The sequence below is a fragment of the Adiantum capillus-veneris genome, chromosome 5 (genome assembly GCF_014529385.1).
Source record: "Adiantum capillus-veneris isolate H3 chromosome 5, ASM1452938v2, whole genome shotgun sequence".
Classification (NCBI taxonomy): Eukaryota; Viridiplantae; Streptophyta; class Polypodiopsida; order Polypodiales; family Pteridaceae; genus Adiantum; species Adiantum capillus-veneris.
The window spans coordinates 9213033-9285121 of NC_140935.1; the positions used below are offsets into that span (position 1 = coordinate 9213033).

At 41.8% G+C, this 72089-nt stretch overlaps 1 protein-coding gene across 1 annotated transcript; it reads right to left on the bottom strand.

Moving 5' to 3' along the window:
- Positions 1 to 42963: 42963 nt before the first annotated feature.
- Positions 42964 to 44150, bottom strand: LOC147456859 (uncharacterized). The gene has a single exon (XM_086513465.1). It carries the CDS (start codon positions 44146 to 44148, stop codon positions 43483 to 43485), a length of 666 nt encoding a protein of 221 aa, XP_086369591.1. The 5' UTR covers positions 44149 to 44150; the 3' UTR covers positions 42964 to 43482.
- Positions 44151 to 72089: the final 27939 nt, after the last annotated feature.

Consider the following 72089-nt stretch of genomic DNA (forward strand, 5'->3'; position numbering starts at 1 on the left):
CCATTGCCTAGCCGAACATGATCTTTAGTGGTCACATAAGAGGTAAACCACTCCTTGTTTGGAGACACATGAAGTGATGCCCCTGAGTCTATAATCCAGTCACTCATTGCATTTCCATCAGATGCTGTAAGAAGAGCTGAGTCCATTGTATTCTTCAAGAAGTAGATGCTGTAAGAAGAGCTGAGTCCATTGTATTCTTCAAGAAGTAGATGTCTCCTGACACTAGACTGTCATCCTCTGCAACAGTGTTTGTCACATTTATTTCTTGAATCTTCACTGAGGACTTGTTTTTCACCATGGTCTTCAGCTTTCTCTTTGCCTTTTTCTGCTTTTCATTCTCTGCAGTCTCTTTTCATGTGACCCTTCTTGCCACAATGGTAGCATTCTATGTCACTCTTGCCTTTAGCACTGCGGGACTTGCTACGAGACTGATCCCTCTTTTCACCTTTGTACTTTTCTTTGGTCCTTCCTCTGACAACTAAGGCTGTTCCTTTGCCTTTGTCCATTGTCTTTCTGTTGGTTTCTTAAGTAAGCACACTGCCTTCTACACCTACTATGGTCAAACCATCTGGAGGTGCAGAATTACTCAAAGCTGTGCGAAAAGTATCCCAACTTTCCGGCAATGTGATCAACATGAACATAGCTCTAACAGGTTCATCAAACTTGACACCTTGAGCTGACAACTAATTGTAGATGGTGTTGAATTCATTCAGATGATTGGACATAGGGGTCCCTTCTTTCATCTTCAAGTCAACAAGCTTCTTAAGCCAGTATACCTGTGAAGCTACACTCTGCTTCTCATAAAGATCACTCAGCTTTGTCCATGCTTGATAAGCCGACATCTCGTCTGCTACATTGAAGTAAACGCTTTCTGCCAAAGTGCCAATTCATCCATTTCGCTCCATTCATCTTCGTCCATATCTTTTGGTTTTATCCCCTTGAGCTTTATAGGTTTTATCTGCTTCTTTTGTACCAACACGTGTCAAATCTGCTTCTTCCACAATGGGAAATTGGTTCCATCTAGCTTCTTGATATTGTAAAGAGCAGTGTCCTGTGATCCAGCCATAACTACGCTTCACAGTAGTTTACTTTCCTGGGAAAAATTCGACAGAGTTTCCCCTGTAAACCGTCTTCTGAACCAATATCAACCTGTCAAATGAACCAAGAAAGCTTCAGATTTTGCAAAAATTTCGGGAGAGTCTCCTTTGTAAAATGGCTATGGTGTACTCAAAAACAAACCAAAAACAGCTCAAAAAACCACTGTCTCTCTAACAGTGTAAGCTGTGGGTAAACCTGTCGTGCACCTGTACTGTCTCTCACTGTCCTGTCATTGTCTTGTAAGCATAGACTGTGACAATGCCTCAACGGCAGTAAAGCAAAGATGCAATCCCAACTATCTAACTCACAGTCAATACATCCTAACTGCCTATCTAAGGGTGCTCGAGGGATCGCTCCAAGACCTGTATCACCGAAAGGATCTCAACATTCGAGAATCCCCCAGCTCAATAAAACCTCACTCGACCCTCAACAAAGGCTGCAGTAAATCTGACAGTACATAGACTTCCCACAAAGTCATACATCCACAAATTTCCCACTGTATGCTATAACCGCTGCGGCGGTTGTTTGCTGCGTGACTCACAGCCAGCAAACCCTCAACAGACATACATCATCTCTGACAATACATCCCATGTGGAAGTACCTGCAATGTCAGGATGAAATCTGGAATATCAAGCAACAAACACAAGCTACTTGATGAACTAGTGGATGTCGCCTACAGTTTGTGTGTAGGTGCGCCCGCGTCGTATGTGACACGCCTCCAAGAACTGTAAGCCGTCCTTCGTTGTGTAGATAGCCACAAATCAGCACTCTGGAAGTGCATATATCCTCAACACTTGCAGTCGTAGGCCGAAACCCCAAATTTGCAGAGTCGGATCTGCACCCGCCAAGACCACGTAGTCGAAAATGGCCTGCGCAGATCTTTGTCGAAGCCGAATGGTGGACGAGATGACCTCAGAATGAAATTTTGAGAACACCGAGCCCTTCGAGCCGTCTCACAGGAATTGGGGCCGTGTCTTCGCCTGTCGAATCTCACTCCAATCTGAGCAGGTCACTCTGGCTACCTGCAAATGCTGCCCCGAGCCTCGATTTGAGCTCTGATACCAGTTGAAGGAGTACGAGCGAAAGTGCGACACGAGAGAGAGTGCGAGAAGAAGAGCACGACGATATGGTGAACTCACTCTATTGTAATGTGTAGAGCATAGTGAGTTCTTATTAGGTTTTAACAAAAGAATATGTGTACATACCTGGTGGCCCGCCCACTTACCTGGGCGACCACATTGGGCTTTATACCCCAACAGGTATGACAATTTAGTTTTACCGCACAATTGTGAGCAGGTAAGTGACATTTACCTTTTTCATTCTTATTTACTTGTTGTAGCGTTAGTTATACCAATGTTACTCACTTTTAGCTTCTATTTTATAGGTCATCTATACCCCAGCAATCCACCAACCAAAACTTTGGTTCGTAATTCTCGTAACACCTCGGGGAAGAACCATTTTTTTCACTAATGAAGTGAAGACTATCTTCGACCCTCTTCCACCTCCGACTTTGGATGAGGTGGAAATAGAGGAGAGGGAGGTCGATGAATCAAGTCCGACGGCAGTAAGTCTTAGCGAGGATGATTGTCATGATGATGAAGATGATGAGATGGAGGATAACGAATTCGAAGATAATGAAGCTGGCAATGCATCCACACACGACAATTTCGTTTCTCTCTTTATTGATTTAGGAGCCATGGGCTTAGAATTGGATAATGATTCATGTAGAGATCTTTTGGAAGATGATTCATAAACATTTTGCAGTTATGAAGTTTTTTGATCATGTAATCCATTCACCTCTCTCTCCCTCCTCTTCCTCTCTTTAGATTTGAGAATATGCTCAATTATGTTAATCAATTGACAATGATTATTTTAGTTGTAAACAAGGGTAATCTTAGGATGGGTTCATATGAGGCTGGAGGACGAAAGGCTTTTTGCAGGTCTATCGCCGCCTCGTCTAAACGATGTTGGAGGAAGAAGAGCGAAAAATAGAGAGAGGTGGAGAGAGGCCAACAGCTCTTCCGAGGGGGGAGAGGAGTGTTGGAAGAAAATTGGCGGGCCCAGAGGAAGGTGATATCTACTGCAGCAAATAGGCTTTTGCCACGCAACTTAGACGCCCCCATGGGAAGCATTTCCGCCATAGCGTCTAAACCGGGCCTTATATCCCCCGCCTCCTTCTCTCCCCTCTTTTCTCTTTCTCTCTCTCTCTCTCTCTCTCTCTCTCTCTCTCTCTCTCTCTCTCTCTCTTTCTTTCTCTTCTTTTTTATATTTGAAAATTATATGCAATACTCTCTAATTTTTATTGAGAGGAGGGAAACACCAAAACTTGAAGGGGTGGGGGGGGGGGGGGGGGGGGGGGGGGAGGGGAGTTAATCCAGAATTTGAAAGTTTAGGTGCTAAATCTGGGTAGCGGATATAACGACGATAATGAGTGCGGTAATAACAACGGTAATAATAGTGGTAATAACAATGGATAAAGTTGCGGTAATACTTTAAACACAAAAAAACCCCCCCGCTCTCCTCTCTCTTGTTTCTCTCATTGAATTTACACCTTCTCTCTACAAAACGCGGTAAAACAGTGCAGTAAACATTTGGAGATTTTCATAGTGTATAGTGGAAACGGAGGCCGAAATGAGCCGAATAAAAAATCTGAGCAGACTAAGCTCTACGAGCCTACCCAAAATTTTTGTTGACCTGCAAACGCTTACCAAACCTCAGTGTAATCGGAGAAAGTGAGCAGGCATGTGCTGGAGCAGCTAACGACGAAGCCCGGGAGGACATAACCTGCTCTGATACCAATTGTTGGAATTAGGGTTGCCAAGAAACGCGCACAGCTTGGAGAAGACGAAGGAAGCTCAAGGCGCACAACAGAGAGTGTGTTACTTAGTGTGCAATAGAAAGATAGATAGCCCTAGAGTGATGTGCGTATATACAATGCACAAGGGAAAAAACCTCCTAAAGAGGGAAAAAATGCCCCGGCGGTCCTAGTGTGTTCACACACATCACTACCACATGTATATGGTAACATATACATATTTCTGATCAAACCAAAAGTAAAATCTCATGGCGCTCATGAAATTAGGTCTTGAGTCGCTCACCCAAATATGGTCAAGGATTACATTGTATATAGTTGTTGTCTATTAAATCGTTTGAGTGTAGTTGATTTTGTGGACAAAACCATGCAAGTTCTTGTATAAGTTATTTATGTGATCGATGTGAACATTGAAGTCCCTAATGATAATTGCTTAGAATGTAGCTATCGATGGCCTCTATCATGTTTTGTAATTGCGAAAGTAGTGATTGTATCGATGCCTTAGGTGATTTGAACACATTCATAATGTGGATGCTATAGTTGGTGGTTAGGAAGAAGGATTCTATTTTTGATCCCTGGTGATGACAAAAAAATCCTTGTGCAACTTGATGTTGTTTTTGTGATACATTGATAGACCAAACCCATTGTGAAGTTTGGTCAAAGCAAGTTTCTTTCATTTTGTTGTTTTGTTGCTTGCAAACAAAGGACATTTGATGAGGTGAAGTTGAGATTATTTTTTATGTGGTTGATGTGTTTTTGGACCGAGATCACATTCAATGATCAAATTATGTAATGGCTATTCTTTAGTAGATTGAGTGGCTCATTTAAGTGCTCCCATCTTGCAGTCATTCGAAGAGGTTTGAGCTTCTTGAGTACGGCATGGTCAATCCAAATGGGGGTGTGAGTATCAGGCTTCGAATGTGCAAATTGATAGGGTCCTTGATATGTGATTGTTAGCGGATTGACCGAACGGACATCCATCTAGTGGAACAAGTAGCTGGACACCACATTTGTATTCTATTATTTTTCAGTGCTAGTGTAGTGATACTCTATGTAGATCCTAATTCCAGAGTATTAGGTTAATTCCCTAACTGTAATTCTATTGTGACAATTGTAAAAGTCCATGTGAGTCGGCCACTAGCCATTTAGAAAGCCCTAGGTATAAATGTCAATAACCTTAATGTGAAAGGAGGATTATCTTTAGAAGAAATAAGAGCTTTGTTGTACGTACGCTGAAGCTACGAAATTGCTCCAACTTGTAATCATCGCAACTAATGATTGGGTAATCAAATTTCAATTTCAAAACTTGCATTGATTTCCTCTTTCCATGCTCTTTCAATTAAGTGTAAGCATTGTCAGTTTTGCTGTGGTTCGGGATTACGCGTTTGTGAGATTTAATTGTAGCTTTGAGTGCTTAAATCACTGTTTTTAATCGTTTTGACCATAGGAGAGTGTTCTTATACCATAGAGCAACCTTTTTGGATTGATTTGCTACAGTTTTTAGGACTTCTTTTAATAATGGATCGCGATTTTGGTACCTTGTCAGATTGCGACCAGACTTGGTAGGATAGTGTCACTAGGTGTCTTAGACCTCCTTCTAAAGTCTCATTGCATTTCAAGTCCGTTCATGTGCTGAAATGACGTGATGACCTAGAGCGATGAGAAAGGACATATACACATTTCCCTGATCATTGAGTGTTTGATTTGCTTGTTGAGTTGTTGCGTTAGCTTGTTAGGTTCATTTCTTGAGATTGACAACCTAAAAGAGTCTCTGTGCTCCATCCCAGTTTAGCTTTGCTACAGACGTCCGTCGAGGTGATCCGCTAACATTGGCGTCGTTGCTGGGGATAATGATCCTTAGATGGTGACTGACCTAGTGCGTATTTAGAGCGTTCTTTTTCGAAGATTTTTCATTCCATTCCATCTACACCCTTAGCAGTGAAGCAATTAGACATGAGGTTTAGTGCTTGGTGGAGTCTCAAGAGGTAAAGAGGATTGTGAGTGAGATAGCCAAAATCATTTCATTCCTCAATTTTCTATTGGCTTTTAGAGTGGCATTCCATTTTTTGTTTTGACTTTATCTTGTATCTTTTTGTTTGTTTCTATTTCATATTTCAATTTAGTACTTAGAAGTAGGGTAAGTAGAAACTATCACTAACAAACTTGGGCTAAAAGATTGAAGGAAAAAAGGGTGAAAATCATATTTTGATCGAAATGATCATAATTCTAAAATTTTAAAAATTTGATGGTAGAGAGCTGAAAAATGATCCAAATTCAAAAATTTGTGGATCGAGAGTATTAGTAGACTATTTAAAAGCAATCTGAAAAGTTTGACCAGATTCTGTGGAGAAACATGGATCGCGATCCTTGTACCTCAAAGACCAATTTTGCAGAAGTGACATTGTGTATCAGGGAGGCATTGTTCTCATCAGGTTTGCTTGAAAGGAAAAATTAAAAATCACATCAGAATTGACTGATAGGGCAAAAACAGCAAAACAGACTTTGTAGACACAAAATTTGGGGATTTTCAACTTTTTGATATTCAAATAAAAAAAGGGGTGAGATTTGGCTTCTACAGGGAACAAAGAACTAGTAGAAAACAATTCATGAAAAAAATGCTTCCAAACATGGATCGGGATCCATGTACCTTTTTGACATTTGGAACTAATATTTGACTAGTACATTCTTGATAACTAGTGGAACAACTTTGCCAAGAGAGACCATAACAAAAAAATACAAAACATTGATCAAAACATCAATTTTTAGTCAGATAGCCAAAAACCGCAAAACAATCACAAAATTTTGTTTTTGGTTGGATAAAAGTGATTCAAATTCAAGAAGATTTGGGGGAGAGTGTCACCATAACATGAACTATAAGTTGACCAAGTTTCATGTCAAAATGAGGTCAAACATGGATCGCGATTCATGTACCTCATCAAGATCTTTGGCTGGAAATTGACAAGTGGGTAGCTGATACCATTTGGAACAACTTTTGCAAAAAACACAATGTCAAAAAATTGAAAAAAGTTGATCAAAATAGTCAAATACAAAAACTAGTCGGACAGACATAAAAATTTACTTTTGACTAGGAAAAAGTTGTTCAAATTAAAAAAGAAGTGGTGGAGTAGACTATTGACATTGCAAGTAATTATCGGGCCAATTTTGCCATTCAGATTTGATGGAACATGAATCGCCATCCATGTACCTCATCAAGATTTTTGGTTGAGGTTTGAGCACTAGGTAGCTGAGACATAGACAAACACTTTTTCCAAAAGAACCATTTGTAAAAAAGTGGTCAAAAGAGCAAAAAACAAAACACTCTCAAAACCGCCACAGCAGACTATACAAGTCACTTTTGGTTGGGCAAAACTGATCCAAATTCAGAATTTTTTTGTAGAGCAAGCTACAAAGATGATAAGCTATCAACACACCAAAGATTAAGTCCAAAAGTGGTGGAACATGTTGATAAGCTATCAACACACCAAAGATTAAGTCCAAAAGTGGTGGAACATGAATCGCGATCCATGTACCCCTGAGAAACTTTTGGACATAAACTTTTGGACATAATCTTTGGTGTGTTGATAAGCTATCAACACACCAAAGATTAAGTCCAAAAGTGGTGGAACATGAATCGCGATCCATGTACCCCTGAGAAACTTTTGGACATAAACTTTTTCAGCCTGTAACAGAGACCACTGTGAACAAAAGGCCCCAAAGAAGCATTGTCAAAAATGTTCAAAAAGTGGGTCAAAAGAGGAAAAACTGGTTCAAGGTGAAAACCATAAAACAGACTTAGGGATTTTTACTTGATCTAAAGTGATCCAAATCACACAAAAACCATCTAGCAGAGATTAGTGGGCCAAAGGGAAGATGTGTGCCAAGATTCAGTGCAGTCTGACACAAGGGTACATGGATTACAATCCGTGTTCTTCTATCATAGATTGATACCAAACTTGCACCATATCTAGAGGACATCACAAGGAGTCTAGTGGTCTTTAAATTGAATTTGGATATCAATAACCAAGTCAAAAGCCCAGAAGTCCCAAGTATTTTGACCTAGTTCCAGAATTGACATAATTTTCAAACTAGAGATCCATTTTCAAAAACTTTTTATTCTATAGGACCTACTCGTTATGCTGATTCTGATGGTACCCAGAAAACTCAGTTTGGCCCCTAAACATGGATCGCGATCCATGTTCCCATAGTTGACAGCTTGACTTGAAATTTTCAGATCAGTAGTGTATACATAAGGAAACATATCCCCAAGTCCAGTTTTGGAAAAAAATCAACAAAATTAGATCAAAAGGCAGCAAAACAGGCAACAGATTGAAAACCGTAGTGCAGACCTAGTGTTGGACATTCGACCTATCAATCTAAGTCCAAATCCAATAAGATTGAGATTTACCTTGTGGACATAGAGTGAAACAAGCTGCCAAGAGATCAAGACCAAATGTGGTTGAACATGGATTGCGATCCATGTACCTCAACCTCAAAATTTGATGAAAATTGGTATAGAGCTTGCATATAACCTTGTCTACATATTGTCAAAATTTGGAGAAAAGAATTTGACAGGACGTCATGAATCGCGATCCATGTACCTCTTCATAGTGGGGGTATTTGACTTGATGATCGTGTAAACATACTTGAGGACATCTCAAATCTCGAGTTTGAGCTGGAAATACCCTGAAAAGGCCAAGATACAAGCCAAAGTTCTTATGTTCTAGTCCTGAAACTGTTTTGAATGTTTTTTAGTGCAAATCACTAAAATTCCCTCTAATGTTTTATAGACAACTCCAAATTGAGTCAGGTATAGCCATGAAGAAAGCTTGCGGGTAATAGAACACACCTAGAGTTTTGATTTTAAAGTTGATTTTTTTCAATTTTCTTAATTTCAAACTTTTAGGGTACCCCAAGACTAGTTTCCAAAGACCAAAGGACCACAAAGACCTAACTTTGACCTCCTCCTAAAGTTTCATAGCATTTTGAGTCCGTTCGTGTGCCGAAATGGTGTGATGACGTAGAGCGGTGAGAAAGGACATAGAGAGATTTCTCTAACCATTGAGTGATTGATTTGATCATTAGGAAGAGAATGAGGTCTAGGATGGCCTCTTTATTTTCCATGAGATTTTGGAGGTGATTAACATTTTGACAAATAGGTGCATGCCATGTGTGCAAGAATGGTGAGTGTGTAAGAGAGGTGTAAGAATGGTCAAAGGATGCACTTTTGCCCCAAAAAAAAAGGAGGAGGAGGGGGGGAGGAGGCAACTTTATGATTTTTGACCTTCCATAACTCCTACATACAATCTCCAATTTGAGCGAATATTATAGATCTATAATCTGCACACCGAGCTCTTTTCGTAGATATGCTGCTTGATAAAGTTTTGTACGCTAGATTTTAAATTTCATTCTGGGGGAAATTTTTGAATTCAAATAAAACAATTGTTTTTTCTCTTTGAATTCAAAAGCTCTCCTTTGATTGCTTTCTTAATACTAGAGCTTTGACTTCCTTAAACTTCCAAATAAATAGGCCCTCTTAGACCCCATTCACTTCCTAATGTTGTTGCGTTAATTTGTTAGGTTCACTTCTTGAGATTGACAACCTCAAAGAGTCTCCGTGCCCCATCCAAGTCATTTCCCTGAGTATTGACATTATGTTAGTGTCAAATAGCTATGCTATAGATGTTCGTCATGTGGCGATCTGCTAACAGTGATAGTGTAGTGTAGACCAAACCGTGGGCTCGTATGCCAACAAGGTCAAATGCTACAAAATTCATTGTCAGATCTTGCGATCTATGGAAAGAGTATTTGGTTTCTCACCTATGATGGCACCTTTGGTGATACCGACAAAGCATTGGCATTCATCCAGCAATTTGATGTGGCCTTTCAAGACAAGGGCTTCACGAAGTCCTCCAAGCTACACCGTGTAGCTATGCACTTTTAAAAATTGGCTCGTCAATGGTGGGCTAACCTTAGTGGAAATGGTGAAGCCCCAAAGATATGGAAAACTCTATGAGTTTCCATCATGAAGCAATTCCTTGCAAGCAATGCAAAGGACAAAGTGCTTACCGAATTGTGGAGTTTGAAGCTTCTCTCCCATGAGTCTATCCACAAATAGATGGACAAGTTTTGGGATTTACATCTCAAGGCTACTGTCTTTCAAAAGATAGGCTTTACCAAGAAAAAGCAACAATTTTGTGTGAGGGATTACCTGAAGAGATGGCTGAGTACGTCAACTCCCAATGGCTTGGTGCTATCACCGAAGTAATCCACCACGCTATGGTTTCTTCGCGCATCAATTTCTAACAAGGCTACAAAGAATGTCTAGCCCATTGAAAGCAAAGAAAAAAGTGATGCAAAGGGGAAAACAATGCCCATAATTCTTCTCAAGGAAATTCCAACAACAACAACAACAACAATCGGTCCAAGGACATACTTGCCCGTGTCATCTTCTAGGTCAACCAACTTTGGCTGCACCAACATCTTTGAGTTGACAAATTTGTTAGCTTGTAGTTCTCACTATACCAGATTCTTATCGTGGAAAACCACTAGCAGTGCACTATATTATTTACAATCATCTCCCATTCATTGCTAGCAAACATAGCAAACCAAGCATAAAGAACACTAAGGACATGGAAAGGTTGATTATGTGTCTTGCATTGCATACTTTAATGCAAAAATTTAAGGGAGCTTTTTCAATCATTTTTCAAAAGAATTATCCAAGGTTTATATCGAAGTAAGATGTTAAGTGCATCTATCTTATAGCTCAAGCTTTGAAGACATCATAGCGAGCAAAGAGAAAAGCCACATTTCAGCAGTCTTCTAGAGAAGGGACACAAAATATGGAGAGAGAAGTTAGAAGTTACTGGAGTAACTCCTTGACCTTTGTGAGATGCTCACATGATCTAATTCCTTAAAAAGTAATTCCTAATTCTTGAACCGGAATATGGTCTTCAATGCATCCTAAGCATGCTTTGACATTTTACAAGTCCTTAAATGTGGAGATATAGAATGATTTATAATTAAAGGGATCACCGTAGCTTACACATCTAGTTGCACATGATGGCCTTGCTTGTGTTATCATAGCACTTCCTTGCCCTTATCCATGCAAGGAAATATCAAGAGCAAAAGGTCCGGGTTGTGGTTCATAAACCTTTCGCCTTAGGTATGTTCTTGACCATGAAACAACAAATAGAGTATTTTGACCCATCAATCATTTCTTTCTACATAAGAACATTGAGGATGTCTTTATATTTCTAAACGATGGTTTTGGAGAGAATCTACGAGTACCCACTACAAGAAGAATCTAACACAAAAAGTCTATGCTAAACTTCTTGACTCAAAGCCAATACCTTCTACTTTTCACATAACCTATTTCCTTTTATCTTACTAAGAAAACTATGACTTGACCAAATTAGAGCTCCAAAAAGTTCATCTTTTGATCATTGCTTAGAATAAGATTTTTATCTACAAAAGGGAAAAAATTACCTTCTTCAAATTCTTTCAGCTGCTTGAATAAGCCAAAGCTCTTTCTACTTTGAAATTTGCATGTTGAATGTAGACACAAACGCGGCGGGGGGGGCGGGGGGGACCGACCCACACTCAAGCTTTTCTTGCCGTCGATATGAGAGAATCTTGCCGTAATACCATTTTATTTGTGGACAAAGAATAAAAATAAAGAAAGTAGACATAGAAAGCTCAATATCATGTCAATATTTTTATTGAATTTAGAAAGCTCAAGATATCCTTGTATTACTCAATTATGTCCAAGACCCATATCGTAAAAGCTCATTACCTAAACTTTGTTCCAAAAAAAGCATGGTGGTGTTGGCTCACCACCATGCTCATAGTACGCAATTGCTCTCAGTCCATCATAACCTACAGTCTTGGCTCACCCCGTCTCCCCATACACATCTATTCTCATCCCATCAACATTAGCAATATACCCTAGTTTCTGTTGTCACTCGTACGAAGGATCTATTGTCCCTTTTTCTCCTCATCGTCGTCACCCACATGTTGCAATTTCCATAAGCTTGTCACACGTGTGCATGCCCGTACATGCATGCGCGTGCACACACACACACACACACACACACACACACACACACACACATATATATATATGTATATAAATATTGAGAGAGAGAGAGAGGAGACTATCTCTCTATGTATGCATGGAATGGCTTTGGTTATCAAATGTCAAGATGTTGACACATAGCTCTTTGTGGTGTTTAAGTTTGATGTTGAAATGACTTGAATATTAAGATTCTTCTATTCTATTACTCATCAAATGGTTGAGATTTTGACACATGGCGTACTGTAATTTCAAAGATTAAATGAAGATATTGCTAGGGTTTTGAAGTCTGAAGTATATTTGTGTGCCTTACGTTGAGGTATGGTAGGCGAGCAGGGTTCCACAATCTGATAGATACCCTCCTTTGAATCCCATATTGATGGAGTTTTCTCTTGCGTCTTTTGGTGGATAACTAGCACATGACTTTTGTATGATTTATGAATGAATACTAAGATCAGTCTCTTTGAATGATTTAAGGATTGGGACAGTCATTAGTACTCGATAATAATTTCTCTAGTAAACAAAAAATATTGAAAGAGAAAACCGCCCTAAAAACTGAGCCACAACAAACCAAAGAGCATTTAAACCAAGAAAAGGAGAACAGGGAACAAACAAAGAGAGCAAATCATCTAAGGTGTCGTCAGGAGGACCAGTGTTGGTAGAAAAAGTCCTAGAACCTTAGAGCCTCTATTAAAAGCTTATGAGGCTAGACTAGAAACCAATCAGACACAGCAGAAAACATGGTTGACATAGCCATATCCTAAAGTCCAAACACAAAGATTGGAAATGTGCAAATAGCTCACAGAGACAACTCAATCTCTAATGGAGATAGAGAAACTAAAAATCCCTAAACATGAATTGTTGATCTATAAAATAGACGAGAAAATTAAGCACAAAAAACCCAAAATAAACGATCAAATGAAGCTTGAGATAGAAACACCATTGGACATAAGGGTAGTGGTTAACACCAGTGATGATGCAAGATTAAAAGTTGTGGCACTTATCCCAGAGGTAGAGGAGACATGGCCACAAGCTTATGGGAAGTACTTAGGAGTGCAAAGGATGGTAGTGCAACCTTCAAGTCTGCACTTATCAGTAAAATCAACATGGATCATGAGTTTTAACCTGGAGATATGCAGTCTCTATATGGTGATAAAGGGACAAAAGCCTGGGGAGAATTTCAGCGGTTTGTGATCTCTATCTTTTGATTTTTTTTTTCATTCCTTCATACCTTTCCAAAGTCTCGCTAAAAACTTTTCCGTTTTTCATAAGGGAACATCAAATGAAATATGGGATTAGAGTGGTATCATCTCAGTGGAAAGCCATTCGCCTACATGAACTCATGTCTTCTCCTATACAATGCAAGATTACTCTCTTGTAGTTCTTGAAAATTAGACAACATATATGGGGGGAAGTGGATAAAAATCTAAAGAACATGGGATTGAAAATTCCTCTTCAAGACATCTCCTTAGATTAACACAAGATAAACCACACATAAAACCAATACCTATAAACAAGGTGGGAGATTATGGTGAAGGAGAAGAGAGAAACACAACCTTGCCACTGAGCATCAAGGAGTGAGAACCATTGCTATACTTGATATTGGGTCTGGAGTAGCCTTAGCAACAAAAGAAATATGGGAAAAATGGGGGAGCCCAGCTCTCAAGAAAACATGAATAAACTGCAACTTGTAGATAGATTCGTAGAGAGACGTGTGGGTATACTAGAATAGATCATAGTACCCTCATGAAAAATAGAGTATGAGGCATAACTTTGCAATATTGGATTGTGAAAAGAAAAACGATTTTGACTTTATTTTGGGATGACCATTCATGCATCAACTCAAAATGGTGCAAGATTGGGGCTATGACAATCTCTACTTACATCATTAGGACGTTACTACGAGGGTCAACATCAAGGACCATTGTTATGGAGATGTTGATCGCACTCTTATGGATGAATTGGACTCAAAAATGGGAAATGGAAAGGAAATACCTGCAAGGTTACACAATAAAACTCATCCAAATGTGGAAGCCTAAGGAAAGAAGACTACATCCTTGAGAGATTAGTAGAGGATAAGAAATACATCTGAAAACCATTACCAAAATAATTTTTTGAACATTTTGGATGGGTCATATATTGTCTACTCTAAATGTGTACGTAAATGAAATAACACCTACAAAGTTTTGTGATGAGGATGGCTATGACATAGCTCCTTATTTTTTATGATAAATGTGTTGAAGAAAGCTAATAAAACCTTGTAAGTATGACGGAAAAACTGTGAGGCAAACAATGTCATGGAGCATGATGCAAAAAGCACGACCAAAGGAAGAAAAGAAATCACAAGTATGTCATCATTGACATACCTAAAGAAGTCCACTCCAAAAAAAGTGCAACTGAAAGTGGATGAAGAAGTTGTGTTTCCAAGATCCACATCAGATGTTCAACAAACTTAGAATCAAGAGAATAACACGAACGTGACAAAAGATCAATTGTTTCTTATGATGATCAAATTTAGCTTATGTACAGAAACATGACTCAAAATCACATGCCTAATTGTGATAGATCCTTATGATACAAATAATCTAATGTCTTATAACATGTGGATAATGATGGGAAGGCCACTAATCAAAGAGCTAGAAGGAATAGTGTACACAAGTTCTAAGATATCAATTCCTAGATTTGATGTGACAGAAGCCGTTCTCAGGTTGAGTGTCGTGATGTTCAAAGACACTTTCTACATAATTGACTCTTATCATATCAGAGAGAGTCTGGTCCTAACAAGAAGCCGGATGAGCATCTTCTTTTGACAACAACAAAAAGCTTCAACAAGAACACCAAAAGTCTCAGAAGCAGCTCAAGCCCACCCAAAAAGGAAACAACCAACCATAGCAAAAAAGGTAAAGCTAAAGCACACACCAAAGAAGATCAACCTTGCAACTTGACTTTAACTTCCTATGTAGCCTCTATAGCAAAAGACAAACCAACAATGCAATGGAAACCTAAGCAAAAAGTTTATCAACCAACGTTTCCATCACAAAAAAACCTCTAGAAGAAGCCAAAAGAGTCAACCAAGTTTTAGTATCCAAAGAGCACATCAAAGTCAAAGATCCAATTTGGATACACCAAGTACAAGCTCAACATCAACAACCAAAGGTAATAGGGTGGGTATCATCAAATGAGTCAATCATTGTTCAAAGACTACTTTCAAGGAAACACTTAAGTTTGGGCAAAAAAACATAAGGTAATAGCCTAGACCTACCCACCTCAAGAAAAAACCCTAAGGTAATAGCTTGGACCTACTCACCTCAAGCAAAAAGCCTAAGATCCAAAGTGTTAGTATCCAAAGAGCACATCAAAGTCCAGATCCAATTTGGATACACCAAGCACAAGTAGGGTGGGTATCATCAAAAAAGTCAATCACTATTCAAGGCTACTTTCAAAAAAATAGTTAAGTTTGGGAAAAAAGCCCTAAGGTAATAGCCTAGACCTACTCACTCAAGGAAAAAAACCTAAGGTAATAGCTTGGACCTACTCACCTCAAGCAAAAAGACTAAGATAATAGCATGTACCTATTTACCTCAAGAAAAATATTTTGCAAAGAGAGAGCCGAGCCATCAACAAAAGATAAATACCTCAATCAGGAAAAATAACAACCGCAAAAGGAAAAATAAAAAATCGTCAAAGAAACAAGGAATACAAAAAGTATACCAAAGTCAAATTTCTACCAAGCTACCCAACAAATATTTATGAAGAAGAGGAAGAGATACTCAAAGCACAAGGAAATTATGAAGGTAAATCTCAAAATATGGTTACCAAAAGTAGTAGCTCCACCTGGAACAACCAAGTCAGTCATGTGGCACAAGACTCCACTCAAAGTCACAACCAAGAGCCAACAAAAGCCACTCACAACCAAGGGTGATATGACCTCCAGATGGATACCTTGTCTTCTACTACAGAAGCAAGGTATTTACAATGGTAGTACTTAGATATGGATACCAAAGCCTCCAGATGACCTCCAGATGGATACCTTGTCTTCTACTACAGAAGCAAGGTATTTACAATGGTAGTAGTTAGATATGGATACCAAAGCCCGACCTCCAGATGGATACCTTGTCTTCTACTACAGAAGCAAGGTATTTACAATGGTAGTAGTTAGATATGGATACCAAAGCCTAGTGTCGATCAAGTCATCAAGCAAAAGAAGAAAGTGCAAAAGATCACATGAAATCCACAAACAAGGTGGGTTCTAGAATTTCTAGTGGAAACTCAATTTGAGTGAACCCACAAACATCTACAATCGCTTATCATGGGAGTGAAATCAAAGGCTCCATCAGCCTACACTGGAATCATAGAACCCATTTCAAAAAGTAGTATCGACCTACGCCAAAAAAATAAAGAGGAGCAAAAGTATTCCAACCTACTAGACAAAATGGTGGCATCCAAAGAACAAAACAATGCAAGAGGCCTAAATCTCAAAAACCAATGGAACTGGGTTTTTGGCCTTGAACATGTACGTCCAAGTCTCCATTAAAAATACATGGCATAAGAGCCAGAGTCAAACAGTTAAGCCACTAAATGAGTGAGGCATTAGTCTCAAAGCTCATGAAATATTCTTTGTTGTCTAAGATTCTTAGATATTCTAGGTATTGCTCAAGTTGGAAGAGTTGAGCATATTTACGTTGTGTCACTCATGCTAGTATATGTGAGCATAAGAGTCAAATTCTATGTATTTTAAGTCTGGTGAAGTGAGGAGAAGTGAAGGAAGATGTCTAAAAGACACTCATGCATTAAGCATAGTGAGGTATGATTGGAGAAGAGTTTACATCAAGAACTCTTCTTGGAAACATGGAATCTATTGCAACATTCTTTGACGTCACATGTGCTACATTTGTTTCTTGAAGCACCCATCAACTCCATCTTTCACACTGCATGCTTTTGTTTGACAACATTCTCATGTGCATATAAAGTATCCCATAATTGGCACTTGCATTAGAATCTCTTCCTTTGTTTCTCCGAAGCACTCACCTTGCATGAACAGGTACTTAAAGTCCACAACTACTCAACTCCAATAAAATCGTATACCAAAGGTACTTTTTTCCCATCGGGATTTTTCCCTTTGGTCATCCAGGTTTTAAACCCTAATCTAGAAAACACTCATCACTATTTTTTCTTGTATATATTCCTTCTACATCCCCAATAAGGAAATCCCTACCCATATCAATCGTTGAAGAATTAGAGCAATAACTATAGGTCTCCACTGCTTGTCAAGAGAAAATATTTACCCTTAAGGACAACAACAAAGCTCTTGTAAAAAATGGTGAGTCAAAGAAAGACATACAAAAACAACTGGAAAACAGTGACAAAATTGCATTGCAGTGGAACCCCCCAAGGGCAAGATCCATCATAAAGTCAATGACCCAAAGAAGCTCAGTTCCCAAAAAGGTAGACACCACCAATAACCATCTTCACTTGCACAAGTGGCAGCACCACCAATAACCATCTTCACTTGCACAAGTGGCAGAACAGGGATAATGCAGAACATAGTAGATATAAATCAATCAAGGAAGGGGGGAGCATCATCACTTGCAAAGCAATTCAAAGCTAAAGACCAGCCTTAAAGACAAAGCTAAGGACAACCCTAACAGTAAGATTGCACATGGAAAATGTTGTGCACTATGAAAGATTCTTGCCAAACCTTGTGTGCTATGAAAGATTCTCTCCAAATCCAATAGTATGATGTAATGAATTGGTTGAGTAAACCCTATTTATTAGCCAAATCTCCCATACTCAATCCCATAATTAAAGATCATGAAGGTTCTTTCTCACAGAGAAATATATGGTGTGGCATCACTTACCAAATTTGGCTAGAAAAACTTGCAGCTTATTGTTGTTTACCATTGCTGCCATTATGAACACGATATAAAACATGGGTTTCTCTTCCTCTTGTGCAAGGTCAATGTATCTAATTTGATCTTCAATAGCTTATATGAGAAAATCTTTGATCTCTTGCTCATAAAATGCTTTCAACCTGGGCAAGCTCATTAATTCAAAAACTCCATGACCTTCATAATTTAGGAAAGATTTGCTCCATGCCTTCATCTCTGCAATCATAAGGTGCTATAGAGATTTTACCACATAAGAAGAAAATAGATCAAAATTCCTAGCACTTCCAACAAATTGGAAGAGAATAGATTTGGTAAGAACCAATACAAGATCCACATATAGGAATCTGCAAGTTTTTCATCTATGAAGGAAACCAAAAGCATCACAATGTGAGACATCCATACACCAAAGAACCAAATGTAGAAAGTTTAGAAACATTGGTTGATTGAATGTTCACGTCCTCATCCAAAATTGTCCACAATCATCTCTCTATGATCAATGTAGTCCATGATCTCCCCACCTATGCTTTTCTCTTCTTATTTAATCTCTTATTTTAAACAAGAAGCCTCTGAGAACTTTCCATAGGATCAAAGCTACCTTTAATGACTTGATTCTCCATAGGGTCACATTACACGGAAGCTTCATTTGCTATGACTGAAATTGATCATCCAAGAGATTGTATTTCTTGTCCTCTATTGAATCATACTCAACATCCTCCAAATGTTGCTTGGTTGTGGTCAACATGGGATAAAAGAATGCACCAAAATCTTTACCCTACACTTCAAATCGCGGATCATAAGCCATCATATATTCATTGTGCTTGTCAAAAAGTTTGTCTTCATGAGTGTTTGGGGTAGAAGGAAAGAACTCTTGTGACGGATAAGACTCTTTGATTGAAACATCTTCCTATTGGTATGTCTTCTTGAAATTGGGTGTGACTCCATTTTGAATGTGGAAGTATTTGCAAAACTTTGGCCAATAGAGAGTGCTTCTTCAAAGGTAGAAGGCTCACAACAAACTACCTTTGTCTTAAGAAAAGGAGACAATCCCAAGATAAATTGACCTATCTCCATATAATCTGGAAAAGTAGAATTGAATCCCCATCTTGTCCATTGACAAGAAAACTCTCCCTCATAAGCATAGTCATCTTTGCCATTTTGTTGAAGCCTCCTCAATGAAACCCATGCTTGCTCTGTTGTTGACACTTTGGAGAATCTAGTCTTCAAAGATTTAGAAATTTGGGCATATCCTTTTTCAATTTGAGAAGACATTTCCTCTAAGACATAACAACAACAATTCCCTCTTCTCAATTTCATCCTTCTTGCTAAGAAGATGACAAATCATTCTAAAATTAGCAAGGAAAACATCAACGTTTTCTTCTAGATCCTCAAAGAAGATTGGGATGTCTTCAAAGGTGTAGCGTGTCATAGTCTCTCAATGCTAAAATGTGAAAGGAGATGGTGCATTGTGCTCTCCAGTGGTGGGGTTCTCTGGATGCAATATGCATGTGGACTCACGAGCTAGCTCAAACTGAAAGACAATGTGAAAACATGAAAATAATCTAAACATGAACTGAACAATGAAAAAGAGGTGAACAACAAAGAATGAACACTAAATAGTACCGAGACAACCACTAGCCCTCCAAGGAAACAACCTATACATAACCAAATGACCATACAAGATTAGTCTTGCTACAGCCAACTTTGCTCAGTTCACGACTACATAACAAGGTGCAATAGAGAGTACAATGAGTGCAAAGGTAAAAGACCTGAGTAAAAGTCACAATGTAACTAGACAACATGACTACAAGGCTCACAAACCCAATTGCAGATACCCATGGTGAAGTGCTCCAAGGCTAATATCAGTGCAAGGCAGAATGTGACACACACCGCGGCAAGCATATGGCAAGAATCTCAAAAACTCTCGCTAGACTTGCGTGAACTGGCAAGACTCTCAAACTTTGGCTAGACTCCCAAGGCTATACACATCATGTTGTATATGTCCATAAGACAAGGTCATCGCACGGCTACCACATATATACTGAGTCTAATACTAATATTTAGCCAAGGAAATCTTTGGATACTAACACTTTATTGATTCTCTTTGACTCTTTTGGAGGCATTTTTGTGATGGAGACTTTGTTCATAAACTTTTTTCATGGGTTTCCATTTTGATGTAACGGTTATGTAGGAATTTTGTTGGATCTTTTGAAGGTAAAGTTAAATTGAAAAGTTGATCTAATTTAGTGTTTGCTTTAGCTTTACTTTTCTCCGTGATGGTTGAGATTTTCTTTCTTGCATGTACATGAGGTGCTTCTAGGGCTTTTTGTGTTGTTGTTGAAGCTTTTGGTTGTTATCAAAAGAAGTTTTGAATCCATATTTTTGGTAGGACTAGACTCTCTTTAATGTGATGGGAGTCGATTATATAAGGGGTCTTTGAAATCCTCAAAACTTAGCTTGAGCATGGCTTTTGCCACTCCAAATCTCGGGATCAGTGTTTTGAAACTAATGTACACTATTTCTTCCATTTTTTTGATAGGCGCCTTTTTCATGATTATCCACGTATCACAAGACATAAGATTCTTTGTTTCATAAGGATCTATCACTATTGTACATGTGATTTTGAGTCTTGTTTCTCCACATATGATGAATTTGATCATTGCAAGAGACAATTGATCTTTTGTCATATCCTTGTCCCTCCATTGATCTTGAGTTTGTTAAACATCTGATGTGGAACTTGGAAAATTTACTCCTTCATCTAATTTGAATCACATTTTTTTGGGAGTTGACTTTCTTGAAACAACTTTTGTCGATTCTTCAATCATGTTGATGATGATAAATTCTCGTGGTGGTTTTTCTTTCTTCGTTTGTATCTTTGCATGGTGTCATAAAATCTAATATCTAACCAACACAAATTATTTTCTCATATTAAACTAATCATTTAATGTGGGAGAATAAACGAGAACAAGGGTTAGAATGTAGACATGTGCTTACAGATCTATCTCAACACAGGTCCAATGGTAAAGGGGTCCAATGAGAGATGGTTTGTCAAAGAGAAATGCTAGCTAATGGAGCTTAAAGAACTTAGGGTTAGCTTCATTAAAGACATCCAAAGGTTAGCGTTAAAAGTCCTTTGAACTTAGGTAAGCTAGGGTTGTGCTTGAGGTGGGAACCTGGCCCAAGCTTGAGGTGCTTGTCGTGATTACAGACTAAGGTGCTTGAGGTGCTTAATGACTAGGGTGCTAAGGTGCTCCATGACTAAGGTGCTTGAGTGGGTAAGGTATTCACAAGTCAATGCATATCCCTACACAAGGGGGAGGGGACCTCATTGTAGGTGCTAGAGAGAAAACACATACACCCTCAACAAGCGTGGTACAAAGAAAGCAAATAGGACACTTGTCAAGCTCCTCTTCATGTTTCTCTCATGGCATGCCTAAAGCCTATTGGTTGGCCTCCCAAGGGATCCAATGATAATTTAGTTGATTTAATTAGTTCTCTATGCATTTTTTATCAAGCCCTATCTCTCAAAGGGGAAAGGGGGACACTTCTCCCAAGGCTACCCTTGGTGCTTGATATGCACTAAGCCTGTGATTGGCCAACCTTGAGGAGGTCCAATCATGTGCAAGATAGTGCTAGATGACCAAAGAACGGAGGGGACTAGCTTTGGGGGTATACTCTCCCACTCTCTCTCTCTCTCTCTCTCTCTCTCTCTCATTGTGTGGGTTGCAAGTGCAAGAGCTCCATCTCCTTCTCCAAGCTAGTAAAGAAGTTGAGATACTACACCAACACTCTTGGATATGGAATGCAAATCCAACCAAGAGCCATGCTACAATGCTTAAACTTGACATCTTCTCCATCTTCATTACTATGCTTTTATGTATGCTAGAAAGAAGAGTGATGATAAGTGAGGAACTATTTCTTTCTCCTATGGATGTTTCTTCTTCCTCTTCCCTATCCTTGTTCCCCGCTGGCTATCTCCACCTTTGAAGGTCTTTGAGGCCTTGGGACTGAGGCTGGGGATGGTTAATGCTTTTTACAAAGTCTATGTTATGCTCGTGATGCATGAAGCTTTCCACCTTCATTGCATCACCTAGGTCACAGGGAACACAAAGATTGTATTGTACCAGGTCTCTCTTGATGGGAGAATCTATAATACAAAAGCCTAATGGAGGGGGGACCAGATCCACATAAATCCGGTCCTCAACTGTTGTCAAGTTCTCTAAACTGTCTCTCTTGCAAAAGTATTGTTCATGCCAAGTTAATGAAGTACTATGGTTAAGTTGCTACCACTAAATTAAGTTCACTCTCTATGTTCTCAAAGTAGTCTCACAAAAATACTCTCTTTAATTCTCCTAATTCTGCTTTTTCTCAAAGTTCATAGACCATTTCCATTACATTGGTATCAGAGCTATTGTTTTCTCTTTTCTTGCTTAAGAAGAGAGGTCCTTAAGTTGTCCATCAAAGGTTGGATCTGTTTATTTCAATAGGGTAACTGAGACAGGGATGTATTATCTTGGTTGAGAAGGACTTAGTTTGAGGTACAGCATTGGGAACTATAGTCTTAATAATGGAGCCTCTCGAGGCTTGCCTTTGGCTTAAACCATTATTGAGCTACGAGCAAGCCTAGCAGGAACCATAATCAACCGAGCAATGTTAGACCCTCTCCACTAGTCTTTGCAATCAACAGTGTCTAACCACGGGTGTGGCTGCTTGAGGACTAATTTTCAAAGGTAAAGAAGAGTAGTGACTAAGGTTTTTGAGGGTACCAAAGCACAAAGTAATCCTATACATAAGTTTAATTAGCATGGATTACAATAACTAAGAGAGTAGAATGAACATTGATAACTTTGATTTTGCACATGAAGGTGCTAATGATGATGCCCCCATGTTTGTCGTTTATCTTGTTACTAGCAGGAAGCTATGGGCAACTGTGCTTTACAAGCCGAAGTTACTCAAGAACTTAGTGCTTATCGGATTTCCCTTCCTCTCCAAGAGGAGAAAGAGCTAAGGAGGCCTCTTGATGAGACCCCCAAAAGAAGACTCTCTCTCATACAAGAGGAGGAATCCAAAGAACAAGAAAGTAATGAATCCCTAAGTTCCTCCAAAGAGGTGGCTCCACAAAGATGCACTACAAGAGGTTGTGTGCACTTGTGACGCTGTTAGCGACGGAAATACATTGGGTTTTTATACTCCCTGGTATCGCTAAGACCGTCGCTAACAGCGTCGATACGGGAACGTCGCTATGAGACTCGTTATAACCATCTCTATATGCTTCGCTATATAGCGACGCCTATAGTGACGATCATAGCGACGTTTACAGGCCACCTATAGCGACGTTTATAGTGACACTGCAGAGCCTTACATAGCGACGCTCGAGAGAATGTTTTTTTGGTGGCAGGGCATTCACCCTCATATTGTGTTTATAATTGAAGAACCCCACTGAATCCAAGATATTTGCACTCTATGAAAGTCAGCTTAGATTCACCACGTAAGCCCCCACAAAAACCACCCTCTCACAAGTTCTTGAACCCCTGCATAAGTGCCATTTTTTTAAACGAAAAGCGAAGACATAAAACGATTGCACAGTGGACGACATAGTTTCTATGAATGGTGGATAGCACAACAAAAATTTTGGTTGAAGCGTCTTGCATATAGAGCCTATAAAGGTTTCTAACCTCTCTCTCTCTCTCTCTCTCTCTCTCTCTCTCTCTCACACACACACACACAACACACAACAATTCATCATAATCGAGTGAAAACCTAAAAATTCAAGAGGACGTGGATGTAGGAGGATTTATATTATTGCATGGAGAGAGGAGAGAGATGCACTCGACCACAAGGTGAGCTCCGCTCAGCTCAATGATCTTTAGGAAAGCCAATTCACTTCAAATTCTATCAAAGCCCCGCATTGAGCTTGCAGGCTCACTGGCATGTACAGTGATGCACTATTATGTATGTTGCAACACATGTAAATGAGCAACATACATTCGTAAGTGCATCAAGAAGAGTGTCTTAAGTAGGTTTGAGAGTCGTAGTAATATTTCGTGAGTAGGGGGGCCCAATTCATTTTTATTCGATTATTAGAGGGAATCACAAAGGATGTTATTTGAGTCACAGAGAATCTGTTAGAGATGCCCTCTCTTTTTTCTCAACTTCGAGTCTCTCTCTACATGCACTACCACTTTGGAAGAGATTGTGTGTGTGCATTCTCTCTCTCTCTCTCTCTCTCCCCGGATAGTTTCCTACGACGTTAAAACTCTCTTCGTCTTCTTCTTCTTCTTCTCTCTCTCTCTCGCTCGCTCCCTCAGAAAGTTGTTTGATGTGTTTCAGAGGGGATTGGACAAATGCAGCACACAATCAGTCTTGCACCGATGGTTGTCAACTGCAATGGAGGAGAGGGGCGAGGCGATGGCGGGCGAGAGGGAGGGAGAGAGAGAGAGACACGAGAAGGAGGATGGGTGACGCAAGGCGAGGGGAGGGGTATATTCTCCACTGATGTATTTCTTTTAACAGCTCCCCGTGGGCATAGCAAATGTAGGCAGAGTGAGAGAAGGTCTGAGAGGTTTGAGAGCAGGGATTAAAGAGGGCGTGGGAGGATTAGAGGTGGAGGGGTAGTTTAAGTAGCTCCCCCCCGCCCCCCCGTTGAGGCCCGCTCTCTTCGCAGATCTAGGCTAGTAGTATGTCATCTCGCTCAAGGCATTTGGACAGTGGTGTGCCCACAAGCAAGCTCAAACATATTACCTCCTTTGTCTCCAGCTTTGTTTGCAGGCCCTGAAGCACTGTGAAAACTGTTTGCATTATGAGGTGGACCGTACAAAGTCATCAACAAGCTGATATCGAAGCTTCTCTCTGTAGGTGCCTATAGGATTTGGAAAGATATCGGGTGTCGATGGTCACAAGGGCGGCAACATCATCCCCAACACAACAAAGGAACTGTAGCAAAAGAGGAGAAAAGAAATATGAGATTTGCTACGTCAAAGCATGAGAGAGTTGGAAGGTCTTGTGACAACACGAAGTGTCACAACTGTGACGTGCATGCCCACAACAGACATACACACTCTCTGTTGTCTACACCCGAAATCCGGCTGATTGCTGACGTGACACTGCTGTACGGTGGGTCCGCAAATTCGGCGAAGATCGCGGAACTGCCACATGGCAGGTTATATGGATGCCAGTGAAAATTGCGAAGACTGAATTGTTTTCAGATTTGCTTTTTGGACATGCTTTTTGAAAATCTCATGCAGTCTTTAGAAGCTGCTTTATTTTACATTAAGCAAGAATGAGAGAGAAAGAGTCTCTTGCTTTATTTTTCCAGGAGCTTTTAACTTGAAGCTTTTGGGGGTTTTTGATTTTCAGCTTTTGGGGGCTTTGCTTTTAGCATCCCTTTGTATTCTTTAGATAAGTAGGCAGGGCCACACAAATCATAGCATCTAGACAGAGTCTGAGTGTGAACGTCTGCCCGCACTCTTGTACTTTGAACACATATTAATACATAAAGAAATATCGAAAGGGGCGTCAGTCTTTGGGACCTATATCTCTATGCACGGAACTCCGTCGGGCCAGTGTCGAATCAATGTGAACTGTGAATTTTTCTAAAGTTTTATTTGTGTTGTCGCGGTAGATTCTCGACTTGGAGTGTCCAAGTCTGTTACACGAAGACTCGTGAGCAGAGACTTGCGAGCAACCTTCGGACTCTTCCCAGGTCCCAGTTTGCCCCCTATGAAGCTTCAGCCTCGGACAGTGTAAGATTGATTAGTTTCTCCAATAGAGTCTACTTGTTTCTTTTATGGAAAATGGATGCCTTGACATTCAATTTGCATTTGTACAAATGAATGTTGCTACGACTCTTTGCTGGCCTTTGTCATAAAGTATTTGGTAGTGCTGAAAAATGCTTGTTCTTTAAGTTTTCTGTGCTGTGTAAGGGACATTTTTTACTCTTTTGTCATTGAAAGGGCAATGTTAAATTTTTCCTTTCTATCCAGAAGGGCATACTTCTTACATACCTGTCTTTTGACATTTTGAGTTGCCTGTCAAATCCTAACACTGACCTCGGTTGCGGAGGGTGGTTGCCAGCTAGGAGAATCATGAGGGGGCTATGTTAGGTTGCTAGCCCAACCGATATCATTGTCGAGAGTTGAACAGACATGCATGCAGGGGGAGAGAGAGAGAGAGAGAGAGAGAGAGAGAGAGTTGAGAGAGAGAGAGAGAGAGATGTGCGCAGACCACACACAAGAAACTTCCAAAAAACACTACAAGAGGTTGTGTGCTCTTGTGACGCTGTTAGCGACGGAAAAATACACTGGGTTTTTATAACCCCGGCGTCGCTAAAAACCGTCGCTAATAGCGTCGCTACGAGAGCGTCGCTATAAGTGTCGCTATATAGAGACGGTCATAGCAATGGTTATAGCGACGTTTACACAGAAGTCTATAGCGACGCTCATAGCGACGCTACAGAGCCATAAATAGCGACGGTTATAGCGACGCCCGAGAGAATTTTTTTTTGGTGACAGGGCATTGAATGCCTGCCACCCATCAAGCATATTGTACTTGATTCACTTTTTAAAAAAAGTGCAAGGGTAGATAATAGACCCAAATAGTCACCCACAAGACGCATTGTTTGCAAAATTGACAAGCATAAAATTTGACAATTGTACACATCATAGGCAAAATGAATTGATTGGCAAATGTAATAATGACAATTGTACAACATCATAGGCATAAAGAATTGATTGGCAAAATGAACTGCGGGTGAAAAATGTAATAATATACATGGTTCAAAAAGACGTATAAAATCCGTTTCATGATACTAAGCTATGAGAAACCCTAAACTAATGCTATTTAGCTACGGCTAAACTGACGTCGTCTAATCAGACGTCTCATCGCGTCCAAGCGGCGTATCTGTCGGATTCTGCAAAAAAAGACAATAAGACAGCTTTCAGTAAGTATAAACATATAACGACATTTATAAAACAATACAAAAAATAGAAAAGAGTAAACCCTAATACTAACCATGCCGCCGCGAGAACTTAGAATGTCGATCAGGGCGTTTAAGCCCTTCCTGCCTGCGTACTCGCGCGCTCGTACGGTGTGGGATCACGTCCTGTCATCGACCACTGTCAAAACATACAAAGATTTCATTATGTTAGAATTAAAACTCATAAATCCTAAACTATCGAACATAAAGAGCAATGCGAAAACACTTACAAAATCGGCCTCAAATGATGCCCACCATCGCTCCCCAAGTGGTGCGAGCTCCCTGCCTCTACTCGCGCTCTGGCTGCATCCTTTTGTTGCTTCCACTTGTCGGGATTCTCGCGCGCTGCTTTTTTCGCATTCTTCCAATCTTCTTTGGCCAGCCAATCTGGCCTGTTCCACCCATGCTTGATTGCTTTTTGCACTTCGGAACGCTTGTGTTTGCAGTATTCGCGCATTCGAATCTTCATCAGGTCTTCATTGAAGCGTTGATCCCGTGTTGGAACGGGAAACTCATCATGAAGTATGCTGATGACTTTGTTTTTAAATCACTTGGTACTTCACTCCATTTGTTTAGTATGTAGTGTCTAAACAGCTGAGAGCAAAGACCACGCATGCGCGAGATCACCTTCTTGCCGTCATCATCCATGATGATGCCGCCGCTGAAGTCGACGGAGTAAGGCAAGCCCTCTGGACGGTGACGAGTGAACCTGGGTGTCCCGACAGGGGTCTCTAGAGGCGTGTCGATGGGGGTACGGACGTCAGGTGTCTCCACCGGCGTCTGGGCCCGAAGCGAGGAGTGTCGAGTGGGGTGGCTCCTGGCGGAGTAGGTAGAGGTGTGTAGCTGCTAGGAACAGTCAGCCGTGCAAAACCTGGCGTAGATGGCGATGATGTGGCCTCGTTGGGAATGTGCTCTGCATGATCATCCCCCGAGCTGTCAGAGGCTACATCTTGTGGGCTCACATATGCTGCTTGACCAAAGCGCCTGCGAACACGTCTATTGGGTTGCAAGATTGCTGCTTGTTGGCCAGCGTCAGAGTCCGACGAGTTATAATTGGCAACAACTCGATCTATAATAGATGGATCGAACTCGCCAAATTCGCGAGCGTGCTGCAAAGAAACACGTCTTGTCCGTCGCACAGCATGCTTGCATTGATTACAAGGATATAAGACCTCGTTGAGAGATAGGTGTTTCGGTTGGACGGTCCCACATCCTCGTCACTACTCATAATGAGGATAAAAATCTTATAACCTGGACAAAAAATTTAATATTCTATTGGCATTCTTCGTCTTATCTCTCTCTCTCTCTCTCTCTCTCTCTCTCTCTCTCTCTCTCTACCTCACATCCTCTAGTCATGTCCAATCCCCGCACACCTCGGTCTAGAGGTGCACGGAGATCAGAACCACCGGGTTATAATCTCGTCTTTATTGGTCAATACCTATATTTGTGGGTACAAGAAATCTACAGACCCACGTCTACATGATACTGCATGTAGTGGACAAAACCCCTTTGCCTCTTCTCTAGCTGTAGCACTTCACAGCATCTTAACATCTTTTCACAGTAGATCTTTTCACTGTTTGTCTAACTCTAAACCCTAAACCGTTAGTAATTCTTGCGTGGACTCGATCTAACCTAAATAAGCGTAAATCTAAATAAACGTAAATCTAACTAAAAATAAACTTAAATCTAATTTAACGTAAGTCTATATCTAACCTAATCTTTAACGTCTTTTGGGATAGTTTCCTACGACGTTAAAACTCTCTTCTTCTTGTGTGTGTGTGTGTGTGTGGTGTGGGTAAACCTAAATAAACCTAAGTCTAATCTAATATAACATAAATCTAAATCTAACGTAAATTATGCTGTATTAAAAACAAAGAACTAAACTAACAGGGATTATAAGAACCTTAAAACTGATTTAACACATAATTTTTCACATAACTCGGCAAGAGTTGGCATTTTCATCACTAAAGATGTGAGAGTTAACTTCCGGCGGTGACGCTGCCTCATCTCCATCCACATCTGACGACAGCAATTTGCCCTTTGGACCGTTCTTGCTCTTGTTACTAACTTTGAAGTTGCTGTTGAATGACTAGAGGTTGTCTAGATGGTCATTGTCGGGGATGTAGTGACTCTTGTCGCCTTGAAGATCCACCTTCTTCCCTATCTTCTAAAGACATTTCACCAGTACTTTTGGATCGACGGAGCCCACCATGAGTGAAGGTAGCAATACCCTATATTCCATTGAGGTCTTTCTTCACCCGCTTCATGCAGGCATCGCAGTCTATGGAGACCTAAATCTAATCTAATATAACGTAAATCTAAATCTAGCGTAAATAAACGTAAATCTAATTAAAAATAAACCTAAATATAATCTAATTTAACTTAAATAAACCTAAATCTAATTTAACGTAAGTCTACATCTAACCTAATCTTTAACGTCTTTTAGGATAGTTTCCTACGACGATATAACTCTCTTCTTCTTGTGTGTGTGCGCGTGTGTGTGCCAATAAAAAGAGATAAATGGTATAACCTTTCTATCACCCATGCCAAGTATGATAGATTGGTTATGCCATTTCCCTCTTGAATAATAGGTTTTGAGTTCAACTCCTCGTCGGCTAGATCTTTAGGTCTTTTAATTTTAATTAATTTCTTACGACATTAAATTAGTTTCTCTCTCAATATGTGTGCGTTTTTTTGTTTATGCATGTTTTCTCTCTCTTTTCCTCTCTCAATGTGTGCGTTTTTTGTTTATGCATGTTCTCTCTCTCTTTTCCTCTCTCAATGTGTGCGTTTTTTGTTTATGCATGCTCTCTCTCTCTTTTCATCTCTCAATGTGTGTGTGCATTCTTTGTTTATGTATGTGTGTGTGCGTTTTTGTTTATGTTTGTACTCTCTCTCTCTCTCTCTCTCTCTCTCTCTCTCAAAAACACTATGTGTGTGTGTGTGTGTGTGTGAGAGAGAGAGAGAGAGAGAGAGAGGGAGAGAGAAAGAGGGGAAGGGAACATGAGAGTGAGGAGAGGAAAGGAGCATACCTGGCTCTCCTTCCTCTCCTACGTGTGTGTGTGTGTGTGTGTGTGTGTGTGGAGAAAAGAGAGAGAGAGAGAGAGAGAGAGAGGGGGAGAGAGCGTTACCTGCTCTTTGCTTGAGGGCACCGAAAAACTCAGATCTGAGATCTGAGTTTTTGGGCGCTCTCTGTTATTTTTTTAGCCCAGCCGGCGTCGCTATGAGCATCGTAAATTTACTTGTAAATTTGCGACGCTCATAGCGACGCGGGGGAAATTTTTTTTTGAGCGTCGCTGTGTGAGCGTCGCTAATATGAATAGCCTCTTGTAGTGAAATGAGCCTCTCTCTAAGATATCCTACGTTCAGTACGTTCAATACTCTCTCTCTATCCCTTTCCAGTTTCCTCCCTCAACCTCTCCGTTTCATCATTTTCTTGAGAGGCTTCGTGCTGCAAACAATGAATACCCACTACCCATCTGCCAATAAAAAATTAAGAAATAAAAAAATTTAACTCTCCTTTCTTGTTAGCAAAAAGGGGAGTCTTCGCCATGGCCTCACCCCTTTGGGATAGGCCAAAAACCACCATCACCACCATGATGTTCTCAACACGATGTATACAGCTCATGAACATAACCAAATGAACCACCTGTAGTGGGAGGCCCAAGAAAATGACGCCACATAGAGAGAGAGAGAGAGAGAGAATCGAAACGTTGGCAAATCCGTATCACATGTGTTGCACCGCGAGAATAAATGTCCCAACAACCAAAGCATGTTGAGCAGAGGAGAAGGCTAGAACACTATGAGCACATTATAAGAGATTCATGCCACATCATTCTACTACATACGATATCTTAATATCATGGGTAGGATTCATGCCACAGCCGGCCAAGTCAACAATTTTCGTAGACTAAGTACAAGCATGGAGCATTGCTACAGTACATTGAGTCTAAGACTGTCTCTCTAAATTTTTCATGGCAATACCGGCCTTCATGAGTGGCTACTGCAACTCTTAATCTTATACCTCCACATGCATTGTACCTACAACACCTTCTGCCTCTGATTGTCTGTGTGTGTACTCTACTCATCTCTGATGCTCTCTTGCTACATAGGAAATGCAAGCATGCAGATAATTGCAATGCACCTCCAGGACCCCGCGCTCTCCCCATTGTGGGCCACTTGCACCTGCTTGGACTCAAACCACGATCACTCCTTCTACCACACGAGCAAATCATATGGCCCCCTTAATCTGTCCCTCCACCTCGGCTCCTTTCCCGCCATTGTCGCCTCCTCTCCTGATGTCGGTATTTCAAGGGTTGATTAGCGAAGGCGATATTCAAAAGCTAATCGACTCTCCTAGCCAATGACTTTCTTGACCTGCTCTTTACGTTGATACCATTAAGCTTCAGCTGACGGATGCCAATTTAAGGGCCATTCTCATGGTAAGACATTTATAATTTTTTCTTCAATTCTAGGTGGGGTAGAGAGGAAGACTAAGAAGTCTACTCGAGTGTAGACATCGGACAGGCAATGGAGTACACGTAAGGCACTGGTTGTGAGTGGATAAAGCTTGGTGCAGCTAGTCCGAGCAGATTGGAGGTTCTGTACGTTGTGGCATGGATCCAGTTGCAGGCAACGAGAGGGAGAAAGGGAGGAGAGAGACCAAGGAGAGAAGAAAAGACACAGAGGTTAAAGTGGGGGGCAAGATAGCCGCCTCTTTTCTCTTTGTTTCTTAAAACAAGAAAATTTTTTAGGCTCCCAAAATTTTAAACTTAACTTCTTGATATCCCTCTAAAAGTAGTAAAAGGGGCTATCTCTACCTAACCCAACTTTGAAACTAGAAATTTATAGGTAGGCCTCGTGATTTCATCACTTGTTTTGGTTACATGTTGTTGCAAAGTGTTTGAAAAGCACAATGTTGTTTGCTTTCTTTTTTGCATAGTGTGAATATTGTAGAATTTGTGGCCATACTACAGTAGTAATATCCTATTTTCTCTCGTGCGAAAATTGATTTGCATCAGTTATGCAAAAATCAATAGTAACGTAATAAGCTGTAATGTTTTCATGCCAAGCTTTAGGTCACGCTTGCTTCAACCCATAAATTGCTTTCTTCAAGAATAATATGCATTCTTGGAATGTCTCGCATCCTCTCATATCCTTTTGGATGCTCCGTATACAACTATTCTTGCAAGTCACCATGCAAGAAATCATTATTTACATCCATTTAATGCAAAACCCAACCATTTACTTTAGCTGCTACAATAATGGTACATAGGTTGAATGTCATAAGCAATGCCAGAAGTCTATGCATAGCCCTTTACTATCAATCTAGCTTTGTATCCACTTACTAAGCCATTTTCATTGTGCTTCACCTTGTAAGCCTACATCAAATCATATTCTTACCTTTTGGCAATGGCACCAAATCCCATATATTATAAGCATGAAGAGTCTCCACCTCCTCGATCATCCATAGCTTGATTCCACTTTGGATCTCCCACAACATCCTCAAAACAAGTAAGCTCTACATCTTGCACAATCTTTGACATATATGCACAATAATGAGCCATATAACTATCACAAGTTATTATTTGCATAGAATGTCTCACTCTCCTAGATCCACATGGTTTAGAATCACTCAATCTCCAAGATCCACATGGTTTAGAATAATGAGCCATATAACTATCACAAGTTATTATTTGCATAGAATGTCTCACTCTCCTAGATCCACATGGTTTAGAATCACTCAATCTCCAAGATCCACATGGTTTAGAATCACTACTAAGTGCCCTATTTTTTGGTTGCATCCTTCTTGCACCCAGACTCCTCACATAGAGTATACCAAACTCCTCATCAAGACTTTATTCTGAGCCACTTAAATCACCATCATCAAGATCTGCACTCAAACTTTGTATCCTTGGAGCATCATCGACCTTTTCTTTCCATTTCCTTGGTGCAATTGATGAACTTGCAAGACTTAATCTCTCACGTAGCCTGTTGCTCCATGGATTCTCAGCACGATAGAATTGTAGTATGTGGATCGTATAGTTCTGGAGCAATCCACGATCGCTTTTTGCAATCTCTGCTTTCCCTACTCTCTGTGCCTCCATAATTGCAGGGTCCGACTATCCGCTTGGATACAGATAATTAATTGACATGCGCTTGGCTGAGATTTTGAGCGTCATTCCTTAGTCAATGGTGCCAACATGGGGTTATATGTGCGAGTAAAGTCCAACATTATGTTGAACAGATGTAGGTCGATGTGTACTTGTCAGGACAAGGGTCCTACGGGGCAAGGCCCAACCTAGGGGGTTAGGGATCTAGGCCAAGGGCCTGGACTGGGGACCAGTGCGGACTGGGGATCCGCTTAGGGCAAGTGCTAGGAGCTAGCCTATATAAGGGGCGGTAGGGAGGAGGATCCTATGTTCAGTTACCCTAGGTCTTACACTGGTATCAGAGCAAGGTGGAGAGGAAGGGGGAAGGTGGAGCCATGGTGGAGGAGAAGGCATGGAGCTCTCTCTCTCTCAAGCATGGATCTCTTTCTTTCTCCCTCTCTTTCAAAATGTCCCTCTCTCCGGAGTCGTTTCTCTCTCCCTCGTTTTCCAGAGCAGGCCGTGCATGGTCTTGCAAGACCATGCAAGCCATGGGGTTCAAAGTCGGGGACGAGGCACACAGTGTGTGCATGAACCCCTGTCAAGCCGAGGCGACGAGGAAGTGGACCCCGTGTGCAGGACCTCTTGAGGCGAGGGGAGCGGGGTGTGTCGACCGGCTCCAAATCAGCCGTAGTATAGCTTGACAGGAGCGCTTGGCCGAGCTGAGGAGATCCCGTCACTAGGGCGGGTGCAAAGGAGCCATGCAGAGCGACTAGCAGGCGACCCTGCTCTCGGCAGCGCTACAGAGAAGCCATCGCCAGCATTTATTTTTGTTTTTTGTTTTTGGGGTTCACAAGCGGGCGGTCGAAGTTTGCAAACCTTTACCCTAAGGGCCTTAGCCCATAGTAGCGACACCTCGTAGCATGCGCAGGATTTCAAGCCATGGCCGGAACGCATGTGCGATTTTTCCAAAATGCTTCCCTATGGAAGGCACGAAGCACAATTGTCCAAGGGCCACTTGAAGCTCAAGGCGCCAAGCACAGTCAATTTGCACTCCAATATGTCCAACCTACGCAACAAGATGGTCAAACCTAGATATTGACAGATCCCATCATGCCTTGACAAAGACGATTATGCTGATTGATTCGACGATCTTCGATGTGTTGATTGTGGTACTTGAGCATGGATCACGATTCAGTAGTGAACATTCGTACGGATACGAAAAGCATGGCATGCATGCTCATGCAAGGCACTGGCTATGGTTGCATGACATAGTCCAAAGTCAATTTCCCAGCAGGTATGCAGAGTCCCTTTCGCATTTTTGTCTTTTTATTTGTGTAAATTGTCACAAGTTGAAGAAATTTCAAGCAAGAAGTAGAGAAGGAGCATCGGCGTGAGTATTTACTCATGCAAGTGCATGAAGCCGGCAAGTCAGGTCGGTATAAGTTAGTAATACGGTATGCGAAATCTTTTGCATTTGTTTTGGTAAAGTTTTTGGAACATATTGCATCGCTATGTCGTGCACCAGACGTGCGTACCCTTTATGACGGAAAAGCACAAGCACGGCTTGTGACAATTACCGTAAGCGCCAAAAATTTGATTGGGTTAAAGATTGGAATCAAGCAAGGCTTGAGTACCAACCGCCTTGCTCCGCAGCACGGCTTCACAGTGGTTTCCTTTTGATGCAAAAAGTATAGCCAATTTTCCATGTTTTGTAATCTCAAGGAGATTAGCACATCCTACTGCTTGACTTGATGCAGGAGGCCAGTTCTTCGGCATGGCCGACTCCTTCTCCATGTTTTCTAGAAGCTGCCAGAGGCTGCTAGCCCAACATTACTGTCTGATTTCAGCTGAAATTACTCGACAAGGTCGATTCTTTATGTCCTTCTGTATGTCAACAATCGCCTCAGTTGGCTATCAGCAAGGCTTCAATTTATGCATCTTGCAGTGAAACTGCCCACGGTTTGGCATATGCTATGCACATACTAACTTGGGAGGGATTTGAAAATATGCTTACAAGCTAGTTTAGTATGTGCCAGACGGGTGCATAGGATATATGAGGGCGTCTGTGCTGATATGGCTATGAGCCGGTTTGGAATCGGTTTTTTCCTTCCAAATATTGGGACCACATGTTACCACAACGACCAGTGGTTTGACAATTTAATGCGAAGCAAGGCTTCTCCCTTGTGTCAAGGTACAACCCAATGACTTGGCATCACAGGCAGTGACACACAAGTTTGGAAAACTAGACAAATAGGAATATCAGCTCACAGAATTCCTACCAGTCTAAACTGTTCAAGGCACTTATGGTTTTGGTTCTCACGTTGAGGCCATCACTCTTGCCGAGGGCTTCAACATCTGTCTACAAGGTATGCTAACCAGGTGGCATAAAGTCCACCGCTTCAAAGATTACGCTTCCGCTATCACACTCGCAACTCTGTCCAGGAGGACAGATTAAGGATAATTCTAGGACTTATTTCACGGGTAATCACGACCCTTGCAAGGTAGGTGGATCGGAATGAGTTTTGTATTTTTCTGTTACCTCTCTCGATGCGAGAGTGTCATACCGGAAAACTGGGGAATGCTTATACGATAAGATGCAATTCAAGCATAAGATGTCTGAGAGCACACATGAGCCTAGCATGCTCTTCTTTTCTCGCTTTTTCTTATTCTTTCAAGAATAACGAAACTCTTCTATGAAGCTATTGATACATATTCTGCTCGTGAGTCAGTTTGATCCAAGGTGCTCTAACTCACAACTAGCACGTGGCTAAGATGCTACTCAAATTAGTCTTCATCGGTTCGTCGATTGAACACTATTTTTCATAAGGGCTATGAGCCAAACAGGCTAAGAGCCGATGTCAGGACAAGGGTAAGACCCAACTATTGGCATTCTTTGGGTGATTGTTGTCAAGATATACCCAAGGAAGTACACATCGACGTTAATGGACAAGCAAGAGTCTTGTCCTTACGGATGTTTAGGGTGTCATTTTTGCACTATATGTTTCTAGTGCGATGCTCAAGTTGAGTTTTTGATACTCTTGCACTTACATCAACTGATCTATACCATGGAGTCTAGAGGCAGCACATAGTTGAGACATCATGGCTGTTAATACGAGCTAGACATCTGACTTATGTGGATTTCTTGCTCTCACTATAGCACTACGGCGTGTCTATGGACATACTTTTTGGAACCCGGGTAAAGACCCGGCGGGTGATTGTTACATCACCCCATAGGCATTAAGGATCACAGTTTGATCTGCATTGAGGATCACAGTTGATCTCTCCCAGTTATACTTTCAAGGAAAGAATTCTGCAATCTACCAAACACGATAGCGGACAGACACACTTTCCAAGTTGATTCCAATCATTTTGTACACGATTGCCTATGTTGGTTATCGTTACCTACTAGTTGCACAGTTCTACAAAGGATCTTACCAAGGCGGTTGACTACGTAGCTTCTACTCAACGGGTTTGGATTGTGAAGGCAACACCCAAGGTTTCTAGTGCAATGTTGCTTGTTTTTTTTCAAATGTGGACGACGTGTTCCTCTCCATTTGAATAGCGGTAGGTGTACATTACGTTCAAATCTCAAGGTACGCATCTATTGATTTGGTGTTATTCCATTTTTAGTATGATTTGCTTGGTTTTTCAAGACGTCTAAGTATGCTTGAATGTTACAGAGCCATGCCAAGGGCATGTCGGCACAAAGTATTTGGGCCAAGTGTCCAATCTATCTTTCTGTCTTATGCTGTTACGAACCTACTTGTAGGGTTCAATTTGGCAAATGTTGTCACATGGGATACAACATGGTCTAGGAACTCAAGGAGTTCAGTTTAGCCAGTGTGGAGCAAACTAATGAGGGTCCTCTCACTCTTGTCGCGGAGTGTTTTCCAGTACCTCCACACACAAGTACATCTTGTACTTGAAGGATGTTCTTTTTTACAAATCCTTACATGAGACATATTCCACATGTGGAGAATATGAGTCTCTGGACTGACACTGGCGTCATTATTTCAATTATGTGTCACGACAAAGTCCCTAGGTGCTGGTCACATCTGTTTTCTGGACCATTTCTAGCACGACGTATCAGGAGCAATTTCGTGGCCAGAAATGACTTGTTAAGGTACAAGTACTGCTAAACAACATTACAGATGGTTGTTTATACATATAGCAAGGCTATAAGTTGTTAATGAAAAAGTTTCATTGTGTGTACCTAGAAGTGATCAATGTTTTACCTTCTATTGCCATTCAGACGTTTCAGCAAGGTTTGCAAAAGATTGCGACTGAAAGTATTTAGTTTCTTTTTAGAACTATTTACATTCTTTTTTAATGTGTGCTACGCGCATCACATTTTGCATAAGTATCGGCAAGGCTCACCGTGAATATACAGGTTCGGATCTGTTTCTTGCTAAATGCATGCACACTAGGTGTTCTGTCTTCTCTACTTACCCTACACATATGCAAAGTGTGGTGCAATTCCATCATGAAAAAGGCCTCTGTTTTAGCATTGGAATGTGCATGTGTGTGTGTGTGTGTGTGTGTGTGTGTGTGTTTTATGTGTTTATTTCTTGTGTTTATATCAAGAATGTTTAGATTTGAAGAACACCAATTAGCGAAAGATAGACTCTCGTCTTTGAGAGCTTTCGAGGAGGTTTGTAGAAGATAGACTCTCAATTAAGAGAGCTTCCAAAATCTCACAAAAGAGGGAAAAATCCTCTTAGCAATTAGAAAGTAGTTTTCTATCTCCCTCACTCAGAAGCAGAAAAAGAACAAGAAAGAATTGAGGATGGGCGTTTGCCATGTTTCTGTGCTAGTAAAGATTCTCCCTTACCCTTAGTAATAAATATATTTTCTTTATGGGGGAGACCAGCCCATCTTTTGGTCCCCAATGATGTGTCAAGATTTTCTCTCACTTCTCAATTCTCTTGAGTATATGAAGTTATTTTAAATGTTAGTTTACGCTTTTGTCTTTTGTGACATTATCCAAGTCTATACATTGGAACACGCGAATATAGACATGAGTAGATCGATTTAGCCATCAAGCACATTTTATACGGATCAAAAAGAATATTAAAGCATACCATATGGAAACCCTCTTTATCTCATAGGTCTTTAATTACCATGGCTTACCAGCATCTATAGTATGCAATAGAGATCCAAGAAAGATCAATAATTTTTGGGAGGGTCTTGTGCCTACCTTCAAGGCAGGTGATCCTACGAAGCCTGGGAGATACCATACTATTATGATTCAGCACACATTGGCACGATTGTACACATCTATCCTTGAGCAACATTTGATCATATGGGCAAAGAGAGGGGGGTACGATAGCAGCACATCCAATGTGGTTTCAAGAGAGGCTTCTCTACTCTTGACCATATATTGGCACTCAGAGCCACCATTAAGGAGGGTAGGACACATGGGAGACGGATTTATTGTAGCTTTGTGGATTTTTGCAAAGCATTTGACATGATGCCCAGATCTAGATAGATACGCAAACTATTGGAGATGGGAGTGCCCAAAGAGTTGATTTGGGGGATCATGGCTCTATACAGATCAATGTTGGGACATGTATGCACTTTACAAGGATATCTGATTTAGTGCACTCTACTATTGGGATGAAACAAGGTTGTCCGTTGTCCCCCACTCTATTTGGTGTGTAAATAGATGAGGTTTTTAATTACATTGACAAAGAGGGTGACAGAGGTGCCCAGGTTGCATGGTCATGGATTCCATTTATATGATGATGATATTGGGTTGATCTAAAATTCATCAGAGGGTATGCAACAACGTCTAGATGCATCACATAGCTTTGCGGATGATACTGGATTGTCTGGAAACCTTGGTAAAACCACCACACCGTAGTGGATTAGGAGATCAAAAATTACATTCACTTATGGTCTAGAGATTGTGGAGTACACAATGCATACACTTATCTTGCGGAAGTCTTCACTGGGCCAAGGTTTTCTTTAAAGAGAGCAACAGAGACTAGTCTGACCAAAGCATATACAACCTTGGGAGAATTGGAGAAGATGTGTTCGCAGGTTGAATTCCAGGAACCCTGAACAAATCTCTAGCTCTTTGATACCTTGGTAGCTTCACTATGCTCTATGGGGTTTAAATTTGGGGAAGATGGATTTCCATAAAGATGGTTTTCTATAAAGAGCATATTCTCCAACTCACATTTGACCCAACTATATGGATACACATCTATCTCATTGGTTATGGTATGTCATTGGTCAGATACAAACATCTTCACACCCGCTTGATGTTGAGACTAGTTGATTCAAAGTGATACCACCAGAATATGCCGCCTATGCCATATTGAGCCAGAGACCGAGATACATTATATATGTCAGTGCAAAGTGAATTATGAGATACAGGATCATTTCCACTGTCTATTTCAAGAAGGCTTTAGACCCTTTTTCAGAGTGATGAGCTATCAAGACCAAAAATTTACCATACTGTATCTACTTACGTTACCAAGACGAAGAGAAAATTCATTGAGGAGATTTGAAGAGAGACAATCCTAGAGATAGATTACTAATTTCTTCATACGAGACACTCGATAGATAGAGGACCAACCACTACTACAAAGCTCAGCTCATACTTACACACACGGTACTCTCATAGATCCCCGAGACATTCACTAAGTAAAATTTTCTTAATAATCCCTTATACCCCCATTGTACACATGAATTTGTAAATTTACAAGAAATCAAAATCCCTTCTATTGAACGCACATGCTATGTTACATATACTTTAGTGAACTCCTCGAGCATTGGAGATAGTGTAAGGTGTAGCAAAATTGAAACAATTAAGATCTAGGTTTTGCACTTTCACAAATCCTTTTCTTTCTTTCCTTGCATTAGTGATTCCTTTTAGCTTGAATGATGGTTCCTTTTACTTTTCTAGAAAGAGAGGGAATAAAAGAGTGCGTTAGAGATGTGGAGAGAGAGAGAGAGAGAGAGAGAGAGAGAGAGAGAGAGAGAGAGAGAGAGGTGAATGACACATGATGGGGTCCCAACCAACCCTCTCAAGGGGCCCCCACACTGTTGCCTATTTGCTTTAGATTGTGTAAATAGAATGTACACACATGCAATACCTCAAGTGCAAACTCTACTGACTCGAATGGGGAATGTCGCCAGGGTAACCCCTCGGGACGAGGCACCTTCAAGGTTGATTTGAAGCACCTTTGGATTGATTGTAGATGGCCACCAAGGGGAAAATCTGGTGCTGAATTGTGCTCCCAATGTGAGAGGAATAAAGGGGGGGAAATACAGAGCTTGATTATGACAATGATGGACAACAATGGAACCCTCGATGCCAGCGAGGGAATGGCTGAGAGGATGCTCAATGGGTTGCCGACCGGACTGCATGTTTGAAGGATGTCACTTGCTGATCTCGCACGTCTCCATGACAAAGATGGGTTGAAAAAAAAAATGTTGACTGATCTAAAATGCTCTCGCTGGCGCTAGGACTCAATCTACCGTAAATGGTGAATTTTTGTTGCCCAAAACACTGGTGCTAGCTGGCTGAATTTGCTAACGTTGAAATCTGCAAAAATGTTGGGCTGATCTTTGGCGATGGCTTATCTGATCCAAAACGCTGGCTCTACTACTACCTTTATAGAGCAAGATACTAGTTATAAACTTTTTAAGAAGTAGGTAGGGTAAACTGTCCACCACCCCACCAACTTAAATCATTAAAAAAAATAATTTATAAGTTTTTGACCAAGGCCAGGTTTCAAGTGAAACTGTCGCACATTTGTCCACTTGGAAATCTGATTGATGCAAGGAATGGCTCGTTGAATTCCTGTAACCTAAAACTACATGCACGTCATGCCAGATGCCCATCGTAGTGTTATAACATTTGTCAAAATGCGTGTACAAACCGTTTACGCAAGAGGGTTCCAAAACTAGAAAACCTGGACTCGTCCAGACATGCAAGTCCTCAAGTAGGCTCACAAAAATGTCTGTAGTAATTCTCCTAGGATTCTAGACACTCCTATCTAGAAAGAAGGGAAAAACTAGATCTAGAAGCCGATGAAGCATGTCCATGTGGCACACAGCCATGTGCATGGGACATCCCCACTTGCTTAAGGTGAGGTAATTGTACCAAACTCCATGCACTACATAAAAATGGCCTCAGATGAAGTTCCTTCTAGATGATGTTCTACACATCGACTTTTAAGAGAGAGGCTCCCGTGGATGATGTGGAAATGTCCAAACCACAAGGATGGTGATAATGCATCTACTCGCAAACAATGGACTACCTCCTGGATCAATGATTCCCTTGTTACAATAAACTTTGTTGCCCCAACTCAGATGGTGTGAACCACACTGTAAACTGGATGGATGCTCATTAAGCGAATGGCGGGATATGCAAATGCCGATGTCCACAAGGGTTGCCGGCCAGCCTATGCTGCCCCTACGTGGGAAGATTGGTGAGAGCAACGCCAAATGGGAGATAAAGATGGATATGTCCTTTGGAATGCCCACGAATCATGGCAAGTACTCTGTATGATGTCTCATGAAACCGCCAAGTAGCTCCTTAAAGATAGAGGCTCCTCTTGGGGCTTTGACTAAATTTCCATATGATGGAAGCTCTAGATGAATCCTCATCTCTACAACGGGATGTGGCTGCGAATTTAGGATCACGATGCTTGCAAACTCCCGCGGCATTTCCCTCCGATTGGAACCCTTGGCTCTGGACTGATAGCTACCAATCAGATGGTGTGGACCCGATGTGCTGCCAAAGATGCGTACAGATCAATGACGATGCAATGCCTCTTCTGGAATGATGGAATTCTCCAAGAAAAATGGGAGATATGGTTCTTCAAACGTTGCCAAGACTCCAAAGCTAATAGGTTGATCTGGATGGCGCCTTCCTTTGTCGTCATAGGCTGCTAACAAATCTTGATACTCGCAATCAACAACTTCATGTTTCCAATTCATGTCTTCAATGATACGATCTGCCATGTCGAAGAATTTATGATTGCAAATATCCATGCTCGAGGTGGTAGAGCGTGCACACCAAGTCAACTACCCTCTAGGCGAGTCGCACAAGCACACCACAGCTATAACCCCGGTATATAGTGTTTGCATTTCCTACGCTCAAGGCGCATTGTCGTACGCACAATGGCGGGCTCACAAAATTACCGGTACTAATCCTCATAGAATTCTAGACACTCATATCTAGGAAGAAGGAGAAAACTGGCTATGGAAGTCGATGAAGCATGTCCACGTGGCACACATAGCCATGTGCACGTGACAACTAGGGAGATCAAGATGCTTGCAACTGAGGAGAAGAGCTTCACAGCATCAACAGAGACTACAATAGAGGATTCAAGCCATATTGTCTCGATATCTAGAGTACAAATGAGGATAGATTCATGACCCATTATATCACCCTCTTGTATTGGGCACCCAACGTATCAGTGATCATACATATCCCACACAGTTCTAGCTTGTAGCACTTCTAGATTCACTTTAGCATCTCTTTTTTGTACCCAGACATGGTATCAGATTCACCAGCTTGTAACAGATTGTTCTCATCGATCGTTTTGGCCATTTGAAGACGTTAATATATCATTTCATCTCTCTCTCTCTCTCTCTCTCTCAGAAATGCTCTCTAATATTACATTTTTATAATGATGTACTCTCTCTCTCTCTCTCTCTCTCTCTCTCTCTCTCTCTCTCTCTCAAGTGTGGTAGATTGGTTATGCTATTTTCCTCTTGAATAACAGGTCTTGAGTTCAACTCTCCTCGTAGGATAGCTCTTTAAGGTCTCTTAGGATAGTTTCCTAAGTTTAAATTCTCTTCATCTTCTCTCTCTCTCTCTCTCTCTCTCTCTCTCTCACACACACACACACACACACACACACACACACAATTGTAGTAGTGAACTATAGCAACATACCTTGCTCTCCTACTTGCTTGAATCTCCTTGCGCTACTGCTATCGGCATTACACAAAAGCTATTTTTATTTGAAGTGTGGCTCAAAAGGAACTCTGAAAAGTAGCATCTTAAAATAGCTTCGACAAGTTTAAGAATTGTGTACAACATTTCATAGGCTCCACGCCTATATCACTCCATGCAAGTAAGGAGTGCCAACAAATAAAGAGGCCTCCAGCCATTTCAAATCTTCATATTGCTAGCGGAAGGCTCCTCTTGATCAACCCTTCAAGCACACCCTGTTGACTCCCTCTGAAGCATATACAAATAAAATCCGAATACACAACCGGATTTCCTCTTTTGCATACCTAACGCAGGTGGCACATGATTCACTTCTATACGCGCACACTTCCTGATTTCTTTTGCATACACTCAAATACTTATACATATAGATCCATGTACACACATGAAGATCCAAAGTCATTTGAGAGAAACATTTATCAAGAGGCATCACTATTTTCGGGCTCCTAGACAGGAGGGTCAAAGTCTTACAAACAATAGATTGAGCATCTTTATGAGGCAACCCTTACAAAAGGTTATTTAAAAGCATTTTACACTTATATGGCTAGCATATATCTACTGAGTAAGTTAAAGGTCACCCCTCAGTTTTCTTAATGAGGGCTTCAAATTCATCAACTAGCTCCTGTTGGCGCTGGGATGCAAGAGCTTGGACAACAGACAATTTCCATTCAATGACACTGTCGCCATAAAGAATTCTGGCAATGCCACAAATAGCTAGCAAGTCATCTTGCAAGAAATCGCCCTCCTTGACTGGGAAACGCAACATGGGGATTGTGAGCCTCCTGTATGTCACTTTCCCCACAAGGATCTTAGCTCTCTTGCTGAAGAATGGCTCATATAAGCGACTTGAACTAGACGTCATATTAAGTGCTTTGGCCTTAAGGTTCATGTTGCAGTTGATTTCTCTCTCAAACCACTGAAGCAATGCCTTGTCATCAAGGTTATACTTCGTCGAGAGAAAATCTGCTTCTTGTGTCTTCCCCTTTTTCTTTAGCTGCTCACACTTGACAACCACCTGTTTTTTGAAGGCTGCAACAGCCTCCAGAGAAATCTTGTTCTTCTGCCCTATCTCCAGGGTGCCAACTGGATCAACTTCAGCAACACCAAGCCAACCAATCCCAAGCACGACTACATGGACCTTCTTGCACCTCCCATGATCAATGTTTTGCATTGCAGCTATACATGCATGGTAGGCACTCTGGTAAAGAGCTTTTCCTAGCCAATCCACAAAACACTTCATCTCAAAAACAGCACCTGGCAGCTTTGGCTGCTTACGCGAAGTCAGATTGGCCAAGTAGCACCGCACATCAACTACTTCATGAACTTTCAAATTTGTACATCTTCATGACAAAAACTAGCCCCACAAAAGCTCCATCCTGACAAATCCGAGCCCTCTGACATGAAAGACGAGGCGAGTTGTTGAGATTGTTCCGACCCTTCATCCATCATGTCGATATCTATGCCTACGATGGTTTGCTCTAGTCCCACCATGACATGCCGGTCCTTGTGCTTAGGGTCCTCCCCATCAAGTAGTTCGCCAAGCCGAGGGGCCAGGTTTCCCAAAGCAGCAAGCAGAGAGCACATGACAGGCCTGTATTCCAATTCCTTGCTCATCTCACCACCACCTGAAAAACACTTCCCAACCTTCTGGGCTTCAAGAAACACTTGTTTCAAGAGGAAGGACGCAACCTTCCTATCGATTGTCTTCCCATGAAATTTGGAAACAACACCAGGCACCACTTCTACCAGCGGCTGCCAGAGGCCAAATTCATCTTCACCGGCCATGCTGCTAGCCTGCGTATAGCACCTGCTTCGGCGCGCCTTCACCTTCCAGATAAAACCTCAGTGATTGAAGCAGGGAATTTCATTCGCTGCTGCAGACGAGGGCAAGAGATCAAACGCTTGTCCGTGTTCAGCGCCCAAAAGTACCCGGACTTGCCTCTGTCTCGAGGGCCTCGTCACTATATGGCACAGCTCTGGCTCAGAGGGGATCTAGGGCCCAATTTTAGGGGGGGCGAGGCAGCTTTAATCTCAGCCATCGGATCGGGGTAAACTAGGGATGAACTAGGGGTGGGTGAACTAAGGGTGAACTAGGGCCGGGTAAACTAGGGTGTGATCATGTGCCATGCCAACATGGGCAGCGACGCGCGAGCGTGGTGGTAAGACATTCGTGTGGCAAACCGAGACGTCTCGGGTTCGACCCACACCCTATGAAGCGGGTGAACTAGGGGATGAACTAGGACTGAACTCGGGGTACCATTTTTGCTCCGATTTGCGTTTCTCTTTCCCACCATAGATCCCCCCCCTGGCTGGGGAGCCGTGTCATATAGTGACGAGGGGCCCAGGAGGGAAGGCTGCCCGTTCCTGTGGACGGTCTGAAAACTGAGCGCCTTTTCTTAAACCAATGGAGGCTCGCCACCTCGATTGAGAGTATAAAGGTCTAGGCAGTCCCTAAGGTAGAAGAAGCTCATGAGGCCAAAAACAATCCAACGTATCGTGTTGCTTGTGGGGCACTTTTTTTCGAGCCTTATTAAATGAGAGTATAGAGAGAGAGGGGCCTTCCATAGGCCATAGGTACCATCACACACCAAAGGATGGGGGGGTAATTATTAATATGAGGAAATCTAACTCAACCTATGATCTTTTCCTGGGAGGGAAGGTGTTCAAGAGCTAAGAGATCCTTATCGTAACTCAAATTGTTTGATTTTGCTTCTTTAAACAGATCTCAAAGGCGAGAAACTGTCGAGTGTTTGAAAATACAATGGGAATAGCTAGGTTCACAGGTTTAACTCAAGAAAGCAGGGGGGCGATTATTGTCATTGGTAAACGAATGACCACGGATAAGTGGAACACTGCTTGTGGCACAACAATGACTGACCCTATAACATTTAATGGTCTAGTAACTTGTGTGTAGCGGAAAATAGCATGAACATAGTGAGCATTTTATTAGAATAGATTCCTAATGAGAATAACAAGAGTGTTTGGGTGAAAAGAGCAACAAAAAGTATAACAACTAGTTAGATAGCATGAACAATACTTCAAAAGAGAGAGAAATAAGACAATTGACAACAATTGAGGACCGGATTTCCATGGAGCCGGTTCCTCCTCCAAAAGGCTTTGTATTATGGTTTCTCCCATCAAGAGAGACATTTTACAATACAATTCTTTGTGTTCTTCAATGCTAGCTAGTGCAATGAAGATGGAAACTTCAAGCACTTAGAAAAACACTTATCAAACACAACCTCAATTCCCTCACAGTCTTGGACCCAAGACCTCACACACCTTCGAAGATGGTGAGAGCTAGCGGGGTATGAGAGTAGATTGAGAGGAAGAAGGAGTACTCTTACGAGAAAGATGTACATCTCCTCACATAATCACTCATATTAGCATAGCTTAGCTTAGTAATTAGCATAGTAGAGGAGGTAAGTATGCATTGAAGCTTGGCTCTTGGTTGGATTTGCATCACAAAGCAAAGAGTTATTGGTGTAGGCCTCCCTTCTCACAAGCTTGGAGCAGGTGATAAGCTTTCCATTAAAGCTTGAGAAGGAGAGAGAGAGAGAGAGAGAGAGAGAGAGTCTTCTTGCTTCACACATGAGTTTGTGTGGATAATGCCTTGAGAAAATCAGTCCCCCCTCTCTCTCTTGGTCGACCCCTCTTGCTATTTGCTCATGATGCAACCCTATTGGCCCTTTCCAGGCTTAGCCAATGAGTATTAAGAAGCATAAGTGATAGCCTTCTGACATGTGTCCCCCTTTCCCCTTTGTGAGAGCTTTAGGTAATTAATAAATGCAACTAAACTCTCATTGGATCCCTTTGCCTCCTGGCCAATAGGAATCAGGCAAGCCATTAGGCTACTGAATGCTCATTGGACCCCTTGGGAGACTGTCCAATAGTCTTCTAGAGACCTTAATTCGTATTGGTTCTTTTATTAAGTGTTTTTAGATTAATTAAACTACATTTACTCTAGCCTAATTCTCATTGGTCCACCTCCATGGCCATCCAATAGGGATTGAGTACACCTTATGGGCATCTGGGCTAGGGAGCTGACATGTGTTCCTCTTTCCCCTTGTGTGTAAAGGAAGCTTGTGAGTGTGTGTATGTGTATTTCTCTCTCATCCCCTACTTCTTGGGCTCACCCCCTCCTTTGTAGGACTTGGGAAGGATGTTTAACACACATACAAAGCATCCAAATTTCCTAAGCTTAACCATTAGACACAACCTTTGAATTTTGGAACCTTAGCATTTTGGAAGTCTTAATGGGATGAACCTTAGGGTCTTTTAAGCCCATTTTTGCACATTATTTTTTTGCAGATGGCCCCCCCTTTGAATCCCTATTTTTCCTCCTTTGGATCCCTATTGTGGCCGGTCTGCCAGCTTAACGAATATTCTAGCTTTTTCTCCCCTGGCACTTCCCCATATTAAATGATCAGTTTAACATGAGAAAATCATTTAGGAGAATTATATATGAGTTATTATGACATTACCTCTCTCTTGAAATCATAGTCGTCCTCGACTATGGGGTAGAGAAGATAAAGCATATTCATTAGTCCTTTTCCTAGCAGGTAGAGGATCACTATGTTACCCTACGACATCATTGCAGAATGGATGACTAGTCCATTTGGCGCTTGAGAGCCTAAGCTGCCACAAGAATGTTTGAACATTAGTCCTATCAATATTTTATAGTAGAGTGACAAGCTCTACTTGGTGTTCGAGAGACGTTGTCTCCCCGCAAACCTGATCTAATCATGCATACTACTTCATTTTTGTGCACAATAAAGAAAAAGAGAGTCTTATAAGACAAAAACTTTGTTCATTTTTAATATTTGTACATTTGCTTACTCTTGGGAAGCATTGACAAGGTTTAGGTTATCCTTTGATTGTATGCCTTGCATTCATTTAGCATCTTCAAAATGATAATTCTTAAACTTAATAAGATATCATCAGATAATCTTACCACCTCTTAGTACCTTGTCTTCATGTCGGAGAATGGACTCGGGTTGCAGCACCTCTTCTTGGTCCTCTATCTTGGGTGGGTCTTCAATAATTGGTTCTTGGGGTGGCTCTCCTCGATCTTGGGTGGGTCTTCAATAGTTGGTTCTTGGGGTGGCTCTCCTTTGTAAGGCTTTAGTAGGCTCACATGGAAAGCATTGTGTATGAGCCAATGGCCATTTCATTGATTGGCCTAAGAATCTGGAAGGGACCGTAGTACCGTTTTTGCTAACCTAGCATAGTACTTTTGGTGTCTAGTAGGATTCTTGCCCGTCGTGTGCCTTAATTGAGCCTTGGGAAATTTGAGTAAGACCCAATCATTTTCTTTAAAGGCTTGGACTCTTTTGTGCTTGTCAGCAGCAGCCTTTTCCCTTTGCTGTGAGATAGAGATAGCATCCTTAATCTTTTGGAAAGATTCTTGTAGGTCTCGATTATACTGATCTGCAGCGAAGATCTTCCCGTGTACCTTAAGTAGCACGGGACTTCTTGATCTTCCCTCAATTACCTCCAAAGTTGCTTTTCCAGTGGAAGTATGTACAGTATTATTATAGGCATACTCCACTAAGGGTAAGTACTTCTCCCATTGGGATCTTTGATCTACTTCCGTTACATAGGTTTTTAGTAGATCGAGAATTGTTAGGTTAGCTATTTCACTTTGGCCATCCGTTTGCGGGTGATAGGCCGAAGAGAAGTTTAGCCTTGTTCCTAGATTCTCAAAGAGACCCTTCCAAAAATTACTCATCATTCTAGGATCTCTATCTGACACTATGAACATTAGCAAGCCATGGTACTTGAAGATTTGTGAAATGAAGAGGGTTTTCATTTGATGGGCTTTGATAGTCTTTTTGACACGTATAAAATTAGCTTGTTTACTGAACATGTCTACTATCGTCCATATTCTTGTATTCCCATGGATAGACTTAGGCAATCCAAAGATAAAATCCATGGATATGCTCTCCCATGGTGAATTAGGGATTGGCAAAGGTTGAGGCAATCCAGGTTGCTTCCCTCTATCAAACTTCGTCTTTTGGCATACCACACATTTAGAGACATACTCTTGTATGTTCGCTTTCATGGTAGGCCAATGGAAATATGTTTCAATCCCCTTTAGGGTAGACTTAATCCCTCTATGCCTCTCATAAGGAGGAGCATGATATTCATACAATACTTTCATACGGAGTGAGTTAGTAACGCATAGTCTATTGCCATAGAGAAGATAACCATCTTGTAAAGTAAATGGTTCCTCTTTCTTCCCTAGTGCAATGGCCAAAATCACATCTCTAAAATCGGGATCAATAGCATACTCATCTATCATAGAAGATAGATCATCCTGAGTTGCTATGGAAACTGCATTCACTCTCGGCCGTCTTGAGAGTGCATCGGCTAGTTGATTATGCTTGCCAGTCATGTGAGCAATATGAAAATGAAATTGTGAAAGGAAAATTTCCCACCTCATTTGTTTGTCGAAGAGCTTTGTTTGCGTCATGAAGTACTTAAGACTTTGGTGATCCGTTCACAGAATGAAAGGAGTCCCCAATAAATAGTGCTTCCGTGAGTCTAAGGCATGTAGAACTGCGAGGAGTTCCTTTTCATATATGCCTAGAGCTTGCTCAACAGGATCAAGCCTTCGACTTTCATAGGCTATGGTGTGTCCTTCTTGGAGCAAAACAGCTCCAAGGCAATCACCACAAGCATCACATTGGACCTCAAATGGCTTTGAGAGATCCAGTAGTGTAAGCACAGGTTGAGAGATAAGATTTTCTTTAAGCTTTTTGAAAGAATTGTTCTCCTTGGCAGACCATGTGTGGCTAACGTTTTTCTTTGTTAGGTCATGTAATGGTCCTGCTATTAGTGCAATCTTTTCTATGAAGCATCTATAGTATGCACACATACCTATAAAGCTTCTTAGTTCATGAAGATTCCTTGGTTTAGGCCATCCTTTTATTACCTCTAATTTTGATGGATCCATTTGGATGCCATCTTGAGAGATAATGTGACCTAAATATTGAAAACACCATATTATTCAATTTGGGAATCTCCCAATTCCCATTTTCAAAAGAAGCTTAAGATTTGACCAATGGCCAAATCTTAGCCAAATTTTTGAGAGCATGGTCTGGAAGAGCTTTTCAGGTACTACCTTATGGAAGTCTTTGGCCTTAAAAAAGTATTTGAGAATTTTCCACATGGCCAAATCTTCAAGACATTGGTAATTCCCACAATGGCTCTAAAGTCTCAAACTCTCTAATATAGTGTTTGAATCTCTTGTAAGAAAAATTCACTTTTCTTTCGATTAACATAAAGTTTATTCTCTCTTAGAACTTGAAATATTACCTGGAGTTGTTGCTTGTGTTCGTCTAATGAATTAGAGTAGATGATGATATCATCAAAGAACACTCTAGTAAAGGTTTGGTGAGGCCTAAATAGCTTCTCCATCAAGCGGTTGAATGCGGTTGGTGCATTGGTCAAGCCAAAAGGCATGACAACGTATTCGTAAACTCCAAACGTAGTGCGAAATGGGGTCTTTACAATGTCTTGATCAACTATCCTTATTTGATGATAGCCATTTTTTAGGTCAATCCTACTGAAGTAGGTGGATCCTTGTAGCTTATCAAATAGGTCTTCTACCCGTGGAACGGGAAACCTATTCTTGATAGTGATCCTATTTAGTGCTCTATAATTGACACACATATGATATGTGCCGTCTTTCTTTTGCACTAATAGCACAGGAGAACAAGATGGAGATGAGCTAGGCCTAACCATGCCCTTCTCAACTAACTCATGCACTTGCCGCATAATCTCCTCTTTTCAAGCTTGAGAAACTCTATAAGGAGGTTTATTAGGCTGTGAACTTCCTGGAAGAAGTTCAATTGCATGGTCATCATTGCCTCGTTTAGGAGGTAGCTCACAAGGGATGTCGTCAATAAAGACATCTTGAAACCCTTTGAGAAAATTGGATAATTGACTTATTGAAAGCTTGTGTATGTACAATGGGTATGGTGTTACCCATTTGCTTGGCATCTATGTACATATCTTTGTTTCTGAACCTAAAGTAGATTCTTATTTCAGGGAATTTAACATGGTAGCCATGCGATCAAACCATGGTGCCCCTAGGATTACATCCTCATGCTTGAGAGGAGAGATAAAGAAGTTCTCTTTGTCCACATAGCTTTGGACATGGAGCCTCAATTTCCTCATTAAGGGAATGAGTGAAGCTTCTTGCCCCTTGAAAGCACCGTCTGCAGGTAGGACATCTCCCATCTCGTAAGCTTGTATGCCTAGCTTGGTGGCCAACTCTGTGGATATGAAATTGTGAGTAGAACCAGGGTCAAAGAGAATAAAAGCATCATGTTCTCTTACCTTTCCCCAAGCATGGCATAGAGGAGATCCTTTGTGGTGAGTTTCCTCCTCTTGGATTTTGACCAAGGTAGCTCTAGGAGGTTCATGGCAGGTGTTCTTTTGGGGACAAGCACGATACGCATGCCCTTGCTCGCCGCACTTGAAACATCGGTTATCCTTGCGATAACGCTCAAGCTCTTTAGGAGAGAGTTTTTTTTTTGCCTTTGTAAACTTCCTTCTCCTTAGCTTTGTTGGAATTGCCCTTAGGAGACTTTTGGACATTGTCCTTCACCTTAGGCTCATTGGAACCCTTGTTTTCCATGGGGTTATAATTTCTCTTAGCCCTTGTTTGGAAATTGATTTGAGAAGCCACCATAGTATGGTGTATAACCGCCGATATGGTGTGTGGCCTTTGGGAGTTGACATACTCCGCCATTTCTTCAATTAAGCCCGCACAAAATTGTTGCTTTTGCTCTCCAAAATCCAACTTTTTGAAGATAGTGGCTTTGAGTTGTAGGTCCCAAAACTTGTCTACATTTTGTGAATGGATTCATAAGGAGAGAGCTTCAAGCTTCACCATTCGGTGAGTACTTTGTCTTTGGCATCGGTGCCCAAAAACTGCTTCATACTGGAAGCTCTTAAAGCTTTCCATGTTCGTGGAGCTTCACTGTTGGCCCGTAGGCTAGACCACCATTGCCTGGAGGACTTTTGAAAGTGCATAGCTACATGGCTTAGCTTAGAGGACTCCGTGAAGCCCTCATCTCCAAAGGCCGCATCGAATTGTTGGATGAAGGCCAAGACTTTGTCTGTAGCACCAAAGGTGCCATCGTAGGTAAGGAAAGAGATACCGCCTTCTCTCCCTCTTTGAACTTCTTGAGCTTGGATGACCTCTTCCATGCGGCATAGGATTTCCTAGGGCCTCTTCTTTTTGATGGTTCAAAAGTTACACCATCACTTTCTTCAGAAGATGACGAATTTGAGGAAGATGGAGAAGAGGGTGACCTCTTTCTTGCCTTTTTCTTGCCTTGATCTTCTTTGTCTTCACCATCACTTTCATAAGAGGAAGAGGATGAAGAAGATGGAGAAAGAGGGTGTCCTCTTTCTTGCCTTTTTCTTCTCTTGCTTTTTTTCATCCCTCTTTGAAATATGGTGTGGAGAAGCATGCCATGGTCTTCTCCATTTTGGAGGTGATGGAGAGCGTTTATCTCGTCACCTTTGTGGAGCCATCTCCCCCGAGGTGGCAGGAGACTCGCTTCTTTCTCGTTCCTTTGGTGGAGGCTCTTGAATTCTCCTTTGGGAAGGAGATGCATCATCAAGAAGCAAATTTTTGAGCCCTTCATATGGATCCTCTTCTTTTTCCCGAATCGGAGAGAGGCCTCTTTTGGAAGTTTCACAAGGAGGATTCCTAGGTACTCTCTTGTCATGGTGGGGATCTTGGAGAATCCCATCAGCACGAAGCTGCCGTTGCACTTCACTTTGGAGGGATGGATTGCCATGGCTTGTTGAAGCCTAGAAACAGAGTAGTTAACAAGCATAGGGGCATCGATAGTAGCCTGTTCATTAGCAAAATCAAAGCTATCAACATTAATTTCACTCTCTTTACTATTGTCAGCCATTCTAACAACTTTTTGGTGTAAACGTTTTAGGTGTACTTTGGCACCTTAAGCCCTAGCTGATCCTCCCCTTTACCCCTTTAGAAAAAGCAGTCCAGCTATTATACTCGTGGCTCAAATACCATTAATTGCAAGGAATAGAAGAGAGGGTCATTCAACACCAAAACAACACCAGCTCCTGTCAAACTTTTAATAGCTCAATAGTGGTTAAGCCGTAGGCAAGCCCCATAGGACTCCACTATTAAGACCATAGCTCTCGACGGTGATGCCCCATTAACTGCACAAAGGCAGGCGGACTGCAAGGCTGAAAAATCCCTATTCTACTTACTCACATGCAATTAATAATACCAACCATTTATAGCTAGCTTGAGGACCTCCCTTCTTGAGCAAGAAAAGAGAAACCTTGTGTTCTGATACCAATGTAACATTTAATGGTCTAGTAACTTGCATGTAGCGGAAAATAGCATGAACATAGTGAGAATTTCATTAGAAGAGATTCCTAATGATAATAACAAGAGCGCTTGGGTGGAGAGAGCAACAAAAAGTATAGCACCTAGTTACATAGCATGAACAATACTTCAAAAGAGAGAGAAATTAAGCAATTGACAACAGTTGAGGACCGGATTTACATGGAGCTAGTCCCCCCTCCAAAAGGCTTTGTATTATGGTTTCTCCCATCAACAAAGACATTTTACAATACAGTTCTTTGTGCTCCTTCAATACCAGCTAGTGCAATGAATATGGAAACTTCAAGCACTAAGCAAAACACTTATCAAACACAACATCAATTCCCTCACGGTCTCAGACCCAACACCTCACGCACCTTCGATGATGGTGAGAGTTAGCGGGGTATGAGATTAGATTGAGAGGAAGAAGAAGTAGTCTTACGAGAAAGATGTACATCTCGTCACATAATCACTCATATTAGCATAGCTTAGCTTAGTACTTATCATGGTAGAGGAGATGAGCATGCATTGAATCTTGTCTCTTGGTTGGATTTGCATCACAAATCCAAGAGTTGTTGATGTAGGCCTCCCTTCTCACAAGCTTGAAGTAGGTGATAAGCTTTCCATTAAAGCTTGAGAAGGAGAGAGAGAGTCTTCTTGATTCACACATGAGTTTGTGTGAGTATGTGTGGATAATGCCTTGAGAAAATCAGCCCCCTCTCTCTCTTGGTCGACCCCTATTGCTATTTGCTCATGTTGCAACCCTATTGGCCCTTTCCAGGCCTAGCCAATGAGTATTAAGAAGCATAAGTGATAGCCTTCTGACATGTGTCCCCCTTTCCCCTTTTGTGAGAGCTTTAGGTAATTAATTAATGCAACTAAACTCTCATTGGACCCCTTTTCCTCTTGGCCAATAGGAATCAGGTAAGCCATTGGGCTGCTGAATGCTCATTGGACCCCTTGGGAGACTGTCCAATAGTCTTCTAGAGACCTTAATTCGTATTGGTTCTTTTATTAAGTGTTTTTAGATTAATTAAACTACATTTACTCTAGCCTAATTCTCATTGGTCCACCTCCATGGCCATCCAATAGGGATTGAGTACACCTTGTGGGCATCTAGGCTAGGGAGCTGACATGTGTCCCTCTTTCCCCTTGTGTGTAAAGGAAGCTTGTGAGTGTGTGTGTGTATTTCTCTCTCATCCCCTACTTCTTGGGCTCACCCCCTCCTTTGTAGGACTTGGGAAGGCTTTTTAACACACATACAAAGCATGCAAATTTCCTAAGCTTAACCATTGGACACAACCTTTGAATTTTGGAACCTTAGCATTTTGGAAGTCTTAATGGGATGAACCTTAGGGTCTTTTAAGCCCATTTTTTCACATTACTCTTTTGCAGATGGCCCCCCCTTTGGATCCCTATTTTCCCTCCTTTGGATCCCTACTGTGGCCGATTTGCCAGCTTAACCAATATTCTAGCTTTTTTTCCCCTGGCACTTCCCCATATTAAATGATCAGTTTAACATGAGAAAATCATATAGGAGAATTAGATATTAGTTATTATGACAGACACTTCTAGGTAAGTTTGTACGCCCTATCTCTATCATGGGGTGGCATCCCTTTCAACCACTGCAATTGTGGTCTTGTAAAGTTGTCTTGGCTCAACATGAGCATGGCATGTTGTATTGTTTTGGTCTTGATAATTTAACCCACTCATTATTGTGAGTTTTGCAAAAATAAACTAAAATGTAATTACTTTCAAATTCAATCAATTTACCTCTGATATATCTCTTATGTAGGTTTTTTTTTTGTTTTTTCATACCCAGGCTAACAAGGACGTTAACGCAGATGGATGAAGTTAAATAAGGCCATGCTGGTAGCATACAGCAACGCAGAGACAGAAGTTAACAAGGCGAAAAAAAATTTCATTCCAAATAAGGTTGCACTATCCTACAATAGGGAACAAAGAATGTTGGTTGCAGCATGCAGAAACAAGGAAGATGACCTGACCTACACCCAAACAGTAGCATGCTAAGAGTACTCACTTCCACCAAAGTAGCAACATGTAGCATAGGCTAATCGGAAGGTTTGAATAAAGCCTATGTTGGGAGTGGGAGAGAGAGAGAGAGAGAGAGAGAGAGAGACTTTGAAACTCTACATTCAAGCAAGCAAACAACTATAATTGCCAGTTATTTATACTCAACACTGCTCGACCTTCCTAGTTCTGTAACGATACACCTCATGCTTGAGTCCTTTAGAATTTCTCTTCTACCTACCGATGAGCCTAAATTAATACAAGGATTTTTCTTTTTCTAAGATGGGGGAGGCTACTTGTTTTAATCCCCATTAAATTGGCCACCTATGAAGTTTCACCAATGATTCTCTAATAGAGTTTGTTAGATATCTAACATTGTGGATGGCCACAGAGGACTTTTAACTTCTCCTCTTTACATTTGAAATTAGGCAAGCTCTTACTTTTCATTTAACTGCCTGATTTTTCTTTTGAAATGCTCATTAGAGCTTGTATCGAATTAACACAAAATAATATGCACAGTGGTTCCAACAAGTACAAAAAGTTCAATTCAATGGGCACACAGCCCCTTGAGGGATTTGAGACCATTGATCCTAATCATACCTTTAAACCAAGCTACAAATTTATGCTTCTCAAGAAGCCCCTTCCTCATGCTTGACAAAATCCATTTCCAGCGTGAGCTTTGCATTTAGCCATTCTTTTTCTGGAATAGTTGTTCATTCGTAGAAACCCATATCGCTTTTAGGACTATAGCTCTAACTATACAAATTTCCATCCTCATATCATCATTGTCCAATGCATGGCCCAGTGCAAGGTCTCGTCCAAAGAAAGGGGTGCCCAATTGGTGAACCACCTCTCTGCAAACTGTCCCAATGAAGCACTTGATTGTTGGAAATCCCCATATGAGATGGCAGATGGTCTCAGTTTGTTGGTTGCATCTGGTGCAAGAACCATCGCCAAGACCCCACACATTGGCCTTGTCCTTGATCGGCAAAAAACCAAAAGCATTTTCTAGAGGAAAACTTTCAGACCCTTGTTGCATTCGGAGAGCCACATATTCTCCAACACCTGGCTCCATTTGATCTTGCTCCACTTTTTAGAACAAGTTTTGTTGAGATGCCCAACCCACTGCTCATAGAAAGCTAGCTTCTCATAAACTCTCTTTGTCAAGGGAGACTTTCCCCCTAGCTACTTCCACTCAACTATTGTGAAGAAAGGTGGGAGGAAAAAGTGGGAAAGGAGAGCGAGGAGTCTACCAACAAGGACCTCTTTTTGAAGGGATGAGCTATTGACCTCTGTCAGTCGTTGTAAAGACTACCATCCTCCTTCACAATGATTCCACAGAGAGGCTAGGGTGTCAAAACCTTCCTTATTGAGTCTTCTTGCAATCTTGGTCCGATGGCGATCAAGACCAAGACCTTGTAAAATAGGGCCCCAAGGAGACCATTGTAGAGCAGAGTTTTTCCAGTATCTAATCTCTTCATCCCAGTCAAGTGTGGAGGCAACTCTACAACATTTTCCAACGAGTTTACTTGTGAACCCCCCTAGCTCTATCTATACTCCTTTGGGGGCCAAAAGTCTATTATGTAGACTAAGATTAAACCACTTGCCCCCTAAACTTTAGATTTGCATCTATCACCATTTCCCTCGCCATACAGGCCAAACTCTTGTTAGATTCGGCTAGAGTACCTACTATATTGCAATGATGATGCTAGTGGGGATTCCATAATATCTAGTCTACACTATAACAAAGTTGATATTTATATAGGCCAACCATGAGTGTACAATATGCATGTCCCTAAACAATAAATTTGGGAACGTTTTCGTTCTGCCAGCCTTCCCAAATTAAGAGCCGAACTTTCGCCCTAGTTCCCGCGTCCCTATCCGTGTCAGTGCCTCCATGTCCCGTGCTCCCAGCCTGTCCAACGTAGTGGCTCAATGCTGCTCTCGCCCATCGCAGGCTCTCTCTCTCTCTCTCTCTCTCTCTCTCTCTCTCTCTCACACACACACACACACACACACACACACACACACACACACACACACACACGCAGTGCTCATGAGCCTCGTCTAGCGACAGATTGGAGACAGAATCAAGCAGGGCACACATTTTCAATGGTCTCCCACACTCACGCCTGCATCTCAATTGTCTTCCACTCCCGACAGTCTGTTAGTCCAAAGCGAAGAATGGCAAAAAAAAAGGAGTATGACGACCATGCTCCTCACTTCTCAAGCTAAAAAATATCACCAACTCTCAGCACCGCGCATATCGCCCAAACTTGCTCATGCTCATCGCGACACTGGTTCATGCTCATCGCGACAGTGCTTCAACCTCCTCCCATCGACCTCAGTGCTCCAGCACGCGTCTCCGCGGTGGCAAATAGAGAGAGAGAGAGAGAGAGAGAGAGAGGCGCCCCAAAAAACCGTCACCCTTACACGCGGCATGCCGTTGGTTTTAGCTTAAAAATATCCGTGTCCTGGGTTTGCTTTTCCCTCTCCCAAGCTCAGAGGTATCTCCCTAGATTCTTGCAAAAAGAAATGAAAAAAGGATTAGGGCCACATACTACTTGGTACACACTTGAATGTTTTGTATAAGAGACATAGAGAAATGTTCAAGAGCCACGAGATCCTTTGCTACGTCGGGACGAGTGTGGAAGGCTAGAAACTATTGAATCTTTGAAATACCACGGAGTCAGCTAGGTTTATAGAGATAACTCAGGGAAAAGGGGGGGGGGGGGGGGGGGGGGGGGGGGGGGGGGGGTGTTGGAGTTTGCAATTTTTGCCACTGGCAACTAGGTGAACACTGATAAGTGGAACATGGCTTTTGGCACAACAATGACTGACCTTGCTAGGTAAGGGGGTAGGCCTTGTCTCTATCATGAGGTGGCACCCCTTTCAACCGATGTAACTATGTTCTTGTAAAGTTGTCATGGCTCAACACGAGCATGGCATGTTGTTGTATTTTTTTGGGAACGTTTTCGTTCTGCCAGCCTTCCCAAATTAAGAGCCGAACTTTCGCCCTAGTTCTCGCGTCCCTATCCGTGTCAGTGCCTCCATGTCCCGTGCTCCCAGCCTGTCCAACGTAGTGGCTCAATGCTGCTCTCGCCCATCGCAGGCTCAATAAGTGGAACATGGCTTTTGGCACAACAATGACTGACCTTGCTAGGTAAGGGGGTAGGCCTTGTCTCTATCATGAGGTGGCACCCCTTTCAACCGATGTAACTATGTTCTTGTAAAGTTGTCATGGCTCAACACGAGCATGGCATGTTGTTGTATTTTTTTGGTCTGGATAATATAACACACTCACCATTGTGAGTTTTGAGAGAGAGAGAGAGAGAGAGAGAGAGAGAAAAGAAGAAGAAGAATAAGAAGAAGTAGGGAGGAGTAGTAGGTGCCCACAATGGGAAAAACGTAAAAATCATTAAGGTTAAAGGTCAAAATTCCGTCGGCAGAAAAAGACACCATTTCTAACCTTTAAATAGTTTTATTTCAAATGCTAAGCATAGCATAGCATTTTACTTGTTTCATTAGAAACGGTTTCCTCAGATTGTAGTCTCTATGGTGGATATATTATCCAAGGAAGGAAAAACAAGAGGGGTAGGGGAAACCGTCATATCCACTACTAGGTTTCTCCGAGCACAATTGAAACATGCCAACTTGTGGAGTGCAAACTGCAGCAAACACATTGGTGGTTTAGATGCTAATGAGTGTGAGGTGGTGGTCGAACCTCCTCAACAGCCATGTTTGGCATGATAATCCCATGTTGTAGCCACACATTGTTGGGACACGAGCTCCGTCACAGTCACGCAGGGGATAGTGGAAAGGCAAAGTGAACTTGTGTGTGCAAGAGGACCCAGCAAACCCGCCCATGTGTTAGTCAAATAGATGCATTCTATTTTGTTAAGGATCGTGGAATGTGGGATGGAAGAGGAGAGCATGGATGGAGCATGTATTGCAAACAACAGGAAGGTTGCATTCGCTATGAAGTTGGTGTCATGATTAGGAGTTGACAAGGATGAGGATGAATACATCTACGATTGCATGATTGGCTCCTCTCACTCACATGCATCCACATATCAATCGCGATGGATTGCTAGTCCAAGACCCCAACATCTCCCTCATCCTTTTTAGCACCTTGGCTTTTGCATCTGGAAGCAGCACTACATATTAGAGAGAATCCGCATGCGGGGGTTTACTCCATCTTTGCGTGCGTCATCAACATTGCCCCGCTTGCTCAACTCTACCGTTTTTGGCAGAGTTGGACATTACCCCCGCCTTTGAGAGGAAGAAGACGCGAAGGCGAAGGATTTGCACTCAATAAAAGACAAATTTGCTAATGCATGCTCCACCCCCGCCATTGTTGCGTGCAAATGCACCCTTATTATGGCACCTTCTTGGACTTTTTTGCCATCTCAAGTGAACCGCCCAAAGGGATTCCATTATTTATTTCGGCTTTTACGTATTTATTTTACTTATTTGTCAAAGTCTGGGTAGGGAGATTTACTGAGGTTATTATATATGCAATCCCTTGCCTCCATTGTATTACACATTCAATTATTCATTGCCAAGGTTGATTGGTTCTTGAGACTCTCTCTCTCTCTCTCTCTCTCTCTCTCTCTCGGAATTAGGGTTGCAAGAAAATACACATAGCTTGGAGAAGACAAAGGAAGCTCAAGGCACACAACAGAGTGTTTTACTTAGTGTGCAATGGAAAGATAGATAGCCCTGGAATGAAAGGGCGTATATACAATGCATGGGGGGGAAAACCTCCTAGTGAGGGGAAAAATGCCCCGGCGGTCCTGAGTGTGTTCACACACATTACTACCACATGTATATGGTAACAAATCCCCCCTGGAGTGATGCGGTGAACGAGAGCTGGCACATGAGTAAAGGCAAGTGCCATGCCCTGAGGACATGATCAGTCCACAAAGGGGAGTAAGCCCAAAGCTTTGCGGAAAGCTTCAAGATTCTCACGAGACAATGCCTTTGTGAAAAGATCTGCAAGGTTGTCTTGTGTGGGCACATAAGCCAAGCTGATCTCTCCTGCTGAGAGCCTCTCCCTGACATAGTGGTAATGCACCTCAATGTGCTTTATGCAAGCATGAAAAACTGGGTTCCTTGCAACTGCCAATGGACTTTGACTGTCAGTGTAGACAATGTTGGCAGTGTCCTGTCCAACACCCAAATCAGCCATAAGGCGTCTGAGCCATACACACTCAACCATAGCTGTGAAGACTGCCATGTACTCAGCCTCACAACTCGAAGTGGCCACAGTAGGTTGCTTCTTGCTCAACCATGATATACATGAACTGCCAAGCATGAAACAAAAACCACTTGTGGACACTCGCGTGTCAAAACAACTAGCCCAATATGAGTCCGAAAAAGCATGTAAATCTGGCGGCAATGATCCCCTATTGGGATAAAACAAGTCAAGATGTAAAGTGCCACTAAGGTAGCGTAAAATCCTCGTGACATCCTGCCAATGCTTGGACCCTGGGCTATGCATAAATCTACTAACCTGTGAGACTGCAAACTGAATATGTGGCCTCGTGTTGCATACATAAATGAGGTAGCCAACAACAGTTTGGTAAAGAGTGACATCAACAGGATTACCAGCATCATGTAGAATCAACTTCAAACCTGTTTCCATGGGAGTGGCAATAGGTTTGCAATTCTCAAGTCCAAACTTACATAGCAATGTCTCTATGTAACTTTTCTGACACAAGGCAATACCACCATCACATTGCTTAAACTGTATACCCAAGTAATGATGCAACAGTCCCAAATCTTTCATCTTGAAAGTAGCATTCAAATTAGCCTTAAATTCAGCAATATGTCTCTCATTTGGTCCAATGATCAGCAAATCATCGACATAAAGAACCACAATGAGAAGTACATCACCCTCACATTTACATACAATGTGCTTTTTGTTGGACTGTTACGAAAGCCTCGTTTGACCAAATGAGTGTCAGCTTTCTCATACCAAGCATGAGGAGATTGCTTCAACCCATACAAAGCCTTCTTACATTTTCACACTTTGTCCTCTTGTCCTTTTATGACAAAACCGCGAGGCTGCGTTACATAAACTTCCTCAACTATATCACCATTCAAGAAAGCAGTAACAATGTCTCATTGATGTACATCCCAACCAAAATGACCTGCCAATGCACATAGAAAATGCATAGTAGTCATACGACAAGTGGGAGCAAAAGTCTCTTCATAATCTATGCCTTTTTGTTGTGCATAACCCTTTGCAACAAGTCGAGCCTTATGGCGATCGATCTCACCATCCGGCTTGCATTTCAACTTGTAAACCCCCTTCGTACCAATGGCCTTTTTGCTAGGAGGCAAATCACATAAAGTCCATGTGTCATTTTCTAGAAATGCATCATATTCTGATTGCATGGCAGCCATCCAAGGTTTTGAATTCTGCGCTTCATCAAAAGATAGAGGCTCATCAACATCATGTAAGCTAGACACAACCAGAGTATAACCTTCTGATGCATAAGCTAAATGGCGAGAGCCTGAACGAGTGCGGCTAGAAAATGTGCATCCAATTTACTATCACGCAATGTATGCACCATCCATTTTGGCATACCTCTAGCCTGCTCAATTTCAGCCCTTTCCTCATTAGGTACATCATGTACATCTGCATCAATAATAGGCCGATCTATAACATTTTTAGAAACCCCCATTGGATGTATATTTGCCTCATTGGAATTTACATTTGAACTTATACCACTCAAAAGAGACAACAAAGTGTCATAAATGTCCTGTGAGCTTACATTACTAACCCTAGTACATGACAACAAGGGCTGAATAGAATCTTTCACAAACACAACATTTTGTGATATCAGAAGACGCTTTGTTTGTGGATGATACAACCTGTAACCTATGCTTTCAGCACTATAACCAACAAAAATACATTTGACAGATTTATCATCCAATTTTTTGTGTTGTGTTTGTGTCACCAAAGCATATGCCAAATAGCCAAAAACACACATGTGCTCAATAGAAGGCTTACTATGATGACATGCTTCATATAAAGTCGTAGACTACTAAGCTTTTGTAGGATACATGTTAAGTACATATGTGGCACACACGATGGCCTCAAGCCAAAACGAATGCGAAAAAGCTTGACTTTGACCATTGACTTTGACCATACATCGTGCCATTTTTGTAAGTGACATGTTTTTTTGCTCATCAACACCATTTTGCTGAGGCATATAAGGCACTATACATTGGTGTTTTATCCCACGACTAGCCAAAAATACATTAAATTCATGAGACTTATCCTCCCTCCTCGATTAGAACGGAGGGTGCCCATAGTACATTTCGATATATTTTCAGCCATAGCCAAAAATTGTTTGGAGCACATAAATACTTTGGACTTTGCTTCAAGCGGATATACCCATGCATGCCTGGAGTAATCGTCACGGAGTATAAAGGTAATTTCCCAAGGATGGAGTTTGCATGGGTCTACAAACATCAATATGCACAAGATGCAACCTGCATGTGGCCCTAACTGAACCATCCTTTGGAAACTTAGAATACTGCCTCTTACCCAAAATACAGTCTTCACAGACATGTTTGACATGTGCTTCAACAGGCAGCAAAGAAGCAACCATATCAGATTTTTACAAATGCAGCAAACTTGCAAAATTCAAATGACCAAAACGTTCATGCCAAAGTTTTGCATCTGAAATGGCCTTTCAATCCACAACTACATTTGCAAAATTCTACCCACACTTGTCATACAAAGTGAGCTTATATAGTTCACGACATAAAATGCCAGATGCAACAATTTCATCACCAAAATTGAGATTACAATACATCTTTCATCCACAAATTTAACTGCAAGACAAAGTCTAGCAAGTGCAAATATAGACAAAAGATTCTTCTTGATCCCAGGTACATAAAGTGCATCAACAAGTGTGAAAGAACTTCCATTTGCAACAGTAAGCACAATCTTTCCAACTTGCTGAACCGGATAAGAGTCATTGTTGGCACAAGTAACTGAATTCCCATGAGGGACAAACTCAACAGAGGTGAAGAAATGATGATGTGAGGTAATGTGCTTTGTAGCACCACTGTCAAAATACCACACATGTGAATCTGCAATAACTGACATGCATGCATCATGGACAATAGGATTATAAGTGCACTCTGCACTAAAAGCCCATTTTGCATCAACATCAACATCACAGTCTCCTTTCACAGAAGAGTCAACAATAGCTGCATTTGTAGCGAAACCAGCATTAGTAGTGGAGCCAACCTCTTTCTTCTTAGCCTCTTTGGCCTTTAAATTAGGACATTGCTTGATCAAGTGATCATTAGCTTTACAATAATGGAAACGCATCTTCTTTTTTCCTTATCACCAGAATTTTCAAATGAATTGCTGCGAGTAGAAGCATTAGGAATAAGTGATTTTCCACGCGTAGAAGAACCATGAGAAGTGGCTGCATTACTATTACGGCCTTTTCTTTGAGAAGCAGTAAAAGCCTGTTCAACTGCACGCTGTATAGTCTTGTTTTTTGTCATATGAAACTCTTGCAACAAGAATGTGCATAATGCATCAAACTTGACAACTTCAGGATTTCCTTGGGTCATAAGTCTCCAAGTACTAGCAAAACTCTAGTAAGAATCTGGCAAGGCATAAAGAACTGTCTGCACAAGGAAACTATCTGAAATGACTTCACCTGCAGAAATAAGTTGCTCATTGATATCCTTGACACGAGCAAGGAAAATGTCCATATCATCTTCCTCATGCATAATCTTCGACTCCAGCTCTTTACGCTGTCGGGGGATATGTGTTCACTACATGAGTCGGGTAGGCACCGGGCCTCTGGCTATGAGAGGTGTAAAAGAGAGAGAACAAGAACAACTGATGCAACTCACTCTGGCAATCGTCGTAATCATCAATTAATTGATTAATGCTTTGAGTACAACTTAATACTTAGCCAAGGCGGGCTGTTAACAGCACTTTCACTTGGATCATCTGCTAACTAGGAGTTTAAGCTCCCGTTTACAAGATTAACCGGTGGGCTGTTAACAAAACCGGACTTAACTGAATGATTAATCAAACATTAGTTGATGACGGTGATGGAAATTTTTCTCTACCGCTTTATCTGCTTCAAATAACTCGCGGATTCTGCAAGCTTCAATTCACTTCACTACCTCGATCATCAAGCTTCAGTTATTACCAATTATCCTGCAACTTCCTGCTTTATGCACTTTGGACTGGCTTATCTACCGTTTACGAGCTTTATCTTCTCCTTTTACTCAACTTGCTCCGAGTCCCTTAACCCTTGCTTGGCTTGCCTCGTGCTTTCCTCTTGCTTCTTACCTTGCTTTGTTTACCATGCATGCCTTCTCCTGCTTTCTTCTCTTGCTTTGTTTACCGTGCATTCCTTCTCCTGCTTTCTTCTCTTACTTTGGTTCAAGACCAAGCTCGCCTTCTCAAGCTTACTTGCTTCGACCTCGATAAGTTTACTTTCTTCGACCTCAATTCGACCAAACCTTGATTTCTGCTTGCAATCCTCTTCTCGCCTTGGCTTGCTCAAGCCACGACAAGTTTTTACTCCCTTGGTTGCTTTGATCCAGCTCCTCCGGGCTTCTTGCTCCTTCGACCAAGCTTCGAGCCTTGGCTTGATCAAGCTCACCTCAAGCTCCTTCAACCAAGGTTCGAGCTCCTTCCCCTTCTTGCTTGTTCATGCCCTCTCAAGCTTCACAAGAGCCGAGAGAGAGAAAGCGCTTTGCCTTGTCCAAGCTTGGAAGAGAGAGGAAGAGCTTTGACTGCTTCGAGCATGAGAGCGAGAGAGAGGGAGCTTTCTTGCTCCGAGCCCTCCCCGTCTTCTTCTTCTTCGTTTGCTCCCCTTTTGCCTTTTTCTAATCTCTCCTTAGTTCATGTAATAATCCTTTGCATGCAACAACTCCTACTTATAACCCCCTCCCTCCCTTAGCAACGACGGTGTCGTCGTTGCTAGGGAGGCTGCCTCTATGACGTGACAGGCCCGAACAATCACTTGCATGAAAACGAGCGCAACCGGGTCTGAACAGTGGCGCCTTGAGCTCCTGAGCACTGTCACGAGCTCTTCCGAAGCTTGCAATGTGCGCTATGAGCACATCTCCTCCTGCCTGCGCATCTCCTCACTGCTTGCCCACCATGGGCTCCTTTTTCTTGGTTCACACTTCCTTACAATTAAGAGTGGTCCCCTTATAATGGGCGGTCTTTTCCTTGATGGGCGGCCTTGCCTTAGTGGGCGACCAATTTCCTTAACTTGGGTGGGCGTCCCTTAAAAGGGCACCCCATTTAGCATACATATCGACTGGCAGCCTAAGCACTTTATAAGGGCACCACATTTTGCATACATGCGGACGAAGCAATGCCAAGCACTTGACAACCTCCTCTAGCAGCCATTGACTAACAATATCATCGTGAATTTGATGCCCATATCAGCTTCTTAGTGCAATACACCTTAAAGATGCAAGTATAAGTGATTGCATTCGGAGAGTTTTCCTCTCTTTGCTTCTACTCAAAATAGCCAATTTCTTGGCCCTGCCTCTGTTGGGTTTATCCCGCAATCATTGCATTCCAAGAGATAACATTCCGGACATGATACTCCTCAAGCACTTATCGCTCCCGCATTTCAAAACCTGGATAAAGCTCAAAAATTCCCAGATGGAACACTGACCGAGCGGACCAGACTAGTACGGAACCGGCCCCCAGTGAATCTTCAACGGCTAATATCTTGGCAATTGGAACTCCGTTCACTGATCTGAAAAGACCAACACGCTCCACAAAGCGAGCACTTCAGGCCCGTGCATTCACTTCATTTTTTTTCCCCTCAGCTATAGTTGCCCAATCTGGTACGGGTCTGCAATTGACTCAAACTTCAAACTGCCATAACTTTTTCTCCGTAGCTCCAATCGACAAGCCATAAAGACAGGCTGGTATAGCACTTCAAGCATGGCAGTTCTAGATCATAATCTTCCATTTGTGCTCACTTCAAGCATACTCATTTTTAGCATCATTAAGGTATCTGTTGACCCTTTAAAGCCACATCTGGCATACATTAATCATTAAACTTGGTCTGTTAACAAGCCTTGATCACTGCTCACTAATCATGTAAGCTTGAAATAACCTTGACGTGCATTTTTCTGATATCTTTCTTAGCATGGGAGCGGAGCTTCACAACATCCACCCCCTCTGAACCTGCACAACCTTCGGTCTGTGCCAGCTGTACTTCAATTTGCATCTGATTTAGGTACCTTTAGCTCTTTTCCATCATCAAACTCAGTTAATTGAGAAACATATGAAAAGTAAAATAAGGCTTATACCCTATCATCAATGTTCTAGCTTAAGCATTAGGTAGTTGTCCATCAAAAATCTCTGAACTGTATCTGACGTATCTTCAAAGCATTCAATCATGGATAACCTATTTAGTGAACCCCGCCAGACTCAAGTGCTCCAGTTATTGATGCGCACGGCTTGACCATTAAGCTCGCTTTAGGGAACCCTGCCAAGCTTAAGTATCCCTTACTCTGTCTGCACACGGAATGGTCGTCAAGTCCTTTATCTTAAGTTCAGGTAGCAAAACCAACTCAAAGGATGTGAAGATACTTCATCAATTGTCCAATGATTTTAACTGGTGTTAACCCTCACGGCTCACGGACACCATATCACCTACGGCGAACGTTGTATTATTCACTTGGTAGAGTCACCGGGCTGGTCGGTCCAATAGGAAAAGAGTAAGAGTGATCGCCGATGAGAGGCGCACTCTAACTGGAACATTCAAGGGATTAGTTAGCTAAGCATGGGCGCCCAAGTGTGAATGGGGTGAGCTCATGTAAAAGTCAACTAAACCTAAAATTCACTCATTTGTGCAATTGAAGAGTGCTCTTGCTCCATCTCCATCTTCTTCTTCTTCATCTCCATGTGTGTGTGCGAGAGAGTGAGAGAGGGAGAGAGAGGGAGTCTGTGTGCGATCGAGCATTATGAAGGCACGACGGTGGCGAAGCGGTTGAGCGCGGCGTAGCGGCGTCTCCCTCTTCTTCGCGGCGAGGAATCCTTCACGAAGCAAGCGTAGAGCGGTAAGTGACACACCATCGTCATTTTTGAGCTTACTAGTTTAGGCTTGTTGTGTGCTTGGAGCCATTTGTGGCTCGCACGCGGTGTATCGGCAAGTTCCTTGCATTGACACGTGCGACATACGTGCACATTTTTGGCGCCGTTGCCGGGGATTGCCATACACTAAGCTTGAATGGCACTCTGTGCTTCTTTTGTGGTGTAATTTCAATTGTAGGAAAGGTAAGGAAGGAGGGTGTGTGTGTTGAGAAGAGGGATTTGGTGTTATATTGTGTGTTTTTTTGTTAATGGAGTTTTCAAAGGTACTGTGTTTATTCTCTGTGTATTAAGGTTGTTAGTTTTCTTTGTTAATGGAGTTTTCAAAGCTATTGTGTTTATTCTCTATGTACTAAGGTTGTTAGTTTTCTGTGTACAATAAGTAGGAAGTAGATTTGTGAGAGTTAATAAGGTGTGTTAGTGTGTAAGAGTAGGTGTATTAGTTAAAAGTAGGTAGATAGAGTGTGTGTGTGTGTGTGCTCTCGCGCAGCCCGCGGCGACCTTTATCCTTAAAATATATATATAAATAAATTTTTAAAAAAATTAAAAAAAAATTAAAGGTAGGACCGGGATCAAAAATATCTTCCAGACCCAAGCCCAAGCTCACGCTCAGGCCTAGGTCTCAGTCGCCTTTTAAAAAAACGAATTTTAGCTTCACACGCAGCTAAAAATCGATTTTTTGAGGACCAACGGAACTTCAGATGCCCGAAAATTGTGCTGTAAAGCACACAATGACCCTCTAAGTGATACGCTCGTTTCGAGCTATCACACACTTTAATAAAAAAAAATCAAACATTAAAAAACATTAAAAATGTAAAAAACACGAGTGAAAACGGACGCTTAAAAAAGGTAAGCGGTTAACCTTCGAGGTTATTCGCCGACGCTTGTAGGGTGTCAAAGGCACATGCATCTGCGCTCTGCTCGTGTGCTAGAGACGGAGAAACTAGAGAGAATTTTGACTTACACAAGTTCTCAATATCCACCTACTTTAGGTTTCGGGCCCTCGGCGGGGACCCAAGGTAGTACAAACCAAGACCCGAACATAGTGGCTAGTGACTCTTCCTCTGACTATGACGTCATGGAGGGTTTCCCAATGCCTAATCCCAATAGCTCAAGCCAAGACATGCATGCATGCCATGGGCCCACGGTCCGGGCCGAGTGTGCTTAGCCGCCTGAAGGAAACCTTTAGTAGAGCTACTCGCTCCGAACATGGAGCTAATGACGTAAATGAGGGAGGTGGTGAAGTAAATTCTCCATTCGTGACCAAGGTAGACCCTATGTCCTTACAAAATGTGCATGTGAATACTTCATTCACTGCACCTGCTGACTCTTCAGAGTTATTTCCCTCCGAGGTCATATTACCAGATGGTAGAAGCCTTGCTGAAGTGCAAGAGGTTGAGCGATATATCCTTGCAACAAGGGAAAAGGAAATCGAGAGCTTACACAAGGCGGAGCAACGAAGAGAGTTAAAAGCGAAAGCCCCTATGTCAACATCCTTGCTAAGAGAGCAATCGAGTGCTCCTGACTTAGCAACCGCTAAGGGCCAACCCCTAGAAAGCAACATTGCACCTAGCACCTCAATCCTAGATGGAGTGTTATTAAATGAGAACTGGGAGTACGAACTACAAACGGAAACTCTGACCGACCTTTACATAGGTCACACCTATCACGTGGGTTGGTTAGATGTCCTACAATCCACAATGGGCACTACTAGTGTGGAGGATCAACAACAAAGTGTTTGTGAGGTCATCCATAGGGTCATTGAGTTAGAGAGACAGAACAAGGGGATCAACATGCGTTCAACGGGTCTCATGATATTCTTAGATACAGGAAAGGCTAAACAACCGACCTTATCGCAAATGGAGATTCCCTCGGTAAGTTCGATGGATCCTCCATATATTGTTTCTCCAGGGGTCTCAACACAAGTGATAGATTCACCTTTCCAAGTCTAGCTCATCTTTCCCTTGATGACACCATGGCTACCATGCCTACCCCAATGATGGGCATGCCAAGAAACACGCCATGGACCTCATTTGTTAGTAAAGCACCGCTACATGGTAGCTCAATGCCTGCAACGATACCTACAAGTGTGTACCAATCGTATGCACCTATGGGTCATCACACTCATGTAGTCCCTACTCCTCCCATTGTTTCAACTACCTATGCTCCACAACCACAACACCCAAGTTTTTATTTCCATGGGACTATACCGACTAGCATTAGCATGTCACATCCGACGTCTGCTATGCCTAGGGCCACACATATGAACTTTGGACCACCACATGGCACAACATCGTACCCAACATGGAACCCAAGGGCTTCCTATGTGCCAAGCCCAATTCCAATACCTACTCCACATGTAGTCTCTAGAGCACCTCCACCCATGGTGCCTGCTCACTTAGGTGACTTGGCAACATTTGCTCAAGCTATTGGTCGATCTATTGCTGAGAATATGCATAACGCGCCTGATAGAGAGCCTAGAAGTAAGGTAGTACAAATAGCCAAGCTCACACAAAAATTTAGTGGAGACGGGGATGTGAGAAAGCATATCGAAGTGTTTGAACAAATATGCGATTCTCTAGGAGAACACAATGACCTCCATAAGAGTAATGCTTTAAGCCTAACCTTAAGTAGAAAAGCTGGGGATTGGTATAGAACCCTAAGGGTGGAAGAAAAAACGATTTACCCTACTCTTAGGAGACTGTTCTTAAAAGAATACATACGAGAGGGAGTACTTTGGGGTGTAGCCTCTCAGCTCTAGAAAGCCCAACGAGAGGAAGGAGAGTCGGTGAGAGACTTCAATAGTCGCTTGAAGCATTTGAATTCTCGATGTAATCGAAATGAGCGCTTCAACAATAACCAATTGCTTGATAGATTCATTAGGGGATTATGACATGAGGATATCTACAATGGCTTAGTCATTAGAGGTATCACCACTTGGGAAGAAGTCACCACCAATGCGATCCAATTGGAGAGGATAATTTAATGTTCAAGGAGAAAGAGTGTCTGTTGAGTCTAAATCTATTAGCTCCAAGCATCGGGGCATCAGCCAATGACCCTAAAGCCTATTGCTAAGGCGCCAAAGATATCTGATATGACTTTAGCAGATCTCACCAAGGCTATTCAAGAGAGTCTTAGAGACAATCGTGCTCCATAGAACAATCATATGTATCCAAGAAGGGAGCAACAATGGTGCTTAGTATGCTATGGACCGCATAGTACTAGTGAATGCCCTACTTTTAGAGTAAAATTCAATGGGAATTGCAATGCATGTGGAAGGTATGGTCATCAAGCTAAGGATTGCATAGTATTTAAGCACGCGATGGCCAATAGACCAACCTTAGTATGGACAGACACACCTCGAGTGCCTGCATTGATGCCGACCCCACCTCTTGAACAAACAGCACAACACATGGTACCTAGGACCCAAAATGTTGTTCAAACAACACCTTTACCACCTCCAGTGCTAGGACCGCAACCACCACATCCGAGAATCACTTCTATGAATCAAGTGGGTTGTGAGTCATCTATTTCTTGTTTGGAAGGCTATGAGGAAGATATAGATCCTAATATCGCATATGGGATGGATGTGCTTGAAGAAAGTCCACAATACTACATGGAGGACTATTGGGGACAAGTCAAACTTGTATGTATATCAAGTAGCTTCTCTTGCCGCAAGAGGCCAAAATATCAATTACACTGCTAAGAGACCACCTCTTCAATGCTATGAGTGTGGAGGTCCACATCGTGTAACCGACTGTCCTATTAGGCTACAAAAGAACGCCACACTTATGCAAACCAATCAAGCGAGCACGTCTACAATGCCAATACTCATGTGTAATTGATGTGGCATAGATCATTTCATTGCCCAATGTCCAAATAATCCAAATGCACCGAAGATCACGCCATTAAACTTGATTGAAGTTATCGAGGAGCCATCACAAAGTACGCATGTGGTACCAGTAAACGTACTCACACGATCGATGCTCCAAAAACAAAATTATATTCTTGAGGAAAGAGACACGGCATCAATTGCCCAATCTCAGAAAAAGAAAAAAACACAAAGAAAGAGATCGCAAAAAGTAGCGAAGTCAGACCCTAGTTCAAAGAAAACACAAACAAAGAGATCGCAAAAAGTAGCGAAGTCAGACCCTAGTTCAAAGACCAACATAGGGACTGGTGATGACCCCGTATATATGAACGACGCTGAAGAGGATTCTGATTCAGGAGAAACCATGGAGACAAAAATGACCACTAAGATAGAAACCAACAAGGAAGATCTTCATGAGGCACAATGGCCAGGATCCAAGAAGCACATAGGAACTTATCCAAACCCTACAGAGGAGATTGAGCGAGTCAAGCAATTAAGGAGTTTGGTAGAAGATACCCAAAGGGATCTAGAACTAGCACCTAGGTAGATCTAGATTACAGACATCATGTTCCCTACGCAACAACCACCTCACCAAGTCCATAGACCCTTAGCCATACCTAGTGTCATCCAAGAAGAAAGTGACTTAAAGTCATGGGAAAGTGGGTGTACTCACTTCTTGATGGAAAGAATGTTTACAAAGGGACTACTTGATCCTATCGAAGAAATGGAGATCCCATCTTCCCCATGTCAAGGGACTCAAGGCCAAAAGGTGTC

Coding starts and splice junctions, on each gene's coding strand:
- LOC147456859 (XM_086513465.1), bottom strand. CDS start 44,148: ATGAAGTGTTTTGTGGATTGGCTAGGAAAAGCTCTTTACCAGAGTGCC.